General features: G+C 41.4%; 6 protein-coding genes across 26 annotated transcripts; 1 reads left to right on the top strand and 5 right to left on the bottom strand.

Moving 5' to 3' along the window:
- Positions 1-10,015: 10,015 nt before the first annotated feature.
- On the bottom strand, positions 10,016-21,257 carry susd1 (sushi domain containing 1). 12 transcript variants are annotated; one of them, XM_021605509.2, is made up of 23 exons: positions 21,053-21,257; positions 20,451-20,603; positions 20,128-20,268; positions 19,839-19,994; positions 19,436-19,588; positions 19,002-19,181; positions 18,657-18,836; positions 18,269-18,448; positions 17,914-18,093; positions 17,510-17,689; positions 17,101-17,280; positions 16,607-16,786; positions 16,262-16,441; positions 15,984-16,163; positions 15,634-15,813; positions 15,098-15,262; positions 14,865-14,959; positions 14,557-14,743; positions 14,316-14,409; positions 13,935-14,190; positions 13,718-13,757; positions 13,540-13,633; positions 10,016-10,196 (listed from the first exon to the last, which is right to left on the bottom strand). In XM_021605509.2, the coding sequence occupies exons 2-23, from the start codon at positions 20,503-20,505 to the stop codon at positions 10,178-10,180; spliced, it is 3,255 nt and encodes a 1,084-aa protein (XP_021461184.2). In that variant the 5' UTR covers positions 20,506-20,603; positions 21,053-21,257; the 3' UTR covers positions 10,016-10,177. The 12 variants fall into 12 exon arrangements, with proteins under 12 accessions (XP_021461184.2, XP_021461183.2, XP_036835460.1 ...); XM_021605508.2 differs by lacking the exon at positions 21,053-21,257 and having other exon boundaries at positions 20,451-20,770; XM_036979565.1 differs by lacking the exon at positions 21,053-21,257 and having other exon boundaries at positions 16,095-16,163; positions 20,451-20,770.
- A 2,229-nt stretch (positions 21,258-23,486) lies between these two features.
- si:ch211-12e13.1 lies at positions 23,487-29,845 on the bottom strand. 2 transcript variants are annotated; one of them, XR_005052035.1, is made up of 6 exons: positions 29,299-29,845; positions 28,971-29,134; positions 28,555-28,797; positions 28,199-28,408; positions 27,759-28,038; positions 23,487-23,651 (listed from the first exon to the last, which is right to left on the bottom strand). XR_005052035.1 is itself a non-coding variant. In XM_021605518.2 (5 exons), exons 1-5 carry the CDS (start codon positions 29,550-29,552, stop codon positions 27,836-27,838), a joined length of 1,074 nt encoding a protein of 357 aa, XP_021461193.2. In that variant the 5' UTR covers positions 29,553-29,845; the 3' UTR covers positions 25,785-27,835. The 2 variants fall into 2 exon arrangements, 1 of the variants encoding a protein (XP_021461193.2); XM_021605518.2 differs by lacking the exon at positions 23,487-23,651 and having other exon boundaries at positions 25,785-28,038.
- Positions 29,846-30,023: 178 nt separating this feature from the next.
- Positions 30,024-31,349, bottom strand: yee9 (YEE9 protein). The gene is given in 3 exon segments (NM_001160515.1): positions 30,024-30,667; positions 30,827-30,928; positions 31,188-31,349. Coding segments are annotated over 3 exon segments (249 nt in total). The 5' UTR covers positions 31,279-31,349; the 3' UTR covers positions 30,024-30,611.
- Positions 31,350-31,782: 433 nt separating this feature from the next.
- LOC101268919 (Smad2b) lies at positions 31,783-44,863 on the bottom strand. Of its 4 annotated transcripts, none has more exons than XM_021604966.2 (11): positions 44,531-44,863; positions 43,187-43,587; positions 41,102-41,191; positions 40,625-40,818; positions 40,266-40,400; positions 40,105-40,167; positions 39,888-39,941; positions 39,314-39,526; positions 39,015-39,152; positions 34,344-34,488; positions 31,783-33,995 (listed from the first exon to the last, which is right to left on the bottom strand). In XM_021604966.2, exons 2-11 carry the CDS (start codon positions 43,411-43,413, stop codon positions 33,872-33,874), a joined length of 1,383 nt encoding a protein of 460 aa, XP_021460641.1. In that variant the 5' UTR covers positions 43,414-43,587; positions 44,531-44,863; the 3' UTR covers positions 31,783-33,871.
- Positions 44,864-44,894: 31 nt separating this feature from the next.
- LOC110525421 (very low-density lipoprotein receptor) lies at positions 44,895-56,938 on the top strand. Of its 6 annotated transcripts, none has more exons than XM_021605506.2 (21): positions 44,895-45,137; positions 46,991-47,149; positions 47,364-47,579; positions 47,725-47,946; positions 48,263-48,475; positions 48,658-48,887; positions 49,162-49,291; positions 49,422-49,612; positions 49,740-49,926; positions 50,127-50,339; positions 50,479-50,665; positions 50,927-51,128; positions 51,441-51,605; positions 51,779-51,979; positions 53,737-54,277; positions 54,365-54,496; positions 54,710-54,817; positions 54,909-55,142; positions 55,416-55,770; positions 55,920-56,013; positions 56,095-56,936. In XM_021605506.2, the coding sequence occupies exons 1-21, from the start codon at positions 45,128-45,130 to the stop codon at positions 56,113-56,115; spliced, it is 4,011 nt and encodes a 1,336-aa protein (XP_021461181.2). In that variant the 5' UTR covers positions 44,895-45,127; the 3' UTR covers positions 56,116-56,936. The 6 variants fall into 6 exon arrangements, with proteins under 6 accessions (XP_021461181.2, XP_021461182.2, XP_021461178.2 ...); XM_021605507.2 differs by lacking the exon at positions 44,895-45,137 and adding an exon at positions 45,222-45,438 and having other exon boundaries at positions 56,095-56,932; XM_021605503.2 differs by lacking the exon at positions 44,895-45,137 and adding an exon at positions 45,953-46,809 and having other exon boundaries at positions 47,731-47,946; positions 56,095-56,938.
- Positions 56,939-63,357: 6,419 nt separating this feature from the next.
- rchy1 (ring finger and CHY zinc finger domain containing 1) lies at positions 63,358-68,321 on the bottom strand. The gene is made up of 9 exons (XM_021605500.2): positions 68,168-68,321; positions 67,210-67,329; positions 66,972-67,087; positions 66,703-66,781; positions 66,398-66,442; positions 66,006-66,064; positions 65,759-65,788; positions 65,486-65,606; positions 63,358-64,980 (listed from the first exon to the last, which is right to left on the bottom strand). The coding sequence occupies exons 1-9, from the start codon at positions 68,216-68,218 to the stop codon at positions 64,792-64,794; spliced, it is 810 nt and encodes a 269-aa protein (XP_021461175.2). The 5' UTR covers positions 68,219-68,321; the 3' UTR covers positions 63,358-64,791.
- Between the last annotated feature and the right edge of the window lie 1,382 nt (positions 68,322-69,703).

The raw sequence follows: 69,703 nt of genomic DNA, 5'->3' as shown, positions 1-69,703 counted from the left end.
CCAAGTAGTACTTGCTACGTATAATTGTAATACTTTTAATACATTGGTCACATCAGAGAAGCAGCCTTAAAGTATGGATATTGGTCATGTAATGCTGTATTTGCATGACTAAATAGCCGACAGTATTGGGTGACATAATGCTTTGCACTTATGTGAGCCAGTTGCTGCAGGAATATAAACACACAAACTAACACAGGTGTTTGGACTCTGTGTTGAATACAACAGATAGAACAAAGGAAAAGTTTTTCATCACTACTAAAGAGAAGAACATTCCGTCAGCCAAGGTTTGTTTGAGTTTCAAATATTTTCAAATAATTAATGATTAGTGCGAGACAAATGGAGTATATTGCTGTGTCATGGCTCGTCATTGTATTTTTTCTTCAACATTTTCCTTTGTTTCACTTCTGAAATGCTCGCCAATTCAGAAATGATTGACATATTGGACGTTTGAGGACAAAGTACAGTATGTTGTCGTAAATTAGGAGAAATTGACTTTTGAGAGCCATTTTATTTAAAAAGAAGGTGCATAATTCAGCCATATAGTCTAACAACAGATTTGAATTAATGTCATCAATATCCACTGAAAATGTCTGTGATGGAAATCTTTGAGAACACAGTCAGGGACACAAACGGAAGCAACGTGGGTGGTGTTCCAGCTGTAATGGGGTTGAAACCTATAATATGATTTAAATCACATTTCAGGGGCTATAGAATCCTGGCCACCATTTTGATTTCATGTCCACAGATACTCCAAATGTCATTTTTCAGACGAACCAGACTACAACCAAAGAGGAGATGAACACCACTGACAATGAACGCCTTGCAGTCCCCAACCTCTCCTATAGCAACTCAACTGGACTGGACTACTCTTCAATGTATATTTTTTCAGTTGTCCATGTCACCAACTTTGTGGTTGGCCTTCCTGTTAACAGTTGGGTGGTGTGGCTGAATTTGACTGGGTCTGGGGTGGCTGCGGAGATCTTCCCCCTTAACCTGAGCATGACTGAGATCCTCTACTGCATAGGTACCCCACTTACGATTGTATACACCTACATCCCTGAGGTGGCTCTTGGAAAAGTGGCGGCCTTCATGTGGGGCTTTGTCTGGATTTGTCGTCCCCTGTTCCAGTGCTGTGTCTGTGTAGAGCGCTACCTGGCGGTGGTCCACCCTGTGGTCTTCTTAAAGTACAGACCCCTAAGATACAGAGTGAGATGTAGCGGTTTAGTCTGGTTTGTAGTTTTGGTTTCTTCTGTGGTCTTTGGAATCTTCTATCCTCGTGTACCACACTATGGGATCTTGGTCTTGTTCCTGATTCCCTTTTTGGTAATGTTGTTCTGCTGCCTCTCAATTCTCAGAGCTCTTAAAAAGCCTGGGCCGGGGGACGGTGAAAAGGAGTCTGGAAATAACTTGAAGATGAAGGCCTTTAAGATCATTTTGATTCTCATGACGTCTGTGGCAGTAAACTATATCCCATTACTAGTGGTTGTCATCCTGATTGATCAATCGAATAGGGTGGAATTAATTGCTCCCAGTGTTTGCATCAACATGGCTGTGTTGTGTGGGTTGGTGCAGCCCCTTCTCTACCTCCACAGGGCTGGGAAACTGCCCTGTACCAGGAGTCCAACAGATGATTGAGGTGGAAATGTAGCCCCTCCATTCTCTCTCTCTATTTTTTTTCAGTCGCTAAAATCACAAGTACACATATCTTCACTCACATGCACACGTACACACACCACAAGTGTTCAGGCTGCGGGTGGATTTGCTTAATTGACGTATCAGTCCTCTCGGTCAGACAGATGTAAATTTGACACTCCTCATAGGAGAGACAATTTTCAACACCACAGGTCAGACCCAATTTGGGTTGTTTAAAGCTACAGTCTGGGATTAGAAAAACAACAAAACAGCCACCCTGCCACTGGTATACAGCTGATAGTCCATGGCATCGACATGATAGTTTCAAACATAATTAGAAGAGCAATGTATAGCTCTATACATCGGTTTGTTTACGATTAATAAAAAAAACATTTTGTGCTATGAAAGGGTATGACAGTTGTGCTTAGCTAAAATGTAGCTATGTTATATTATTCTTCTAGAGTCAATGGATAGGCCTATATAAATAATCTAAATGACAATTGAACAGATTCCCAGACTGTATTTTTAAAACCCTGATATTGGGCTTTGTTGTGCTTTGAATAGACCCGCTTTCTGTGTTTACAAACATTTTCGCATGAGGGTGAAGCGCGCAAATTGGTGGGAGGACAAGGGGGTGTTCTTATAGAACGCCAGCAAAAAAATCCTCTATGTACATGTTGCTTATCAGTGCACTTGATTACAATTTGATTTTAAGGCCTCCCTTAATCTAAAAATAAATACATGCAGAACCTCTTCACTTCAGTCTCACCTTTCGATGCTCTCGTGACATTCACTTGACAGAAAATCATGACATCACAAGTAGGACCTCCCATCCATAGAATGTTGTTTAGAGGTGTAACCAGACCTCACCTTCTTGACCTACCCTCGCTTAATCCAGTTGACTCTCCAATAGGGAAAATGTGTTTCTCATTGCTCCCTCAGAACAACAGATCTATATGTGCTTTATTTCAAAGGGATATTGTATCCATTCTTTATGTCACAAGTTACTGGAATACATTTGTTAATAATATCTGTTGGAAAAAAGTCTGGTTATAACCACACAAATAGCTGCTTGTTAACAAGGTCAAATAGGCCTCTTTCAGAATGATCCATAAGTATTACCCAGCGAATCATTTTACCTCATAAATCGAATTGAATTGCGCTAATGGCAAAATGTCATATTCATAAATGTAAATTCACAAATAAAAAAACTCTTCTGTGTTTTCTATCATTTCAAACAGTACATTAAGACCATTCTACATTCTTCTAAAAAGAAAGCTGTTAAAACAATCAATATGTGTGCATCTTTTAAGGTCTTTGTATAATCTGTAATTTGCATATGTTATCATTGTCTGTTTGTATACTTCTTGTATGTAAACAGTTTTTTTCTGCAATATTTAAAATAAAATAGAATGACATATTAACTATACTCGTTATTACCGTCCTTCTTCACTTATAATTATATTTTTATGCTTCCTCGAGCTCAATGATTTGATTATTCTAAGAAGTATGACTGAATCACTGAAAGCTGATCTTTCCTTCATGAAATATTGTAGCTTTGTGTATAATAGAAAACCTAGAAGACTATGCAGTGGTGGAAAAAGTACCCAATTTTCATCCTTGAGTAAAAGTCTAGATATCTTAATAGAGAGTTACTCAAATAAAAGTGAAAGTCACCAAGTAAAATACTACTTTAGTAAAAGTCTAAAAGTATATGGTTTAAAATATACTTAAGTATCAAAAGTAAATTCAATTTCTAAAATATACTTCAGTATCAAAGTAATTTCAAATTCTTTCTATTAAGCAAAGCAGACAGCAATATTTTCTTGTTTTTAAAATGTATGGATTACCAAGTGCACACCCCAACACTCAGACAATATTTACAAAATATGCATTTGTGAGTCCTCCAAAACATAAGCAGTATGGATGTGTTCTCTTGATAAGTCTATGAATTTCACAATGTTCCTGTCCTGCTAAGCATTCAAAAGGTAAGGAGTACTTTGGGTTGTCAGGTAAAATGTATGGAGTAAAACGTAAAAGTTGTAAAAAAATATATAAATAGTAAAGTAAAGTACAGATACACCCCCAAAAATACTTAAGTAATACTTTAAAGTATGTTTTCTTAATTACTTTGTGGTAATGTGGATGTGGACGCAGATGTGGTAATATTGATGATTTGTCACCACTTATGGTTTGTTTACATAGCAAGTTGGAATAACTAATGTGGCAGGTTAGGAAAACGAATGCACCAGGTTATGTTAACATGGCAGGTTAGGAGAATTGAGGTTAAGGTTAGGACATTTTGGCTTAGGCTTTGCTACAACGTTACAGTTGTCGACAACTGTTGCCTCCGACGCGACCGCTAGATGGAGCTGTAAGGCCTACTCAATCTAGTCACAATGGTAGAAAGGTGTGGAACGCTGTTTGGGTCTTTGCCTGTCAAAAAAGATACACGTCAAATAACACAATTCTATTATAGAATGGTTTGTGTGCTGAATTTGCACGTGCAAGCCAATCGCCACCACTACTATAAGCTGTACAAAAAAAGTCAGTAAACAAGCACACACCAGCCACGAACGATGTGTTTACAATACCGCGTTGGTAATAAGGCATTATTTGTTCGACCGCAATTTATTGGGTAGCTAGCTTTAGCTTTGTACCTACCTAGCACCAACACAATCAGCCTGAAAACTGACCAGTAGAAACTGCAGTCATTTTCATTATTCTTAGCAATGATTTAGGAATCCAATTGTTGTTCGCCTATTGACATTTAACTTAACCCTGTTGCCCAGTAGGCACACTAGTGGAATTTGCGGTTTGCCATCAAAATAAAAGTACCTATTTGAAAGTGATGCAGAAGGTTACAATTGGTGGAATCATGCCATATTTAGACTAGATAATGTAAAACAAGGTTGGAATGTGAAACAATGAAATGGGGTATCAGTCTTCTCGGTGACACCCACAGAACACAAGAGTTAAGAGTTTACACAAATATTAGCGTTGTAGCTCTTATCGCGGGACAGTGACTGTGAAATCACCTCCCCAGTCAGCATATTGTGTGTATTGACATTCATATTGCACTACAGCTTTACCTAAGGATTGGGGATCAATGAAATGGGGTATCACTCAATACCCAATATATTTTTTCCCAACGTCCTCCTCAGAGTTATCAGACTCCAAAACATCCACGCAGTATTGTTTTTCCTCGGGAATAGTGTTTAATACACATAGTCGTTCTTTGATTCTTTTTTATTTCACCTTTATTTAACCAGGTTGGCCAGTTGAGAACAAGTTCTCATTTACAACTGCGACCTGGCAAAGATTAAGCAAAGTAGTGCGACACAAACAACTCAAGAGTTACAGATGGGATAAACAAACGTACAGTCAATAACACAATAGATAAATCTATATACAGTGTGTGCAAATTAAGTAAGATTAGGGAGGTAAAGGCAATAAATAGACCATAGTGGTGAAATAATTACAATTTAGCAATTAAACACTGGAGTGATAGATGTGCAGAAGATGAATGTGCGAGTAGAGATACTGGGGTGCAAAGGAGCAAAAAACAAAAAAGCAATATGGGGATGAGGTAGTTGGGTGGGCTATTTACAGATGGGATGTGTACAGGTTCAATGATTGGTAAGCTGCTCTGACAGCTGATGCTTAAAGTTAGTGAGGGAGATATAAGATTCCAGCTTCAGTGATTTTTGCAATTTGTTGGCAGCAGAGAACTGGAAGGAAAGGCGGCCAAATGGAGAGTTGGCTTTGGGGATGACCAGTGAAATATACCTGCTGGAGTGCGTGCTACGGTTGGGTGCTGCTATGGTGACCAGTGAGCTGAGATAAGGTGGGGCTTTACCTAGCAAAGACTTATACAGTGGCTGCAAGTCATCTACAGTGGGGAGAACAAGTATTTGATACACTGCCGATTTTGCAGGTTTTCCTACTTACAAAGCATGTAGAGGTCTGTAATTTTTATCATAGGTACACTTCAACTGTGAGAGACGGAATCTAAAACAAAAAATCCAGAAAATCACATTGTATGATTTTTAAGTAATTCATTTGCATGTTATTGCATGACATAAGTATTTGATCACCTACCAACCAGTAAGAATTCCGGCTCTCACAGACCTGTTAGTTTTCTTTAAGAAGCCCTCCTGTTCTCCACTCATTGCCTGTATTAACTGCACCAGTTTGAACTCGTTACCTGTATAAAAGACACCTGTCCACACACTCAATCAAACAGACTCCAACCTCTCCACAATGGCCAAGACCAGAGCGCTGTGTAAGTACATCAGGAATAAAATTGTAGACCTGCACAAGGCTAGGATGGGCTACAGGACAATAGGCAAGCAGCTCGGTGAGACGGCAACAACTGTTGGCGCAATTATTAGAAAATGGAAGAAGTTCAAGATGACGGTCAATCACCCTCGGTCTGGGGCTCCATGCAAAATCTCACCTTGTGGGGCATCAATGATCATGAGGAAGGTGAGGGATCAGCCCAGAACTACACGGCAGGACCTGCTCAATGACCTGAAGAGAGCTGGGACCACAGTCTCAAAGAAAACCATTAGTAACACACTACGCTGTCATGGATTAAAATCCTGCAGCGCACGCAACGTCCCCCTGCTCAAGCCAGCGCATGTCCAGGCCCGTCTGAAGTTTGCCAATGACCATCTGGATGATCCAGAGGAGGAATGGGAGAAGGTCATGTGGTCTGATGAGACAAAAATAGAGCTTTTTGGTTTAAACTCCACTCGCCGTGTTTGGAGGAAGAAGAAGGATGAGTACAACCCCAAGAACACCATCCCAACCGTGAAGCATGGAGGTGGAAACATCATTCTTTGGGGATGCTTTTCTGCAAAGGGGACAGGACAACTGCACCGTATTGAGGGTAGGATGGATGGGACCATGTATCGCGAGATCTTGACCAACAACCTCCTTCCCTCAGTAAAAGCATTGAAGATGGGTCATGGCTGGGTCTTCCAGCATGACAATGACCCAAAACACACAGCCAGGGCAAATAAGGAGTGGCTCCGTAAGAAGCATCTCAAGGTTCTGGAGTGGCCTAGCCAGTCTCCAGACCTGAACCCAATAGAAAATCTTTGGAGGGAGCTGAAAGTCCATATTGCCCAGCGACAGCCCCGAAACCTGAAGGATCTGGAGAAGGTCTGTATGGAGGAGTTGGCAAAAATCCCTGCTGCAGTGTGTGCAAACCTGGTCAAGAACTACTGGAAACGTATGATCTCTGTAATTGCAAACAAAGGTTTCTATACCAAATATTAAGTTCTGCTTTTCTGATGTATGAAATACTTATGTCATGCAATAAAATGCTAATTAATTACTTAAAAATCATACAATGTGATTTTCTGGATTTTTGTTTTAGATTCTGTCTCTCACAGTTGAAGTGTACCTATGATAAAAATTACAGACCTCTACATGCTTTGTAAGTAGGAAAACCTGCAAAATCGGCAGTGTATCAAATACTTGTTCTCCCCACTGTAGATGACCTGGAGCAAGTGGGTTTGGCGACGAATATGAAGCGAGGGCCAGCCAACGAGAGCATACAGGTCGCTGTGGTGGGTAGTATATGAGGCTTTGGTGACAAAACGGATGGCACTGTGATAGACTACATCCAATTTGCTGAGTAGAGTGTTGGGGGCTATTTTGTAAATGAGATCGCCGAAGTCAAAGATTGGTAGGATAGTCAGTTTTACGAGCGTATGTTTGGCAGCATGAGTGAAGGATGCTTTGTTGCGAAATAGGAAGCCGATTCTAGATTTAATTTTGGATTGGAGATGCTTAATGTGAGTCTGAAATGAGAGTTTACAGTCTAACCAGACACATAGGTTTTTGTAGTTGTCCACATATTCTAAGTCAGAGCCGTCCAGAGGCGTAATGCTAGACGGGTGGGTGGATGCAGGCAGCGATCGTTTGAAGAGCATGCATTTAGTTTTACTTGCATTTAAGAGCAGCTGGAGGCCACGGAAGGAGTGTTGTATGTCATTGAAGCTCGTCTGGAGGTTTGGGCTGAGTTCAGTATGTTTTTACATCCTGAAACATTAAATTGAACGGAAACAGTGCTGTACTGAATGACCAGTTGTAAACAGGTAGAGGTTGGGGAACGCTGTCAGCATGGCCACTTCCCTTTAGATATGTCAGTCATTGCTTCAAGCCACACCCACCAAACGGGAGCAAACCTACCTCAAAGTCTGTTCAAGAACGTTTTGGGGAAACGTATAGTTCAGTACAAACCGTTCTGCAAAGTAGCAAACGTTCAAGCGAACTGAATGCACCTCAGGTCGTTATTTCTTTTGGAACACAGTTCTCTTAAAGGGGAAGCATGCTATTTTGACATGTAAAAAATAAAAAATAATAATAATCTAAAAATGTATCAAATGAATGCAATGCAATTCTTAAGAATAGAGTAATGACTTACATTTTTGTATTATATTAAACAGCTCTTTAAAGGTGGTGGCAGGTAGTCTAGCGGTTAGAGCTTTGGGCCAGTAACCGAGAAGTTACTGTTTCAAATCCATGAGCTGACAAGGTGAAACATCTATCAATGTGCCCTTGAGCAAGGCACTTAACCCCTAATTGCTCCAGGATTGCCGTTAATAATGGCAGACCCTGACCGTAATCCCACTCTCCAAAGGTGTCTCAGGGAGAGCTGGGATATGCAAAAATCACATTTCCAATTCACAAGTGTGTATTAATGCACACTTGCACATGTGTGAAATAGGTCAAATATAAGCACCGACCAAATTATTTTGTATTTATTTATTATAAATATAGACTATTAATAGCTGCATATACAGAGAAAGCATGCCAAGCTATAGGCCCTGCATGACCCCAATGCATTTAAAATGTACACCATGTCCGGGCCAGTATAAATTTTGTTCAGGCCTGTAGACTTTTGGCCAACTGGCCCAATTGGATCAACTGGCCCAAAAAGATAATTGTGGACTACAAATTAGTCCACATTGTAGGCTACAAATTACCTGACCAGGTCATGAGATAAGGGAAAACTCCAGGCCACAGAAAATACACTTTTGAACCCGTGGTGCCACGTCTGCTCTCCTCACAATTAACAAATTCCCTTCAGGGACCCATCAGGTCCGCCATTTTGCATTTTGTGAAAAACACTTAAAACGCTACTCTTCTGGCAACGAATTACCGATATGCATGAAACTTGATATTTGTTATCTATGGACAATGGTCTCTCGATTAAATATTTTTCAGACTATTACCTAAAATAAAATGGCTGCTATTGACCAATAAACATTCACGCGGGTGTGGTCTGGCACATAAACGCATATAAATAAGTCAAGGATATTCATATTGTCACACAATTTGGTACACATGTTGCAAACACTGTCAAGACTCACCATATTCAAGAACATTCACATTGATCACATGGTAGCACTATAATGGGCACATATTTAAATCTCTTGATCTGTTTGACTCAGAGTGCTGAAATTTGGCAGACATGCTCAAGGATATGAGTCTAGCTAACCCATGCGATATCTCAGACACCACTGGCCTGATTTTGATGAAACTTGGGTGAATGATGCATCTTGCCACAGAGATCCGGCATTAGCAAAATTACACTGACTGGCCCAAGCGGGGTGCTGCATCATTTGTGGATGACTACATGTTTACTGTTGCCTTTTTAAAATGTATTTAAACAAGGAATCACATTGAGACCAAGGCCTCTCTTTCATAGAAATCATAGAACATTCACAATATTTACAAATCCAACACAATAAAAAACATACAATATTTACAAGCAATTTAAGAAAAGTGACTTACAAAACATGCTCATGAAAAACAACACATTCCTCAGTAAAAAAGTAATCAACCAGCCGTCTGAACTGCGGCACCAAAACATCCAGCCTTAGAGAGTTCTGGAGATCATTCTGCAAGGTGCAAAAAAACGAAACCCAGATCTACCTAAGGGGCCTAAAGGATCTCCAGAGTTAGTCATCCCTTTGATTGGGTCTGGTGATGTCTGTAATTGTCCCCCGCGATGAATTCGGAGAGGGAAATATGGATCTGTCTCTTTCCTTCCGTTTGTACTTTAGTCACACACGGTATCTCAGACACCATTGGCCCGATTTTGACGAAACCTGGGTGATTGTTGTGTCTTGCCATAGAGATCCGGCATTTACAAAATTACACTGATATGCCCAAGGGGAGCGCTATAGTGTGTGTGTGGGGTAGGGGGGGCGACATGTTTACTGTTGCCTTTTTCGAAACTTGTAATTAAAAATGTAGCAAACCAACAGAGTAAAAAGTTTAAATGCATTGTATTGCATGTGTTTCTGTGTATTTTATGATATTCTGTGTATTTTATGATATTGCTGATAATAAAACTCTATAAACAATGACAAAAAATGTTTTACCTTTATTTTAGTACAGAAAACAACTACAATACAAAACACATTTTTACACAGTTACAATATTACAGGTAAATGTCGTTGAACGTTAGGCTAATATAAACCAAGTGTGACCCAACTTAAAAAGTCAGTCCTCAGGATGACTGTCATGTCTTCTTACAACACCTGAAAAGGGGATACAGAAAGTTAAGTAGGCAATGTATTAAGTCAGATTTTATCAGTATACTGAAAATGAATTCCACATACAGTCGGAAGTTTACATACACTTAGGTTGGAGTCATTAAAACTCGGTTTTCAACCACTCCACAAATTTCTTGTTAACAAATTATAGTTTTGGAAAGTCGGTTAGGACATCTACTTTGTGCATGACACAAGTCATTTTTCCAACAATTGTTTACAGAAAGATTATTTCACTTACAGTGCCTTGCGAAAGTATTCGGCCCCCTTGAACTTTGCGACCTTTTGCCACATTTCAGGCTTCAAACATAAAGATATAAAACTGTATTTTTTTGTGAAGAATCAACAACAAGTGGGACACAATCATGAAGTGGAACGACATTTATTGGATATTTCAAACTTTTTTAACAAATCAAAAACTGAAAAATTGGGCGTGCAAAATTATTCAGCCCCCTTAAGTTAATACTTTGTAGCGCCACCTTTTGCTGCGATTACAGCTGTAAGTCGCTTGGGGTATGTCTCTATCAGTTTTGCACATCGAGAGACTGACATTTTTTCCCATTCCTCCTTGCAAAACAGCTCGAGCTCAGTGAGGTTGGATGGAGAGCATTTGTGAACAGCAGTTTTCAGTTCCTTCCACAGATTCTCGATTGGATTCAGGTCTGGACTTTGACTTGGCCATTCTAACACCTGGATATGTTTATTTTTGAACCATTCCATTGTAGATTTTGCTTTATGTTTTGGATCATTGTCTTGTTGGAAGACAAATCTCCGTCCCAGTCTCAGGTCTTTTGCAGACTCCATCAGGTTTTCTTCCAGAATGGTCCTGTATTTGGCTCCATCCATCTTCCCATCAATTTTAACCATCTTCCCTGTCCCTGCTGAAGAAAAGCAGGCCCAAACCATGATGCTGCCAACACCATGTTTGACAGGGTGGATGGTGTGTTCAGGGTGATGAGCTGTGTTGCTTTTACGCCAAACATAACGTTTTGCATTGTTGCCAGAAAGTTCAATTTTGGTTTCATCTGACCAGAGCACCTTCTTCCACATGTTTGGTGTGTCTCCCAGGTGGCTTGTGGCAAACTTTAAACGACACTCTTTATGGATATCTTTAAGAAATGGCTTTCTTCTTGCCACTCTTCCATAGGCCAGATTTGTGCAATATACGACTGATTGTTGTCCTATGGACAGAGTCTCCCACCTCAGCTGTAGATCTCTGCAGTTCATCCAGAGTGATCATGGGCCTCTTGGCTGCATCTCTGATCAGTCTTCTCCTTGTATGAGCTGAAAGTTTAGAGGGACGGCCAGGTCTTGGTAGATTTGCAGTGGTCTGATACTCCTTCCATTTCAATATTATCGCTTGCACAGTGCTCCTTGGGATGTTTAAAGCTTGGGAAATCTTTTTGTATCCAAATCCGGCTTTAAACTTCTTCACAATAGTATCTCGGACCTGCCTGGTGTGTTCCTTGTTCTTCATGATGCTCTCTGCGCTTTTAACGGACCTCTGAGACTATCACAGTGCAGGTGCATTTATACGGAGACTTGATTACACACAGGTGGATTGTATTTATCATCATTAGTCATTTAGGTCAACATTGAATCATTCAGAGATCCTCACTGAACTTCTGGAGAGAGTTTGCTGCACTGAAAGTAAAGGGGCTGAATAATTTTGCACGCCCAATTTTTCAGTTTTTGATTTGTTAACAAAGTTTGAAATATCCAATAAATGTTGTTCCACTTCATGATTGTGTCCCACTTGTTGTTGATTCTTCACAAAAAAATACAGTTTTATATCTTTATGTTTGAAGCCTGAAATGTGGCAAAAGGTCGCAAAGTTCAAGGGGGCCAAATACTTTCGCAAGGCACTGTATAATTCACTGTATCACAATTCCAATGGGTCAGAAGTTTACATACACTAAGTTGACTGTGCCTTTAAACAGCTTGGAAAATGCCAGAAAATGATGTCATGGCTTTAGAAGCTTCTGATAGGCTAATTGACATCATTTGAGTGAATTGTAGGTGTACCTGTGGATGTATTTCAAGGCCTCCCTTCAAACTCAGTGCCTCTGTGCTTGACATCATGGGAAAATCTAAATAAATCAGCCAAGACCTCAGAAATAAATTGTAGACCTCCACAAGGTTCATCCTTGGGAGCAATTTCCAAATGCCTGAAGGTACCACATTCATCTGTACAAACAATAGTACGCAAGTATAAACATCATGGGACCACGCAGCCGTCATACAGCTCAGGAAGGAGACACGTTCTGAATCCTAGAGATGAACATATTTTGGTGTGAAAAGTGAAAATCAATCCCAGAAACAACAGTAAAGGACCTTGTGAAGATGCTGGAGGAAACAGGTACAAATGTATCTATATCCACAGTAAAACGAGTCCTATATCGACATAACCTGAAAGGCCGCTCAGCAAGGAAGAAGCCACTGCACCAATACCGCCATAAAAAGCCAGACTATAGTTTGCAACTGCACATGGGGACAAAGATTGTACTTTTTGGAGAAATGTCCTCTGGTCTGATGAAACAAAAATAGAACTGTTTGACCATAATGACCATCGTTATGTTTGGAGGAAAAAGGGGGAGGCTTGCAAGCTGAAGAACACCATCCCAACCGTGAAGCAAGGGGGTGGCAGCATCATGTTGTGGGGGTGCTTTGCTGCAGGAGGGACTGGTGCACTTCATAAAATAGATAGCATCATCAGGCAGGAAAAGTATGTAGATATTTTGAAGCAACAGCAACAGTCTTCCAAATGGACAAGCATACTTCCAAAGTTGTGGCAAAATGGATTAAGGACAACAAAGTCAAGGTATTGGAATGGCCATCACAAAGCCCTAATCTCAATCCTATCGAAAATTTGTGGGCAAAACTGAAAAAGCGTGTGCGAGCAAGGAGACCTTCAAACATGACTCCGTTACCCCAGCTCTGTCAGGAGGAATGGGCCAAAATTCACCCAACTTATTGTGGGAAGCTTGTGGAAGGCTACCTGAAACGTTTGATCCAAGTTAAACAATTTAAAGGCAATGCTACCAAATACTAATTGAGTGTATGTAAACTTCTGACCCACCGGGAATGTGATGAAAGAAATAAAAGCTTAAATAAATCATTCTCTCTACTATTATTCTGACATTTCACATTCTTAAAATAAAGTGGTGATTCTGCCTGACCTAAATCAGTGAATCTTTACTAGGATTAAATGTCAGGAATTGTGAAAAACTGAGTTTACATCTATTTGGCTAAGGTGTATGTAAACTTCCGACTTCAACTGTATCATAAATGTCATATGTAGGCATACACACTAGGTTAGGATAGATCTTACCAAGTGTAACAGTGTCCCAGACAAATGGCCAAAGCAAAGACTCCAATTGATCCCCCAGCAAAAAGTGATGAAACCTTCATTATGTAGGATACATCTGCCAAACAAGAGAAAGCAACATCAATACAACAATCTGATTAAACCAAAACAGTGGGCTAAATATGAGAAAAGGAACCCTTACCTCTCACTTTTGCCCAAATGACACAAGAGTGCTTGAAAGCCTAGAAAATAGTTCCAATGGCACATACAGAATGACTAATTATTAATGCAGGAGTTCTATAAGATCAACAAGCACGATCAATAATCATTTGTTAAAGATGACCTTCAAAACTGTCCTTCCTTTTATATGAATAAACTCCACATATCCTTTATTTCCAATGCATAGCAGTTAGTCTTACCCCTCCCCATTGACTGACAGCTCGTAATATGATGTAATAGTCTCTGCCGTTCTGTAAAGGAGCATTGTAGAACCCTCCATAGTAGTGTCCATCGCCCAAAGTCAGGTTAATCTCTTTCCCTATATCCCTCAGATAGAGCTGGGCAGTGATGTACTGTCCATGGGGCTTCCTCTGACTGGAGAAGTCTGGGGTGTTAAGAGAGCTGCAGTCAAACACAAGAGTCCCCTCCAGTGGCAACACAAACACCTGGTAGAAACTGTAAACCCAGGAACAAAAGAGAAAAGGGTTTGTGTCGTAATAGCCAGACCTCAGTGGGCAAATTTCAAGATACAAAATCAGCTTTTAGTACGGGAGAGCGTTGGAGGTAAAATTATGAATTACCTAATTGGGTCCAGAGTGTTAGCTGATCTGCGTAGCCACAAAGTGGGCAATGGAGCCTCAATTTCTCTGTATAAAATCTCTGGGGCTTGAGGCACTATAAGATTAGAAGGTATTGACACATTTAATAACATTGGGTTTCATATCCAAGTCAAAGTCAATATTCTCCTCCATGTTTCTCATAATATCTTCAAATATTTATTAATCAAATTGTCATTGTTAGTCAAGGGTGTTTATAGTGTACCTTGTAGGCTGGTGTTTGTTGTGAGTGTGGAGGTGAACCTGGCAGACAGTGCAGTGATGCTGATGGTGTAGTTGGTAACAGGCAGCAGGTTCAGGCAGATCTCAGGGTGGTCTGAAGTGGAGCTGAGGAGCTTCTTCCTCTTGTCATGGAATGACCTTTGATAGGCCCTGAATCCCACAAATACTACCTGTTACATACAGATAGACAGATCAAATAATGATGGTCAAGGTGTAGGAAGTTCAGAGAGCACTTTTTATAATCAATAATATTATCATATTTTAAGGTCCTTGTTATTAAGGTAAACTTACTCTGTAATTCTCTGTGTCTTCTTCATACTTGTCTGCTTTCCAACGCAAACATTTTTCATTAAAGACAACCAAGTCGCTGATGGCAGGCTTGATTTCTGGTAGTCACAAGGGATGAGAAACAATGTGTTAAAAAAAAGAGTGAAATGAAAAAAATCACTGATCTACACTAATTCCTTCCACATACTAAAAGGCTTTTCAAATTAACTTTAGTTCACAGATTTATGAATGCATACCTCTGCATCGCATTGTGGCAGCTTGCCACTTCCCAGTGATGTCACAAACAGAGATGTTTCTTCCTCTCCAGCTGTGGAATCCTTCCAGACAACGATGGAACACAACACTTGTGTTCTGCAGCACCACCTCTGTGTTGGCCAGAGCAGGGGCCGGTCCACATGTAGCTGTCAAAACAAGGTGGATCAATTTAATTATGTGAGGATTACCATAAAATATTAGATTACACTGCACAGTATACACAAATACTAGTCTGGATTATTTTGTTGCATCATACTCATGATCATGATTAAACATGAATTTACAACCCATTACCCAATACAACATTACCCCCTTCTGGTACAGAACAGTAAGTGCTGAAAGCACATCTACTACATAGGTTGGCGCATTCATGATAGACATACAACATCAATTTGAATGTGAGCACTTTGACACAATATAATGAGTTCACGGCAGTAACTGTTACAGTGTGCCCGCACAGACAATTGATCACGCAGCAGAATAGGGTTTGCTTCAGAGTGAGATATTGTTACCGTACCTTTGCATATTATTGAAACAATTCCCCACTGTCCTGATGATATACATGTTGAGAGACTATTTCCTCCCTCCTGGTAAAATCCATCCTTACATACATACTCAATCACACTGCCCAGGACAGTTGTATTGTCCCACAGCATGTTAGTATGGGGAAGGGTTAGTGGAGCCCCACAGTTTAACTCTGTTCACAGAAATCAGTTGAGGTTTGTTTGGTTAAACATAAAGAGACAAAACATTACTGTACATGTTTAAGTTATTCAGTACAATAACAAAGCAAATGTGCATTTGAATATAAATGAAAACACATGTCTTTGAAAGACCTTCATTATATTGCTGGTAATAGAAATGCACCTTCACATTGAATTTCTATATCCTCCCAAAGTCCATTCTCTCCACACTCAGTATAACATTTCCCACTCGTAGAGTAATATCCTTCAACACATTGGTAATAAACCACACTACCAATCAACGATGTCCGGTCCCATAGCATCTTAGCATGGGATATAAATACTGGCTCCCCACAGTCAATCTCTATAATATGAAAAGGGGATAGTGGTTATATAAGAGTTGGTATCATATGTAATTGTTATTAATGTGTCATGACCACACAGAAATGACTAATGTAATACCTTCACATAGAAAATATGTCTGGTCCCACTGTCCATTGGCAGTGCATACTGATACATTTCCCTCTCCCACATTGTAATATCCAGAGTTACACTGATAAACCACCTCAGAGCCTATCCTGGTGCTCTGATCCCACAACATTACTGAGTGAGGGAGGGCAGGGGGCAAGCCACAGTCAACCTCTGATAGGCAAAGCAATGACATTGACCAGTGACCATTCCTAGACGCAGTACATGATAACATTTTTCTCTACAAACAAATACTCATCCATCCACATGTTAAATACATGAATGAATGCAAAAATCTAAATGAAACAATGCTAGGAGGGAAAATGTAATTATTTTTACCTTCACAAACAAGACTTGGGCCCTTCCACACACTTTCTGCCCCACAAACGGAGGAGTTCTCCCCGCTTTTCCAGAAGAATCCCTCAGAGCAGCCAAATTTAGCGACGCTGCCGTAATGTGTTCCTGTGGCTGACAACTGGACTGCATTCAGAGCCGAGGGAGGCTGCCCACAATCAATGGCTACACATGGAGAAAAGGACAACACTACAGATACCATCGTTTTTGATAACACTACTGTCATTCTGCAAATTTTCTATAAATCATTTAATTATCCAGGTGCTCTGATCTCACAACATTACGGAGGGAGGGAGGGCAGGGGGAGAACCACAGTCAACCTCTAGAGAGAATGAGAGAATGGTTGAGATAACAGATTGTTCACCAGGATATTTGTATAGGAAGGAGATTTGGCCTCACTGATATGATTCATACATACATTACACAAAATCTCAAAGGAGGTTTAACTAGAGAACATGTGACAAAGTCATATACATTACCTTTACATGACAATGTTGCCTTTGTCCAGTTACCGTCTTTAGTGCATTGGGAAACATCCCCCCCTCGCTCTCTATGAAATCCCTCTTTACAGTAAAACAGAACAGTGCTGCCAGGGTTTGTGCTGCCATTCCACACCTGTCCAGTGTGGGGCAGTATAGGGGGACCGCCACACATTATTTCTAAGGGGGAAAGCAGTATGGAATTGATTATGTGTATCCTGGATGTAAAGCATAAGGCACATTTAGATTTGACTTTCAACACTTTCATTTCAACCACAGGTCTTATCTTATGAAGACATGTAGCTATTTATCAATAATGCTTTGTTTCTACTACTGTATCAGGGGGCTAAAAACCATGTATTTCTCATCATTTCATCTCTGTCAGTGTACGTAAGAAATGTTCAGTTACCTTTGCATGATAATGTTGCCTTTGTCCAGAAACCATTTTCTGTACAGTAGGAAATGTTACCTCCTCCCTCTCTATGAAATCCCTCTTTACAGTAAAACAGAACAGCGCTGCCAGGGTTTGTGCTGCCATTCCACACCTGTCCAGTGTGGGGCAGTATAGGGGGATCACCACACGTTATCTCTACAAAGAGAAAGCATTACAACAGTGTGCAATTTCTGCACATTTCCATCAAGCAGACATTAATATCTTACATTTTGCACATACAATATTGTTCCATGGTATGGTCAACATGACCTCTGAGGTATTTGTTAAAGCACTTGGGTAATTCAGTTATGGGTTAGTTATGGATAACTTGTAAGGTATTGATTGCAGGTGGTAATGTTGTGAGGGAAGATTTATTTTACCTTCACATATAAAAGATGTCTGGTCCCACTGTCCATTGGCAGTGCATACTGATACATTTCCCTCTCCCACATTGTAATATCCAGAGTTACACTGATAAACCACCTCAGAGCCTATCCTGGTGCTCTGATCCCACAACATTACTGAGTGAGGGAGGGCAGGGGGAGAACTACAGTCAACCTCTACACAGAGAATGAGAGAATGGTTGAGATAACAGATTATTCACCAGGATATTTGTATAGGTAGTAGATTTGGCCTCTCTGATATGATTCCTACATGACATATAGATCACAGAAACTCTCAAAAGAGGTTTCACAAGAGAATATGTGAGAAAGTATTACGTGGCAAAACTGTTACCTTTACATGACAACGTTGCCTTTGTCCAGTAACCATCTCTAGTGCATTGGGAAATATTCCCCCCCCCCTCTCTATAAAACCCTCCTTTACAGTAAAACAGCACAGCGCTGCCAGGGTTTGTGCTGCCATTCCACACCTGCCCAGTGTGGGGCAGTATAGGGGGATCACCACACATTATCTCTATAAAGAGAAAGCATTACAACAGTGTGCAATTTCCATCAGGCAAACATTCATGTCTGATATTTTGGACACACAATATAATTCATGGTATGGTCAACATGGCCTAGGAGGTATTTGTTAAAGCACTTGGTTAATTAAGTTCTGAGTTAGTTATGGATGTAAGGTAGTGATTTCAGATGGTAATGCTGAGAGAGAAGATTTATTTTACCTGCACATAGCAAAGCTGACTTGTCCCACTGTCCATTGGCAGTGCATACTGATACATTTCCCTCTCCCACATTGTAATATCCAGAGTTACACTGATAAACCACCTCAGAGCCTATCCTGGTGCTCTGATCCCACAACATTACTGAGTGAGGGAGGGCAGGGGGCAAGCCACAGTCAACCTCTGATAGGCAAAGCAATGACATTGACCAGTGACCATTCCTATACGCAGTACATGATAACATTTTTCTCTACAAACAAATACTCATCCATCCTCATGTTAAATACATGAATGAATGCAAAAATCTAAATGAAACAATGCTAGGAGGGAAAATGTAATTAATTTTACCTTCACAAACAAGACTTGGGCCCTTCCACACACTTTCTGCCCCACAAACGGAGGAGTTCTCCCCGCTTTTCCAGAAGAATCCCTCAGAGCAGCCAAATTTAGCGACGCTGCCGTAATGTGTTCCTGTGGCTGCCAGCTGGACTGCATTCAGAGCCGAGGGAGGCTGCCCACAATCAATGGCTACACATGGGGAAAAGGACAACACTACAGATACCATCGTTTTTGATAACACTACTGTCATTCTGCAAATTTTCTATAAATCATGAAATTATTGCAGTGGCTACAGTATAGTATAAGGCAGCAGGCAAAGAGATTCTGAAACATGCATTTTTGAAGCATTCAGCTCTCTGATTATTATCCATTATCTTAGAATTGTACCTATAATTTAACTGAAAAGTCTTACAATACTGAGCCAAGTGGTTGATGTTATTTACCTTTGCACAAGGCCTTGTCCTGGTGTGGGTGGAATGGCTCTGCTCCATTGTGAACCTGGTATCCCACTTGGCAGAGGCAGTTAAAATACCCCTGCATGTTTGTGCACTTACCCCCCTCACCACAGATCCCTTGGACTCTACACTCATTAATGTCTAGATAGAACCAACATGAATGTTGTGTTAGTGGTTGGGTAATGTACCCAGTTATTAGGCACCAATATGTGCGTGACTGTAGCACATTCACTCATTCTAAATTAGCATCAAGTTAATGTCCATAAAGCTTAAGAAGACTCACAATCACATATCATATCTGCCAAAGTGGCAATGATTTTTATGTCACCCTTCTTTTCATAATGTTACAAAGCTGCTGAAGTATTCAGCATCAGTAATCACTATAACTTACCCTGACAGCGGGTTCCATCATTGGGGATGAAGATGGCCATGTTGTTGGAAGGGCTGTATCCTGCCAGGCAGGTGCAGTAGAAGCTTCCATAGGTGTTATGGCAGGCAGTATGCTGCCCACAGATCTTATTGGCTCCTATCTGACATTCATTTTTGTCTGTAAGAGAGAAGAATAGTGGTAAAATAATAAAATAATCAATAAATACTAGTATAATATGAATACAACTGATACACATTAGATAAAAGATAAGTAATTCCTTCATCTTGAGTTTATACCTGGAGATACACACCTTGACAGTAAGTTCTTCCATTACCAACAAAGCCATACATGCAGTTACAAGCTTTGCCGGTACCATCCACCTTCTCCTCACAGGTGGCGTTAGGGTGACAGGTGGCACACACATCCAACGTTTGACCAGTCACTCGCATTTCTAAGACAAAGAAAATATACACTACTAAGAGACATCTTTGTTTGATGAAACCGTCACCTATAACTGTTATTTATTGAAATAGATGCTCTATGTAAGAGCTTCACCATTATGATTTACAAAGGTTCTGTCAATATTAATTTGAATATATTACCAATGTGATTGATTTGTTTTGATCCACTCACCTGTAATGGCATGAGTAAGAAAGGCCAAGATCACAAGTGCTGTTCTCCAATACATCCTCTCAAAGTATGTCCATTTCCCTCTCTTAGATATTGCAAAGACGCATTCTTTGTAAACACATCTTTATTTATTTCCGTCTTGCAGAACTCATGGTGCTGAGCGGATTTGATAACCAGGATGGAAAGAAGGGTATAAGAGTTAGCTGAGGTCACAATGAAATCCAACCGCCGCTCTCTCTTCTCAATGGTGATGTTGGCACTAGTGGTTTGGGGACATGTCTGTCATCATCAGCATTTTGACACATTCAGTTATACTTCACATGTGTGATAATGTACTCTACGCTTTGGGAGACATCTGAAACACATTTTCAAATTGCACGGTCATGCTGTGTATGCTGATAAGAGCTATATTTGGCTCAGCAAACCTGCCTGGGGTTGATAATGAACATAACATTATGAACTAAAAAAGTAAAAACTAGGTAAATTAACAGACTCTAGATGATAACCATGGATATAAGAGTGACATTAACAATTGGTGATTGTTAACAATTAACAATTTATTAAAGTAAATTAACTAGGCCAACCTAGTTGTTTATACATCCTACCTTTTCTTGAATCAACTTTATCCCGTGTTTGTGAGACCCATCATAACTACAATCCACACTAGGTGCTCTGTCACATGAATTAAAGGAAAACCCTGTCCATGAAAATGCACAAAAAAAGGTGTGAAATTGAGTAAAACTGGCTCATCATTGCACCAATAGTGTCAACACAGTGGGAACAGCCATCCACCATTGAGCTGTTTCCAGTTGGTTCTTGGGTAGCGAGTTAATCTAGTATAATGTGGAAGGGGAAGATAAATCCATCATGCTGCTATCGCCCAGCCCACCAGGACTCAGTGGGGTCTCCCTCTATCACTCCTCCAGTGAGCCCACACCTCACACGGCGCCTGCTGGAGAGGCCTGATTAAGCACCAGCCTGTCCCTCAAAACCACCAGACCCTCTGTAACACGCTACACTAGGGTCTCTCCACCAGCAGCACATATGAGAAATGCAACATACACAACATTGTAACTAGATAGACATAGAATGTCTAGAGCAGGCATGGGTCTCTATTTATTGGTTCACAATGAAGCTGTGAAACCTATTGTTAATCTCTGTATTCTGCTCATAGTCAAATAACTCAAGGATAGATTGGTAACGTTTTTCTAACTTGGCAAACAGAAACCACTGGCCATGATTAACTTGGTAAAAAATAATGGCACTGGTTGGCCTATAGGCGGCGCTGTTATAAAGTCTCACTTAAAACCTCATATCCGCCACCCTGATTGACCTAGACTTGAAACGTTGAATGTAGTTGTCTTTACCCATACTGAACAAATTTGCATCAAGGACCCATAAGGTCTGGATAGATTTTCCTCCATTTTGGAAATTTCAGAAAACATTTAAAAAACGTATCATGAACCATAAGTCCATATAGCAACTCCAAATGTAGGCCCATAGTACATCTCTTAATGTAGTTAGAGAAATGCCTAGAGATGTCTGAGTGGATATTTTATTTGGGTAAAAGAGAAACCAGAATTCCTGCTGTTTGCCCAGTCAATGTATATATAAATATATACATTAAGTAATGATTTTAATAATGATGATACTTGTTGCATTCAAAGATAACCAACCTAGAGCACAATACTAAACTTCACATCCTTGTGGTATTGAGAGATAAACATGGTAATGCTATCACTAATTGGACATAAAAGGTAGATAGATCCTACATGATAGAGTGCTTGCTTTGTTATCCAACTGATCTTGCGTCCTTTGTCATCCTGTGAACCCCGTTTATTGCTGCTCGCAGCTATATTTCTGATTACTTTTCAGATTTCTGATTACTTAACATTTGAAAATAATATTTAGAAATTCTAAAAATGTGAAGTTTATTAATTGTACGATAAAAAAAGGACAAAGATTTGTACATACAATTCAAGTAAGAAAAGTTTATCTGAAGTGAAGAAGAGAAAGCAGAACACGAATGGAAAATGAATAGAAATCAACACCTGATCACTCAAGGCCTTTCTGTGCAGAGAACATATCATTCAGATAACAGTGTTCGATTCAAGAAGCATTCGAAGTATTCAAAGTTACTGTGAGAAATGCTGATTATTTACTGTGCACCTTTACTACTATATTACCCAACACTATAAAGAATGCAAAATCGATACAAAGACTGTGCAGTGACACATACTGTAAGTGAGACATGACAACATGACAAATAACCATCATTTAAAACCAAAACACTTATTTTGTGAAGAATAGTGGGCAGCTTTTGAAGGCAATAGTGATTGATTCAGGAAGGTCAAAAAGTCCCCCCCGATGGTAACACAAAATTACAAAAACTAAAAATAACTACAGTTTGTGCTCTGCCTCTGTTACAGTGTGAATTGATGAAATGGTCATAAAAAGGAACAGATAGAATGATCATTGGATGGAAAAGAAGCAGCAGGACTGCTTTTTAGTGTCAGTGCAGGGGGTGGAGGTTCCGGGGCCAGACTCTCCTCTTTACACTCAGAGGACGTGTCAGTAGTGATGGACGGTAGTCTGCCACAGACCAGGTCTGCAGCGTTAACATCCATGATGGACATGTCAGTGACAGTCTTCTCTCTTAGGGACATGCCACTGTCATCATCATCATCATCAATAAGGACAAACTCCTTAATGTGTACCTCCATTACACCCAAAAGGCTGTGCGTCTCAGACGACTCTTCGATGGTGTGTGCATCCACAAAGGTCGTAGTTGAAGTCACTGTTAAAGTCTTGTGTGCCTCTGTTGAGTTGTCCTCAGGCCCAGAGCAGGGCTGGCTAATGGAGGCATGACACATCAACATGGAGTTACTGTTATTTCCATCTTTCTGGTCCTGTCGGTCTTTCTGTCTCCTGCCGTTGGTGACTACACCCGATGGAGAGGGCACGTTTCCTCCACCATCTCTGCTGGTGACCTTGCACAGACCTTGTCTCTGGGAGTGGGCACCATTCTCCATGGTGCAGACATCACCAGGGTCGACCTCATACACCACCTTCACCTTCTAGCCCTCATTGTAAACTGTCAAGCTGCTTCCATCAAGCTTCCTCTGGCCCTCCGCCACTGGAGAGGAGAGGTGGATGGCGCTGGTCTTACTTTTCATTTTTCTTCATGCACTTCTCTGAGGTGTGCTGCACTGAAATAGCAAAGGAAATTATCATCACCACACTTTGTCATAACATCACTTAGACATCTCTATTTCACTTGAGCTAAAAGAGCTACAGGCTTACCAGCTTTTACTTTGTGATAGTTGTCCTCAGAGACCATGCTTAGTAATTATGAGAAAGACAATAAAACTCAATTACTCAATTTCTGATTAGTAATTTAAAGATTTAAAACAATTGTCTGTACTGGTTAAAACCTTTAGATTAGTTTAGTACATAATACTGTACAAAACAAAACAGTCCATTCAGGAGTCTGTGAAATAGTACTCATTATGACAAACTCAGTGGTACAAAGAGGGAACATGTTTCCATTTAGTATTGGCCTTTTAAGATAAATAAATGAAGTGAGTTCTTTCAAAATAACTGGAATTCCCATAGGCTCTGAATCCTTTCAGGAGAGGACAGCGTGGAGATTCTCCCTTTAAGTGAGTAACAGGGGGACAGTCACTAAAATGATCAGCTCCATAAGACACAACCTTGCCACATGCACGCATTCGCCCCCACACACGCACGCAAGCACACAGTGAGCATTTTTTAGTAGGAGTGACATCTGTGGCATTGTGTTCACATTTTAGAGTGGCCTTTTATTGTCCCCAGCGCAAGGTTTCACTTGTGTAATGATCATGCTGTTTAACCTCTACGGGATCGGTGTCCATATACCAGGACGGTTGTTGCTAACATGCGCTAATGTGACAAAAATGACATTGCAAGTAACATCCAACTTTCCAGGACATAGACAGGTCTTATATGTGCAGAAAGCTTAAATTCTTGCCAATCTAACTGCACTGCCCAATGTACAGTTGCTATTACAGTTACAAAATACCATGCTATTGTTTGAGGAGAGTGCACAACAACAACAAAAACTTTTATCACGGCACTTGGTTTGATACATTCACCTCTGAAGCTAAAATATGTACTTACATTCAGTAATCTTGCCCTGATTTGTCATCCTGAGGGTCGCAGAGATAAAAGTTTGCACATTTTTGTTTGATAAAATCTATTTTTATATTCAAATGTAAAAACTGGGTTCTAAAGTTTGAACCCTTGCTGTTTCTGGCCCCACACACACCGTCTAGATGTGTGAAGGTTAGTGTCTTTTCTGTAGGGAAGCTCATTTTCCATCATTTATGACCTCCCTGGGAGTGTGTAAACTTACATTTTTGTATTCCCATATCATTTTGCATGTTCTCTATAGTTATGTACTTGAAAATGTACATTTGTGCAGTATTGCAATGCTTCACTGGATCAGTCTGAAACGTTGCACATACCCCACTGCCATCTAGTGGCCAAAATCTAAATTGCGCCTAAACTGCAAAGGTATATTATGGCATTTCTCGTGCTACTCAAAGATGATGAAAAAAACAAAGATTTGAAAACGCATGTTTTTTTGTTTGTATGATCTTTTACCAGATCTAATGTGTTATATTATCCTACAATAATTTCAAATTTCCACAGTGTTTCCTTTCAAATGGTATCAAGAATATGCATATCCTTGCTTCAGGTCCTGAGCTACAGGCAGTTAGATTTGGGTATGTATTTTTAGGCAATTAAAAAAAAAAAGGGTACGATCCTTGTTAACTTGAGGATCTCCCCCTTTTTTCCCCCCCAATTTACGCCTAAAATGACATACCCAAATCTAACTGCCTGTAGCTCAAGCAAGGATATGCATATTCTTGATACCTTTTTGAAAGGAAACACTTTGACGTTTGTGGAAATGTGAAAGGAATGTAGGAGAATATAACACATTAGATCTGGTAAAAGATAATACAAAGAAAAAACAATTGTTTTTTTGTATTTTTTTTGTACCATCATCTTTGAAATGCATGAGAAAGGGCATAATGAATTATTCCAGGCCAGGCGCAATATAGACTTTGGCCACTAGATGGCAGTTTTGGAGTGATCCAATGAACCATTGCATATCTGTTCAAAATGTTGTATCAAGACTGCCCAAATGTGCCTAATTGGTTTATTCATACATTGTGCACTCTCCTCAAACAATAGCATGGTATTCTTTCACTCTAATAGCTACTGTAAGAAGAAATGCTCACTAACAGGGATGAAAAAAAATTGTGCACAAAATCGGAGAGAAATGAGCTTATGGAAAGTTTCTGGGATCTTTTATTTCAGCTCATGAAACATGGGACCAACACTTTACATGTTGAGTTTATATACATACGCTTGCACCCCTATTCTGAAAGTGGGGATGCAGTTGTTGCAGATTGTTCAGGCACCTTAATGGTCTTGCCCATTCACCCTCTGAATGGCACACATACACAAGTCATGTCTCAATGCTTAAAAATCATTCTTTAACCTGTCTCCTCCCCTTCATCTACACTGATTGAAGTGGATTTAACAAGTGACATCAATAAGGGATCATAGCTTTCACCTGAAGACTTTACATGTTCTGTTCATATTTTTGTTCAGTGAAGTTTATCCCCTAAAGGTTAGTTTGTTAAGTAGCCATACTGACGTGATCTGTTATTAGCTAGCTAGCCAATTTGACGTGGTTCATCAATCAATATAGCCTATCATGTCTGTCAGCAGTAATTGTGATTAAACACTATTAAAAACAATGTTTAAAAGAGGATAATGTAGCTAACATCGCTAGGTAAGCCCATACTGGATGGAGAAAAAAAGTACATTAGGTCTACTTACCACTATGTTTAGCTAACTGTTCAAAGTTTCTACCAGTATCTTGCAAAGTAAACATCATCAGCTAGTACATCAGCACCACCACCACTCACACTTGTCAGGTATAGTTGACTTTTATATCACTTAAATATCCAATTAATGGGGGCAAATATTGAGAGATATCGTGAGGCTACCCTAACATATCTGAAATGGCATGATCAATTGATGTTTACTGATCATGTAAAGCATGTAGTTACTTGCTGTAGAAAACTGATAGAGCTAGATGTGCGCAATTGTTTTGCATGGAATAATCGGAAGTTTGTAGGTCTGACTATGTTCTTCAAAAGGTGATGATACTCTGTTCTTTAAAGTACTTAAGTAAAAATACTTTAAAGTACTACTTAAGTTGTTTTTTGGGGTATCTGAACTTTACAATTTATATTTTTGACAACTTTTACTTCACTACATTCCTAATGAAAATAATGTACATTTTACTCCATACATTTCTCGAAACCCAAAAATATTTGTTACATTTGGAATGCTTACCATGAAAGAAAAATGCTCCAATTCACACTTCTCAAGAGAACATCCCTACTGTCTCTGATCTGAAAGACTCACTAAACACACTTGCTTCTTTTGTAAATGGTGTTGGAGTGCAACCCTGGCTATCCAGACTAGGATGCCACATAATGGCAGGGATGAGATGTAATTCCACTAATAATTACACTCTTTGAAGTTTGGCAGAAATATGTAAATACTGACATTAAACTTAAGGTATAGTTTAATTCATGGATCTCTACAAAGCATTTCAGTGAACAATACTGTTTATGTTCCTCTACATATTTCCTGCCTACACCTCCATTTTACAATGAGTAATACAAGAGAAAAGACCTTCATATACATGAAGGCAGGGAACAAGAATATCAAACAGGTCAAATATTCAAGTCTCCATTCCCTGTAGGGACCTTGTCTGCATCAGCATATGCCTGGTACTGTAGCTTATGGTGCTTCTGTGGACATAGTAACATTAGAGTTGTAGAGGACACAGAAAATGCCTTAAGACTGCAGTTCTTGTTTGAGGTAAATATCTACTCTAGAGGGTAGCAGTATTGGGGTACTTTGGATTGAAGATACATTTGTGTAAATCTCCTGCTGGGCCATGAAGCCTATGCCGCACTGACTAGGATGCCACATAATGGCAGGGATGAGATGTCATTCCACTAATAATTACACAATCATCCCTTATTATTATGACTTTCATCTACCTGATATTTATACAATTTCATGTCATAACTGATCATCTTAAAGCTGGAATCCTTATTGGTGAAGCAGCCACACCATTTGCGATATTACAACAAAGAAGTTACTGCAAACAACAAACAGTTTTTTCAACTCTGACATAATTTAACACATCATAGAAGAGTACTGCATTTTTTTTTTTACCATGCTACGTGATGCTCCTCATCTCGGCAACAAAAACAATAACGGTGCTGGTGTGGCCATTGGCGCCGTTTTCAGCTTTAATTCACATCCTCTACAGTAGTCCTGCAGATTTGTCCCGTGATGTGAAGTATCTTCCTCTCATATTGCTCCATTTGGAAGCTAACACATTTGGACTGCACTCCCGCACTCTCACAAAATTTGATGGTCACTTTTCCTGGTACCAACAATGGTTCCTTGAACTGGGCGGTGACAGAGATGGGGGCTCTAATGGCATCAACTCCTGTGGAATCAATGGATGTTTGGAGAATATCAATCAAGGTGCTAGATTGAGGATAAATAAAGTATGGACAGCAACAACAAAAAAAGACTATTTGAGCCACCATCATTTTGCTTATAAATAATTCAGTTTTGAGGTAGAATCACTAGAAAAGCTACTTTACCTTTGTGCTTTTCAATTTCAGCCAAGCATTTAGACAGCATCCATAGACTAGGAGTTGGGGTACATCTGCAGCCCAAGAGTTTAGCAGGAAGAGTTAGGAGACAACGTGGAGAGTAGTCAGAGAAAGCCCACACAAACTTCAGTCCTGTAGTCCAGGGAACATTGATATCCACCGCCTTCACGTCATCTGGCTCTGATGTGTCCATGTGACCTGTCAAAGTGTAAGAAAATATATTGGTTTATGATGTGGGTTCTGTGCTATTCAAACTTGAATAGAACAATTTCATTCAACTTCCTCAGGTTTGTTGACTGGTGGCAAAATGTAGAATTAATTAACTTAAGTATTGGTCTACTCACCATCATACCACTCAGGTTTAGGTTGTGTGTTTGGTGTTCGGCCTCTGTCCTGGGAGAGCATTGTCAAAACACTCTCCCATACTGGCTGGTCAGTGTGTGAAATGGCAGTTAAAGAAATGTCAACCTCCACCCCATCTTCAACGATCCTGTACTCTAACACACGAGCCTGCAACTTGAAGGGTCCCTTCTTCAGCTCATCTATTGGCTGCCATGTTCTCAAACTCTGACGTACCCGGACTAGACCTAAGGAAACAATGTATTGAAGTGGGGGGATTTTGTATGAACTACACATCTGGCTGAATTGAATTAATATATTCTACAGAAATGTAGGAAGAAAACTGAGTACCGTGAGTGTTGACATTTGGATGGCCTTCAAAGACATGCAATACCCAGCCAGCAGAGGATGTGTTACTTACCCAGAGGGCTCAATCTGAACTTCTCAGCAGATATTAATATGTCAAGCATCCGCAGACAGAGGGTGTCTGGGTAACACAGAGGGATATCCCTGAACTCAATGTCTGGGTAGTCCCAGCCATATCCAGCTGCACTACAGAACCTCCTCAGTAGATCCTTGTTGAACCTTAAGAGAGAAAAAAGTACAGCACATAGGAGATAATTGGTCCAAATGTGAACAAATAAACAACCATCTTTGTAAGGCAGTGTTGTTTGAAATTATTATAATAAAATCAAACCATAGCACTAAAACAAATTGGACTGCTACATTGTCAAGCGCAATCAGTTTACCTGCAGTTAAAGATGGTGAAGGCAACTTCACCTTTGACATCTCTATCGCAAAAGTACAAATGCCCCTGTCTTTTGATAAGAGCTCTGAATACATATCTGAGAAAAAGGTAGGCAAAACTTGGAATCCTCTGACGACTGTCAAACACCACATTAGCTTTCAGTAGTTTATAAGAGCAATAAATGTTGGCGTAAAGAAAATATATGGCACACGCTGGGAGCCCAGCAATGAAAACATTGGTCATAATATTTTCCATTTTCAAGTATTACATGAGAAGCATCCACCGACTCTATTGTACTTGGTCACTAATATGTACTATACTGTTATAGGAAGGCCTCCTCGGGAGAACGAGTGCTGGTTGCCCTTGTGCTGAAGTTTGCAGCTAGTTCGAGAGTACACTGCCATGCCATTCATACACGGCAATTAAAAAACAAAAAACATCGCCAACATGCACACAATTTTGTATTTAACAAATATATTCCTAATCAAGTCACTTTGGTCTCCTTACTGCACTTTTGACACTTTCAACCATGATCAAAACGAAAGTTGTGTTGAAGTACGGAGTGCGTTATGGGACAAAACAATACAACGCAACATGTAATGTCGTTGGGTAATATCAGTTATTGATATGAACAAACTCAAAATGTGTTGATATTTAAAACATCTTTATTTTTTTCAAGTAATTGATTGAAAGATACTGAGAAAAAAAGTCATACATAATTAAGTTGTCTACATGAGACACAAAATATATATCCCGATTTATGGCGTTTATGTCTGTTCAAATTATGTACATTTAACATTTTGTCCAGGAAGGTGTGAAGAAAAATACACTTTTTGCAACATAAGATTACAATATGTTAACAGCAACATGCATGCCATAATCAGCACTGTGACGCAATCACAGTTTCATATTAGGAGAAAGAAAGTTTCATTAAATTGCATGCTCAAAGTAAATTATCCTTTGACATTGTAGAAATCATCCAGCAGCAACATGCTTTGGACTGCTTTGTGTAAACATCATTGACTAACCGGTGTCTTTGAAAGAAACTGAATGGCGTAAAGGAGTAAACACTGACTGTTCCTGCATCTGAACTGTTACTCAGTCTGACCATGTAAAGTGGGAATAAATAAAAAGGAAATCAAATGTAATGCTGATTCTTTGTGATCCAACACGTGTGTGTGTGTGTGTGTGTGTGTGTGTAATCTTCTTTGTTGTGCATGTAGGGTTTCTCCTTCAGGAATCATGGAGACATCCCCATGAGCCCTGAAAATGTCTTCTCTTAGTTCAACATCCAGATTCAGTCAAGTCTTCGCTTCAGCCAAACAGCAGCAACAACACAATGCAGACCGAATTGACAGCAATCAAGGGCACTGCAAGATGAGAGAAAATATGATGAAAAATGCCACAAACAGTTCAGTTAGGTCAACATCATAAAAGTGTTTATAGAAAACAAGAAAAATCTATTTAAAAAAAAATGCATGCAGAACGATGTTTGATATTTATAAATGGTATTGATTTTTCAGTCATACCTCTCATTACTGTTCTCACAGAGCGGACAAGGTTCATTAGCTGCACTTTAATGCCCGGTTCATCACCAAATCCCCCAATACTTTGGTCCACACCCCAGCCAACTAAGTTAGAAGGAACAAAACAATTACATTAATGCAAACAAAAATGACCCTGGCCATGAGGCAGATTAACGTACCTGTACGCTTTTCCAACTCATTATACTGGTGTAGTTAGCTAGCTAATTTAGCAGTAACGCCAAATTATCCTAAAATGACTCATATCAACCAAATATCGTTACTTTCTTGCTTCCCTGTCTAGCTAGCAAGCAAGCAAATCATTGTTGAAAGTAATGTTAGACCAAATGTGTAGACGGCCACTTACTTTTACTTAAAAATCTTTCTTCGTGCAATACGGCGACAGCATTTACACACAAAATCACCGCTTGAATAAGGGAATATAATGTAAACGCCATATCTGTAACGTGTTAGCTGACGTTAACAGCTTCAAGTATTTCCTTATGACGTTGCCTAAATGTATGGCATCATGAGAAGAACAAATTGAACGGGCAGTTCGAAAGCGTGACTTTCTTGACGGAATACAAAAGTGGGTGCCCAACAGTAAATGGCCAATGTAATACCAATACTGTATAATCATAATCCATACTCATGTCCAAAGGGGTAGCATTTTGTGACTATTGATTTAATGGTGTAAGTGCTTGAAAACGTTGCAGTAGAACTAGCTAACATTCCTGAGAGGTTATTGATGTATCTAGCCAGACACACCACTAGATGGCTATCTCCGTTAATAACACCTCAATATCTCCTTTATTTGCACTTGATTTACTAGAAAGGTAAAGGCATATTCCCAGAAGTTACATTTCTGTAGATGAGAAAAGGTAAACATGAGTACACCACTGTAGACCACTGAGATCAGTGGTAAACATTCTTGTTAATAAAGATGGAAAGAAACACATGGGCATCATGAGAATAAAAATCTTTATTAGTGTTTTATGAAGTCTGCATAATATGCCACACGCCTGAGAAGCATATGGTCAGAAAAAAAACCTGCTCTATCAATAACGCCCTCTACTGGTAAAACTGAGAGAACTACTGTACTGACTGTTTTGCAAATATTTGACTGTTAAATACACACTACTGTATAATGTACATCTGGTCCACTTCAGATTTGTTATGTACTCTCTTCACATTCATATATTGTAGGCCAATGGTACAAGGATTCAACACTGGACCTTAACACATGGTTCAGTTCCCCAAATCCAAACTCACTAGTTGCACTTACAAAGTACAATCACTAGTGCCGTAAGGTTAATAGATGAATAACATCAATAAAGGAGATGGGAGAAAATAGATGTTAAAATAAATCTTGCAATAGCCACAAAATGACAATGTCAGACTGCAAGCTCAGTCTTGTTGTACATACTGTATTTTATAGACAAGAACAAATACAATGCACACTAATACAGAAAATATGTCTCAGTGTGCAGTTTCATTTCTCTCTTCCTTTTGTGATGTAAGAACATAGAATACTGCCAAGTTTCTGTAACATTTAGCTAAAAAATAAATCACTTTTTTTGGTTGACCACTGTTTTATGGTGGACCTTTTTATCCTTTACTGAGCACCAAACAGCTTCCAGAAATCAAATGTGTTTCAAGAGTGAAGAGATGAATGAGTCAAAAGAAGTTCATACAACATTCCTCAGTCACATAACCCATCCATACATTGCAGGAAAGCAGATATCATGTTACAGGCATTTATGCTTTGATTTGTGTACTTCTGATACACCAAGTTTATTCTTTTAAAGAGACAGAAACTGTCTACATAACATGGGGCTGTGTTTTTCTTACCAAGGCAAGGGCTTAAATTGGATTCAAGTTGAACCTTAAAAAAAACACAAAAAACCCACTAATGATCCATGCTCACCATGTCACTTAAAAAGAGACAGTCTTGAAAATATTAACTTTAATAAAAAGTGAACGACAGAAGTTGAATTATATTTATATATAAAAATACATGAGAATACAAAAAAGTAGCAAAAGAAAGGGGATATAGGCTAAAAACAATATAGAATGAAATTCATTGATACCTTCCATTCTCCAAGTGAAATAACTTTTTAACAATTCACCTCGAGAGACCTGGACACCAAGTGAGACATCAAAAAAAGATTTTACAGCTGATATTCTCTGGTCCTTGCCCGGTGCATCCAAACCTAACAGAGCCTAGAATTCACTAGCTTGCATCTGAGGCGGTGTGGTCCAAATGAAAACACGGGCTACCTATAATTACATTGGAGGTGCCATATAATGACAGAGCTAAAATGTATGTCAACTACAGCCGGATTGATTTCGCAGCTTGTTTAGTTTTTTTGCTAAACATTCCTATATGTCCATTAAGAGGTGTCTTACAACGACACATCTGGAATTTAAAAAAAAAAACATTTTGACAAAAGGGTAAAGAGTTAATTAGGTAAATTAAACAATTACATTTTAAAAACATAATTGAGCATTTCCCTTCGAGGAGAAAGCGACAAATGCCATCTTCATTTCTTAACCACACTAACTCCCCAGACAAAAACAGATGGGTCCATGTTTCCCAGAGAAAAGTTACCTCATGGCCAAAAAGATGGATGGATGAGTTGAACCAAAATTCATTTAGCATTCACGCTTGTGTTACTTATACAAGCATTCTCCAATACTGAGAAACTATTTGTAAAATATTTTTTGGTATTTCCACTGCCTCCAATAACTCATACCTGGACTTTAAAAATCAATATACATTTTATTTGCACCACAAATAGATCTAATATTAAGGATTTGGGGGAAAGCAATTTAACAAATATGGGTAACAAAGTGCCTAATTCTATTCTGAAAAGTATGTCTTGCTGTGTGTGTGTGTGTGTGTTTAGACAGGGACGTGGAGCTAGGCCACAAATACTATGAAGTATGTTAATAGCAGAAATTATTTCTGCAGCTTTTTTTCATGATAGGACTTGCAAGTTAGAATTTGATGATCTTTGAGTGGGCGCCGTTTTGGGTCGTTTTCTAGCATTATGACATACTGGAGCAACGTACAGAAGGGGAACCCATCTGAGTCAACACTTTGTCCAGCCATTGGAGAGGTCCATTCAAATGCAGTTCAATCCAGCAGGGAGTGCTCGTGACAGTCTGCCGTCTAGTAGACAAAAAGACAACAATGACAAATTGGTGAAATCACTCAGCATGCAAGCACAGGAATGTCACCAAAAAACAAAGAATAGCCTGAACCTCTCTTGACTTCTTCCATAACAGAAGTATTGCTTAAGAGGGACAAATCACATTTGAATACCCATCCCAACTCCTTAAACATTCCAAAGTTTCTACAAATACAGAAAAATTGATCATTAGCAGGCTGTTTTTTTTTTAATATCTGCCAATGATTACATTAATATTACTGTCTTCCTCCAACTATTCATTTTCTACTAACTATGCCATTGTGTACAACTGAAAGAATAAAAAGTAACAAGTCGGTCATCATGCTTGCCTGTATTCAGCCCCCCAGCCTTTGACAAAACTCATGCGGATGGTGCACATCCTGGTGAGCTGGTACACAGCCTCAAAGCCCTGGTTCACGGACTGGGCCAGCAGGGCGGCAAACTCCTGGTTGTTGAAGATCTTCAGGTTACAACCTGAGGGGCATTGGAAGGAGAGGGTCAGTTGAGGCATTAGAAATTATTTCACTAGTCAAATAAGCAGGGGTGTAAAGTACTGAAGTAAAAATATTTTAAAGTACTACTTAAGTAGTTTTGGGGGTATCTGTACTTTACTATTTATATTTTTCACATTTCTAAAGAAAATAGTGTACTTTTTACTCCATACATTTTACCTGACACCCAAAAGTACTCGTTGTATTTTGAATGCTTAGCAGGACAGGAAAATGGTCCAATTCACACACTTACCAATCCAACACATGGTCATCCCTTCTGCCTCTGATCTGGCGGAATCACTAAACACAAATGCATCTTTTCTATGGGTTCCCGAGTGGCGCAGCGGTCTAAGGCACTGCATCTCAATGCTAGAGGCGTCACTACAGACACCCTGGTTTTAATCCAGGCTGTATCACAACCGGCCGTGATTGGGAGTCAATTGGGCGGCGCAAAATTAGCCCAGCGTTGTCCGGGTTTGGCCGGTGTAGGCCGTCATTGTAAATAAGAATTTGTTCTTAACTGACTTGCCTAGTAAAATAAAATGGTAAATAAAATAAAACGTTTTTTTTTTTGTAAATGATATCGGAGTGTTGGAGTGTGCCCCTGGCTATCCATACATTTTAAAATGCCGCCTGCTTCGCTTGATAGAAGGAATTTAAAATTATTTTTTACTTAAGTATATTTAGAACCAAATCCTTACTTTTACTCAAGTAGTTTTTTTACTGGGTGACTTTTACTTGAGTAACTTTCTATTAAAAAGGCATCTATATTTTTACTCAAGTATGACAATTGGGTACTTTTTCCATCACTGCAAATAATACATTTTGTTCAGATATTGTTGAAAGTTGAAACTTGGGAACTGGCTTGCCGCGCGACTTGGGAGAGAGGTGCCGCTCAGCCTGCGTGACTTGGGAGAGAGGTGCCGCGCAGCCTGCGCGACTTGGGAGAGAGGTGCCGCGCAGCCTGCGCGACTTGGGAGAGAGGTGCCGCGCAGCCTGCGCGACTTGGGAGAGAGGTGCCGCGCAGCCTGCGCGACTTGGGAGAGAGGTGCCGCGCAGCCTGCGCGACTTGGGAGAGGTGCCGCGCAGCCTGCGCGACTTGGGAGAGGTGCCGCGCAGCCTGCGCGACTTGGGAGAGGTGCCGCGCAGCCTGCGCGACTTGGGAGAGGTGCCGCGCAGCCTGCGCGACTTGGGAGAGGTGCCGCGCAGCCTGCGCGACTTGGGAGAGGTGCCGCGCAGCCTGCGCGACTTGGGAGAGGTGCCGCGCAGCCTGCGCGATTTGGGAGAGGTGCCGCGCAGCCTGCGCGACTTGGGAGAGAGGTGCCGCTCAGCCTGCGTGACTTGGGAGAGAGGTGCCGCGCAGCCTGCGTGACTTGGGAGAGAGGTGCCGCGCAGCCTGCGTGACTTGGGAGAGAGGTGCCGCGCAGCCTGCGTGACTTGGGAGAGAGGTGCCGCGCAGCCTGCGTGACTTGGGAGAGAGGTGCCGCTCAGCCTGCGTGACTTGGGAGAGAGGTGCCGCTCAGCATGCGTGACTTGGGAGAGAGGTGCCGCTCAACCTGCGTGACTTGGGAGAGAGGTGCCGCTCAGCATGCGTGACTTGGGAGAGAGGTGCCGCTCAGCATGAGTGCAGCAGTGAAAGGGTCGGTGAGTTTGATATTAGAGGGAGACAAAGCTTAAAAACGATGTCTGAGTGAACCCTGAATACAGAAAATTAATGGTGAACTCTTCTGGACACAGTAGACTCCTCCTCATCACTCTACAATTCAGGTTCCCTCTAACATAATTTCAAGCTTTGTTTTACTATTGACAGTTACAGCTGATTTCGGGATTGTACAGTGCCTTCAGAAAGTATTCACACACCTTTCCCTTTTCCACATTCTGTAGTGGAATTTAAAATGGATTCAATTTAGATGTGTTTCTCACTGGCCTACACACAATACCCCATAATGTCAAAGTGGAATTGCTTTTCTAAATTCGTACAAATTAATTAAAAATGAAAATATGAAACATCTTGAATCAATAAGTATTCAACCCCCTTTGTTATGACGAGCCTGAATAAGTTCAGGAGTAAAAATTAGCTTAACAAGTCACATAATAAGTTGCATGGACTCACTGTGTGCAATAAGTGTTTAACATGTTTTTTTTATGACTACCTCGTCTCTGTACTCCACACATACAGATAATTCTAAGGTCCCTTAGTCGAGGAGTGAATTTCAAACAGATTCAATCACAAAGACGAGTGAGGTAAAAAAAAAAAGAAGCAGATATTCAATATCCCTTTGAGCATGGTGAAGTCATTACACTTTGGATGTTGTATCAATACACCCAGTTACTACAAAGATACAGGTATCTTTCCTAACTTAGTTGCAGGAGGGGAAGGAAGCTGCCCAGGGACTTCACCATGAGAACAATGGTGACTTGAAAACAGTTACAGAGTACCCCAGCTTCAACGCTCGTCAGATGTCGCAGGGCTTGCAAACTATTATGGACTACAAAGGGAAACCTGGCCGTGGTCTGCCCAGTGACGGAAGCCTACCGGAGGCTTTTAAGCTTGTTTCGAGGCAAGCAACACTGAAGCATGCACGAGAGCACTAGCTGTTCCGGACGACTGTGATCACACACTCCGTAGCTGATGTGAGCAAGATCTTTAAACAGGTCAACATTCACAAGGCCGCGGGGCCAGATGGATTACCAGGACGTGTAATCAGAGCATGCACGGAACAACTGGCAAGTGTCTTCACTGACATTTTCAACCTCTCCCTGACCGATTCTGGAATACTAACATGTTTCAAGCAGACCACCATGGTCCCTGTGCCCAAGAAAGCGAAGGCAACCTGCCTAAATGACTACCACCCTGTAGCATGTCGTTAGCCATGAAGTGCTTTGAAAGGCTGGTCATGGCTCACATCAACACCATCATTCTGGAAACCCTAGACCTACTCCAATTGGCATACCGCCCCAATAGATCCACAGATGACGCAATCGCAAATCGCACTCCACACTGCCCTTTCCCACCTGAACAAAAGGAACACCATGTGAGAATGCTGTTCATTGACTACAGCTCAGCATTCAACTCCATAGTGCCCACAAAACTCATGACTATGCTAAGGACGCTGGGACTAATCACCTTCATCTGCAACTGGATCCTGGAGTTCCCGACGCCCCCCCAGGTGGTAAGGGTAGTCAACAACATCTGCCACACTGATCCTCAACATAGGGGCCCCTCAGGGGAGGGTGCTTACTCCCCCTCCTGTACCCCGTTCCCCCATGACTGCGTGGCCAAGCATGACTTCAACACCATCATTAAGTTTGCTGATGACACAACGGTGGTAGGCCTGATCGACAACGATGAGACTGACCTCCTCCCTATAGGCAGAGACCTGACAGTGTGGTTGCAGGACAACAACCTCTCCCTCAACGTGAGCCAGACAAAGGAGTGATTGTGGACATGAACTATAGGAAGAAGAGGGCTGAAAATGCCCTCATTCACATCGAGGGGGCTGTAGTGGAGCGGGTCGAGAATTTCAAGTTCCTTGGTGTACATATCACAAACAAACTATCATGGTCCAAACACACCACAAAAGTCGTGAATAGGGCACGACAATGTCCTTTACCCTCAGGAGACTGAAAAGATTTGACCTGGGTTCCCAGATCCTCAAAAAGTTCTACAGCTGCACCATCCTGACCGGTTCATCACCTCCTGGTATGGCAATTGCTCGGCATCTGCCCGTAAGGCACTACAGAGGGTAGGGCGTATGGCCCAGTATATCACTGGGGCCAAGCTTACTGACATCCAGGACCAACACGTGTCAGAGGAAGGCCCAAAAATTGTCACTCCATTCACCCAAGTCATAGCCTGTACAAATTACCTCAACTGACCTGTATGCCTGCACATTTGACTCTGTACCGCATGTATATAGCCTCTGTAGGTATTTTACTGTGTGACTTTTAAAAAAAATTGTTTACTTTTATTGAAAAACAGCCCCAGAGCATTATTCCTCCTCCACCAACCTTTACAGTTGGCACTATGCATTGGGACAGGTAGCGTTTTCCTGGCACCCGCCAAACCCAGATTCATCCGTCAGACTTCAAAACCAGTCATTTGAAGGAATGTCCACCTCATTTTATATATATGGTGTATAATGAGTAATCCAGGAATGTCACAAGTTAATCGACGAGAAAACTTTAGAAAATAGCAACTCTACATATCGCTATGACTACAATAAATGGCTAAATAACTTCCGGACACTAAGGTTCCGCGGAGCTCCTTCTCACCACTCAAGTATTTGAATACTAACATCCGTTCGGATATTCGAATAACCATGCCCATTCCTACTGGGCATCATGTAAGGACTGCAGAACAACACTGCTATCAGTTTTATATTGGCTGTAGAAACAAGTGGTTAGACTGACTAAATATGGAATCTAAACATGTGAAAAACATTTAATACTAAGTAATGATTATAGGAACACATGGAATATTAAAGAAATTGTGTTTGGCTAAATTACCTGGAGGAATTTTGCACACGGTTGCTGGGTGCCACCCATACCGCTGGTTGCAGTTTGGACTTTGAACAAAGATGGCGCTATCACTGAGACACTCAGCAAACACCTCACCACCAATATAATACAGCCTGACTCCTCGTCCTGTGGAAATAATAGACAATTAGCATGAGTATTTCTGCTACAAAACATCTCTGTTCCTGGGCAAATCTGAATTGGCACCCTATTCATTTTAGCCATAGCCTTCAAAAGTCATGCACTATATATGAAATAGTGTGCCGTTTGTGACATAGCCCCTGTTGTACCTATATGCCTCCTGGTCATCTCAACAGTGGCGTTCCTGTTGACATTGGAGAGCAGGCCCAGACAGAAACGCTCTGAGTTGGAAGGGTCTGTAAAACCGTCCACGGTCAGAGAGGGCTGCGAGGCGTGGAAGGTCTCTCCAACACGCTGGTTCAGCTCATAGTAAGCTATAGAGCACCAGAACGCAGGCTCAGAGTAGGTCACCGGCTGCAGGTCTGGGGGGAAAAAAAGTGAGATGTCATGATGAAAGACAACTACACAGGTTGACAGGCATAGACCAATGATCTCCAGAGTGGGCACTGGGCTATTTAAATTGTACTCAATGGATGTTTACACAGGCACCCCAAATTCTGATATTTTTCCCACTAATTGGTCTCCTGACGAATCACATTTTTTTCATCATGTCTTTTTCAGAGCTGGTCTCATTGGTCAAAATACCAATTAGTAACAAAACCAGAAATATCAGAATTGGGCTGCCTGTGTAAATGCAGTCAATTAGTTTAGTCAAATTTGTTCAGATGATCAATTACTGGTCCTTCAGACGTCGAGCAGGTCTAAAAAGACAATTCTTCTTACCCATGCTATGATTGACAGGTGAGAGGGTGCCAGGGGACAAATCAGCAGGAGAACCTAACATGGGAGAAAACAGGAAATTATAAAGTTGCATGGTCAGATTTATTTGTGCAAAGAATCTACCAAGATATTTAAATCAACAAATTTAAACTTGGCAAACATTTTTATTTTATGTTAGAACTTCTTATTTGAGGTAAGTGGAATATACCTGTGTCCATACTTTGATTCATCGGTTGATCACTGGCTTCCCCATCCTCACTTATGTATCCAGGTGGTGGCGTTTCTATAGTAACAGGGGAGGGAAAAATACTGATGAGCTGAAATGGATACCTCGTTATCATGAATACCATTTGCATATCAACTCATGATAGATACACAAACCTGGTATGTAGTTATTTGGAGGCTCGATCCCTGCAGGAAAGTTTGTGTTCTCAGGTATGGAATGAGTGTAGTCATCCAATGGGGGCAGTTCTGTCAGAATTTCTGAGTGTCTTGGCACAAGGACAGGTGGCAGAACTAGAGGAGAGGTGGAGAAAATATTCTTCAATGGCAAACAAAATTCAAAAGAAGTGACATCTTTACAAAACATAGTTGAAGATTATACTAACACTACTTTTAGCCTCTCATACAAATATTTTTTCATGTTCAGAAATAAGAATGTCACAACTAGCTGTCAACATGGGCTTTGATGGCACCTACAAGTCAGCACACACACACTAGTGGTTCAAATGACAACCTACCTGGGGTCTCCACCCTCTGGTAGTGGTAGGGGTTGATGCAGACCTCATCCTTCTTGAGGTGGAAGGCGTACTCGCAGGCCTCAATGGCACGCAGCTCATGGTGGCTGTGCAGGTCGGGCCATCGCCACAAGCGGCAGTAGATGACATGAGGAAGACCCTTTCTGTGCGAGACCTGCAGGCGCCCATCCAGGGATCTGACAGGACAGGCAATGGAGGAAATAGGTGTGAAAAGTGAGTGCGAGGAAAGGAAGAAAAGGGGGAGGAATCGATAGGAGTAAGAGAAGGAGATGCATGTGGCCAGCAAAACAAAAGGTGGGGGTGTGGAGAGGGGAGGTGGGGTATGATGAAATGAGATGAGAATGATAGAGGGATGAATAGAATTTGTGCTCTCAATGTCCCTCACCCCCCCTGGAATGATTACTTCCCACATCAAGGTTGTACAACAGTATGTAGCATAGGACAGTTGAGGATAGTCACCTGGTTTGGTCAGGGTAGCTGTATAGGCCTGAGGTATCCCACTGTTCTATCGTATTTGGTGTACTCAGTCCCCATATTTCAGAGCAATTGCTGTGCACAGAAAAACCAAACAACAAAACAAAAACAAAATGATAAACATGGGGCATGAGTCATTCAGAAATACCAGTATGGGTAATGTAAACATTAAAAGGCATCTTTTATTAGAGTCATTTTCAATCGGGTATTTCATTCTTTCAGTCTGGAACTGAAAAAAAATAACCGTCAAATAAGAGAAGCCTTTTGACAGAATAAAGAAAAACAACAGCATAAGATGGGAGTACAGTAGTATACACAAACAAACATTATGCGAGACAAAAAAAACATTTCTACTGTGGCATATCAAATTTTCGGAACAACTGAAACATTTCCACCACAGCTGTGTAGGTCGCAAGCAATTGACTTATCTTGAGACATTTAAGTAAACACAGAAGACACAAAATAGAACTAAAAGGAAAGGAGGGAGCAATCTTGGAAAAAAGTACATTTCCAATTAACTACCCTCTATATTTCACTTTGTGATTGTAATGGACACATAGAAAGGAATGATAAAAATAAACAACTCTAGAAATCAAATAAAAATGAAATGGGGAAATATGATGTGATAGTTGCTGCTCATACAATATCCTGACTTTAGAACTCAGAGCTAATATAGCCTACCTCTGAAGTGGGACTGAATCTAAACTATTGGCTAGGCCTATATACTGTGTTCTAAAAGCTGGAATAGGTTCTAAACTTCACTCTAATATATACGCATGACATGTAGATTGGCAAATAACATTAAACTTTAATTTATTTGCAAGACCATCAATTATAGGCTTACACAATATATTTATTCCATCTGTCAAAAAGCTCTATACAAATTTACTCAGTGTCTAATAAACATACTAGACATCTGAACTGTTCTTAGCTAGTCATCATTGAACAAATAGGTATTTTACAGCACACAACATTTCCCAGAGAACATGTTCTACTCTAGGACATCAAGGTTAACTGGCTGATAAGGAATGTTCTCACCCTACACCCTCAGACAAATGTGATACAAGTACATAGCAGGAGGCTAAGTCAGTGTTTACAAAACAAACTGTTGCACCATTTCTGAGAGTCAATGTTAGACAGAAAGTAGAAGCCTATAAAATGTGAAAGAATTTGGGAGTTGCTAAGATCTCTATGTGTTGGGATCTTGTATGTTACATGCTGTTTAAGGAAGCATGAGGCGACAAGAGGGTTACCCGATACTAAATAATAATCTCCAGAAAACATAGAGGAAACTGCCAAAATAAAGGAAACATTTGCATAAACGAGGGATACAAAGTATATTGAAAGCAGGGGCTTCCACACAGGTGTGGTTCCTGAATGAATTATGCAAGTAACATCCCATCATGCTAAAGGTCATGTGTAAAAATGCCCTGTTGCGTAATATTTTGTCTACCATTGCTAGAAGACATCTGTGACTCTGAAAGAGGGGTCTCAAAGGAGTGTTTAAAGGGTGAGTGTGTGCCAGTCACCAGATCTCACCCCAATTGAACACTTATGGGAAATTCTGGAGTGCAACCTGAGACAGGGTTTTCCACCAATAAAACACCAAATTACGGAATTTCTCATGGAAGAATTGTGTCGTATCCCTCCAATAGAGTTCCAGACACTTGTAGAACCTACGCCAAAGCGCACTGAGGCTGCTCTGGCGGCTTGTGATGGCCGAACGCCCCATATTAAGACAGTTTGTCTGCTTTTACACAGGCAGCCCAATTCTGATATTTATTTCACTAACTGGTCTTTTGAACAATCAGATCAGCTCTGAAAAAGATTGATGTTATTGGTCAAAAGACCAACTAATGAAAAAGAATTGGGCTGCCTTTGCAAATACAGCCATAATGTTAGTGGAATTGGGCTGACTTTGTAAATGCAGCCATAATGATGGCATTTCCTTTAATTTGGCAGTTACCTGTAGGTTTCTGATGAATGGTCAACTGTTAATTCTACAGAACCATACAATGACTATAGGCAAACCCTAGCTCTGTTACCTGGCATGGGGCTATGGTTACTTACCTGGGGATGGTGACACACTTGGTGTTGCAGTTCTGGGTGGTGATGGCCTTCTCCAGCTCGTCCAGCTGTCCAGTCTTCTTCAGCTTCTTCACCAGGCTCTTGACAGCCTTCTCACACCACTTCTCCTCCTGGCCATTCTGCTCTCCACCCCCGGCGCCACTGGCTGACTTCTTCCACCCCAGGAGCCTCTTAACTACCGGAGGGGTGAAAGGCAAGATGGAGGACATTTTGGTTGTAGCGAGGAGGAGTCTTGAGAGAACTCAAACACACACTGAGGCAGAGGGGACCTGGAGGAAGGGATGCACAGTTTAGCCCTTTCTCTGGTGTGGTCCCTCTGTTTCGTGAGGAATCACAGGGCTGGAGTGAGGAGGAACTGGATATGTTCAAAAGAGATGAGACACCTGAGGAGGTAAAATCAAACACAGGAATTTAGTAATCAATGTCTAAATAAAAAAAATTGTGATAACGAGTGCATTCAATTGTGTGATGGGTGCATTTTAAATTGAATGGGTGGTCTTGAAAAACTTGTTAGATAAATCCCACCATCACATAACTTCATTAGCAACAACTGTAGTTACATAATATATCTAATAATAGAGGCGACTTGAGCACTCAGTGGACTGAATCACTAGCAGCAAGTAAACATAACATACCATTGTTTGCGAATAGACATATAGACACACAAAACAAACATTTCATACCAGTGTTGGTGGATGCTGTATAACACCACATCTTCATTATAAAGGTGGTTAGCTATCTACCGTGATATACTGTTCAATTGATAAACTCCATTGTTGGTTAGTTTATATATTGCAGTTAGTACCAAGCTTAGCTACCTCGGCTAAGGGGCTAGTTAGCTCCATAGCTAGCTGATACTTTCAGGCCGGTTGGTTGATGATAGGCATTTTATCAGCAGTACAAATCTACTATTTAAGTTAGTTAAATGTGCAATTATTTACTCATAAGGTAGCAAGCCATGAAAGGCTGCAGAAATGATTGAGTACATGACTCGTATGGTGGGATTACGTTATCGTCAATACCTTTTGTTGTGAAAACAACAATTCCTGTAGCTAGCTAACGTTAGCCACCAAACTCAGGCTTTCAATACAGCTAAATGACTGGTTAGCCAACTTACAACGAAACAATGGTTTGATTGAGACATACAGCGCCATCATTACCAGTTACAATAACAATCGTGTTTTTTTATGTTAACACTATAAGTGATAAATAAGCCAACTAACGTAAGCTAGCGAGCCCAAATAAAAAAACTGGCTAACGTTAGCTTGCTAGCTGTCGTTAGCTAACAACATCAAAGTCGAGGGAAAATTAAAAGCATTGCATTACCCTGATGATGAAGCTCACGAGCTCTTCTCTGTGTAAAGATATGTGCAAAAGACAAAGTGGGAAACTCCTCAAAAACAAAGGGATACCTTTAAAAAAAAACGATAAATGTAGTCGCTATTTCGACGAAAAGATTGTTGCCTTTTTTCAAATCTGATAACTAGCTAGCTGTTTAGCTTCACAAGCTATCAAGACCTGAACAAGAAACACACCCTAGCTGGCTAGCTGCATTCAGAATCTTAATCCCTCCTCTTATCACCTGATTGGATAAAACAAGACAATCATATTACTTTTGTAGAACGGATTGGTCGCCAGCAATGTCAATCTGTATTGTTTATTTGACAGCATGGTTTGTTTTACAATCTGTCATTGTCGGGGAGGAACTAGCACTCCATTGTTATTTTTTTGTAGAATTTGTTATAGCCGTTAATCCTTTCTCATACTCCATAAAGACTAGAAGTGAGGAAAGACATATTGGGTGAACTATAACAGGAAGTGGTATCCTCTAATTTGTTAAGAAATTATGCGCAATTGGGCCCACAGGAACAATGATACGATTCCATGTAAAAATCCAGGCGAGGCTACTTTTTCACAAGGTTGATGAGAAAATGTATGTTACGTTTTTGTTTCACAGTAGCAACCGAGGCCGATGTATATTTAATTACTCACTTGAAATAATCACCAATCTAACACATCTGGGTAAATTAAAGCACGTTTCAAAACTATTCCTAGTACAGCATATAACCACATCGGTGAAGGAAGGATGCAATTAAAAAACTATTCCGACACGGCTACAGATTCATCATAACTCGAGGCTTCTTTCATGCAGAAGCAGAATTCCTGTCTGATAGTGATAGCAGAGAGGAAGAGGCGAAGCGAGCGGGTTTCTTCCGCCTAAAATCTGTCTCAAGGTATTAAGCAAGTGAGGAATTTTGTATAGGGGGCAATGGGAGTGTCGAATTTAGTCAAGATAAAAACCCATTGCTATGTTGATACGTGATCTAATGGAAGTATCGTAATGCTTAGTTTATTACGAATGTACTGATATGTGTGATGCACGTGACACTTCGTAGTTCGAGACGGCGTAGGCCTATCTCTGCATATCCATGAGGATAGCGTAGACCCAAACGGCGTTCCATAACACAGTGATTCTCACACTCCATTGAATACATGTGGTTGACGTCAACACCCCTCATCGAAATTCGTTATTAAAATAACGAAATATATCCACCAATCCAAAGAGAGGAATAAGCGGGAGCTTGACAGCCTGCCTGCCGTTCTGCTCTGTGACAACGAATCCCATTATTAGGGCGGAGACACAAGCATCTCGTCATTATATCCAGTATCTCTGATGACAGGCAGGAGAAAAGGAAAGGAAGCAAATTAGGGGGTGTCGATAAATCTCCCCCTGGCCCCCACCGTAGGCGTGTTTTACACCGGCTGAAAGTTGATAGCATTCGATTTGGAACTTGGCTGCCTTCTGGGTATTAAAAAAAAGGGGAACTCAGACTCTCCGACTTCAGTGGGTTCAAGACAACTGGGAACTCGTAAGAAAACGAGCTCCGACTGGGAAACATTATTTTGAAAGGTTATCCAACTCGGAATTTCAGATCTGATGCCGCGTTCACGTGCTAGTTGAAATTAAGGAAACTCTGAAATGTTCGACTTGCTAGACTTGCTTATACACAGGCCGCGTTCAAAGAACCAGCAAGTCAGAAATTAGCTCCAAATGTAAAAACTGAACGGTCATCCAAATTCCCATTCGGTAACACGGTCCTCTTTCCAGACCTCCGACCTGAAGATCACCGATGTCATGATTTGACCTAGTTTTTTTTCTCTCAAGTTCCCGGTTTTCTTGAAAGTACCTCCCTCCCTGCTTTTGTCCGATGACGTGAGGGGCCTTTGCTCAGTTCAACAGGGGCCAGCATAAAGAACCCTCTCAGAGACAAATATTAGGGAGACAAGCGTCCTCTCTCCTCATCTCTTTCTGAAATGCCATTGGAGGAGAAGTCCAGAGGGGATGGACCTCTGGCTTTCTCATCCAATGGGTTTTGATAAGGAGGCAAAGAGAGAGGATGTGAGGAGTATTCAATTGAGATTGAAATGCTCCCACACTCTACAAATGGGCCTACTGCTCCTCCCCCCTCACTGATGGTTCAATTGGTGTCACTTGGCATCATTATAAAATCCTTGACCTGATCTCTTGTGTTATTTGGTCCACTTGCATTAATCAGGCATGGCTTTCTGTTTGCTTCTGTGTATAGCAATTTTGGAAATCACAGGTGAGCTAGTTGTACCGAACTGGATGTGAATAATCACCCCTCCATAGTTCACATTGCAGTATTTACTGAAAAATAATTACCTTTAATTCCCTTGAGTGTCGCAGTTCAGACCATCTCATATTTACATCTTAAACCTATAGCACAAATGTGTGATTTGTTGTGCCCTACTTTTTCCAAACAGTATTGAGTGCAGCAGCGCAGACCCCGTTGAACTGCAACCTGGGCACCAAACCTTGCAAGGATGGATCTGAGTGTGTACTCCACCAACATGTGTGCGACGGAGAAGCCGACTGTAGGGATGGTTCTGATGAGGAGGACTGCACTGTCGCATGCAATAATGGTAGGGCCCTGTTTGAGTACCTCTTCAAATGCATCCATTCCTTCCTATCTATGAAGAAATGGTTTCTACTCCATTGTTTTCATCAATGTTACTGCGTTAAACCAGGAAAGGGTATATTTTAAAGTATTCACAGTAGTTATCCAATATCTATTGAGTCAAATGCATGCTTTCAATCTGTCCGTGCATAACACTTGAAGTGTTTCATCATCCACAGGCCAGTTTCTGTGTGCCCATGGGAAGAAATGCATTGACCAGTGGCAGGTGTGTGACGGTGTGGCCCAGTGTCAGGACCGCTCTGATGAGTTGGACTGCCTGAATTCCATGGAGGGCTGTGTTCACCACTGTGACAACAAGACCCGCTGCCTCCCAGACACCTTCCTCTGTGATGGAGAGAGGGACTGCCTGGATGGCACTGACGAAGCCAACTGCGGTAATGCCCCCTCTGTGTCACTTGCCTTTAGTTGAATTTTGAAACCATGATCCATCCTTATTTATAGCTTACAGAAGTTGAAAGATGTGAGATTTATTTTTGCCTTCCTTCTGGTAGTAAGGTCAGTATTTCACCTTATTCCTAGATTCAGACTCTACTGATTATCTTAAAAGTCATCACAATGTTGCTGAGGATGGCAACAATGGGAATACCACAATGTCTGCACCAGCACCCCTCAAGTGCCCTTTTGGCACTAAACCATGCTGGGACAGGATTGAGTGTGTTCTTTACAACCATGTGTGCGATGGAGAGGCGGACTGTAAGGATGGCTCGGATGAGGAAGAGTGTATATTAGAATGTGAACGTGGTAAGAAAATCATCAGTGATAATTAAATATATATATATATATATATGGACAGTAGTTTGAAGTTTTAAAAATAATATTCCTGCCCTTGGTTTTATTGTACAGTACATCATGACAATACTCTTTAGTGTAATACATAGTACAAAGGTTGCTACTTTAAGTAACTAGCATACTGGAATTTACTTACATACACACAGAACATGGTTGCGTAGACCACTGTGAATGGTATGCATGTTTAGCGATCTGTCTTTGAGACGGTCCTCGCAGGTCACCATTTATCAGTGTTATTGATTGCACTTAAATGGTACTGTATGTTCAGGCCAGTTTCAGTGTGCACATGGGAAGAAATGCATTGACCAGAGGCAGGTGTGTGACGGTGTGGCCCAGTGTCAGGACCGCTCTGATGAGTTGGACTGCCTGAATTCCATGGAGGGCTGTACTCACCACTGTGACAAGACCCGCTGCCTCCCAGACACCTTCCTCTGTGACGGAGAGAGGGACTGCCTGGATGGCACTGATGAGGCCAACTGTGGTAAGTTTAACTTCCAATGAATTACTGAACTGGGGCTATGTTGACCATAAGTCCTAAAATGATTGCTGAAAGAAATGGTTTAATACTCCCAACAGTGGCACAAACACCACAGGGTTTCCCACTGTTTTACTTTCACTGATCCAAACTAAGTTAAACTCAAGAAATGTCCCTTTGACCCATAGCTGATGAGAGCTGCAATAGTGGGGAGTTCCGTTGCACCAGTGGTCAGTGTTTATCCGTAAGCATGCGCTGTGACGGGCATCCTGACTGTCGAGATCGCTCTGACGAGGAGAGCTGCACCGAGCCCCCCCAGTGCACCACCAAGCTCCGGTGCCCACAAAGCCAGGAGTGCCTGCTGGAGGAGTGGGTCTGTGATAGGGAGCAGGACTGTAAAGATGGCTCTGATGAAAAGGTGGGAATATTTAGGCTGGGTGCAATTGTTTCTGCTCTTGCCAACTCCTTGTTTGGCATGACACATGTATTAGGAGTTGGCAGGAAGCACATTGGCACCCATGCTAGGTAATATTTGAGATTTCTGCGTTTGGAGGATGTAGACGTGACTAGACGGCAAAATTAATTTGACTCCCAATTATTTTGAATGTCGTCGTTGGATACTAATGTGCTTTTGCCTCGTTATACAAATCAAAACTTAGATCTAATACACAGTATATTGAGTTCTCTTTCAGAATTGCAAGATGGTCCAATTGAAGTGTGGCGATTTCCAGTGGGCCTGTACATCTAAGAGCCAGTGTGTTCCCAAAGCATGGAGATGTGATGGAACAAAGGACTGCGCTGATGAAAGTGATGAGGCAGGATGTGAGAAGTTATTTCAGCTATGTATGATTTGTTAATTACTGGATTAGTATGTGGTGACAATCTGTAACAGTAAATAAAGCCTTTAACTGAGATTGTATTAGAAATGAAGTTGGGTATTGTGTGTTCCCAGGTGGTCAGGTAGCAACATGCCCCTCTCACCAGTTCCAGTGTGGCAGTACGTGGGAGTGTTTGGACACAGCCCTGGTGTGTAACACGGTCAGGAACTGTGCTAATGGTTCTGACGAGGGTGGCAAGTGCCAAGCAAAGTGTCCAGACAAAACCCAATGTGCCCATAACTGTTACAGCACACCACATGGAACGGTGAGTAATGGGGGGGGGGGGGGGGCTCTTGTGTAGTTTGTTACAAAGCTTCTTGAAGTACAGCTTTGTCTCACGTTTTAGATTTCTGAGTGACCTCTTCTAACGATTTCCTTTTTCCTCGATGTAGAGGTGTGGCTGCAAGGCTGGTTACCGACTCCAAGAGGACACAGTGTCCTGTGTTGATATTGATGAGTGTGAAGGCGGTAGACCAGGTGTTTGCAGCCACCTATGCGTCAACACCCAGGGCTCCTTCCAGTGTCATTGCTACCCTGGTTACCTGCTGGCATCTGATGGTCGCCGCTGCAAGATCACAGGTAAAATGATTTTTAAAAATCCAGATTTAGTGACCAATCATGGAAATTCCCTCTGCTGGATGGGGTCTTTAAATATTTGTTTTAAGGGAGACTAAACGAAGGTGAACAGAATTTGTGAATGCAGAGTATTGCCCGGAGAAAGTACTCCCCTATTAATTTAACACAGTAGGCCTATAACAACCCACTTTGTCTTCCCACAGGTGAGCCCTACCTACTGGCCTCTGTGCAGACTGAGCTGTTCCTGTTTGGGCTGAGAAGCAGCAGTCTGGATGTCCTGGTGTCCTCTGCTAAGAAAGCCATCCTGTCCCTGGACTATGACTGGAGGGATCAGAAAGTGTACTGGGTCAGCCTGGATTCAGAGAGCATCAAATGGTCTTCTCTAGACCAGAAAAAGAGAGGAACTCTTGTCAAAGGTTAGTTGTGTGGTTAAACTGAGAATCTGTTAAACTGGTTGCGACTGTAAAAATAGCACATCTTATAAAAAGCACAGGTCAGTGTTCACTTGGGTTAACTAAAACTAACATAATCGTAATCCTTTTAATCTCACTACAGGCATCAAATCTGATTGCATTGCTGTTGACTGGGTAGGGAGAAACCTGTACTGGATTGATGGCATTGGAGGTGGTCGGATTATTGCTGTTGGATTAAACTCAACCATCATAAACTCTATGGATCTCACAGTCATCCTCGATGAGGACTTCGAACAACCTCGCTCTCTGGCACTCCTGCCACAGAAGGGGCAAGTTCTTTTCTAGGTCTAACACAAGCGGCACCCACCCAAACAATCTGTTATTCTAGTGATTTTGTATACGTTTGGTGATGTTGACTAAACTAATACATATGGCTAAACAGTGTTGATCAGGGGCAGGCTCCTGCTTATTGACTTGGTTTCCACCTAGAGATGTTTAACTTCTGTCCTATGATAGGATCATGGTCTTTGATGGCTTATGCATTACTGTCAGTAATCAATAATAAAATATTGATTTGGCTTTAACTGCAGGATCATGTTCTGGTCGGAGATTGGTAACGAGGTGAAGATTGAGCGGGCGGGAATGGACGGGTCTGAGAGGAGAGTAGTGGTCAGTCACAGCCTCAGCTGGCCAGGCGGTCTGGCTGTGGACACACTAGGGGAGAGGATCTACTGGACAGACGAGAAGCTCCGGTGCATTGGCTCAGCCAACCTGGATGGCGGGGACATTGAGGTACTACAGAAATGGGTTTGCATACGACTAGATCAGACTTGTGTTGCTGTATGCCAAGGTGCATGAAATTAAATCCACATGGGTTGGATACCCTAGATCCCTCAAACTCAACTCTGGCTCTTGAAGCCAGTTACACTGCTTTTCTCATTGTTCTGCTCTAATCAGACTGGTTTAGACGTGGGACACCAGGTGTGTGCATGCAGTTAATGATCAAGTAGAACACAAGCAGCAGGTTCTGGACCTCATAGGGTTAGACCCCAGGCCTTGATAAAGGTGCATTGTAACATTTATCTGTTCCTTTCATTCCTGAAGCTTCTGCAGATGATGGAGACCACCAATCCGTTCTCTGTCACAGTTTACAATGACCTGCTCTACTGGTCAGACACCAGGAGGAGAACTATTCAAAGGGCTCATAAAATCACTGGAAAGAACCGCAAAGTTCTACTCAAACGACCTGGACAACCTTTTGGACTGAAAGCAAGTATACGAGCCCCCAATTTAAATGAATATTAATGCATGCATTATGTGAACCATTATGTTAATTTCACCTAAATAGGATTAAATTATGCAATGGGTTTGCTGTAATTACACAAGCAACCTCTCTTCCTTTTTGATGTAAGCTTAATGATTTGTGTCGTTCTGGGATGCAGATCATTCATCCACTTCTGCAGACAAGCAATGAGCGTCCCTGTGAGAACCTTCGTTGCTCTCACCTGTGTGTGCTGGGCCCAGGCCCCAAAGGGGTCTGCAAGTGTCCCTCTGGTCTGCTCCTAGCTGAGGATGGCCTCACCTGCTCCAACCTGGTCAACTCTGCCTTCCTCTTGGTGCTCTCGCCAACTGTTGTCACACAGGTATGACTCTAGCCACTGCAGGTTTACCCATTTCACTTGGTACTGCACTATATTCAATGCCACTAGGTACATATTGTGTGAAGTAATAGTCTGTCTTCTAATTTGAATGGAGTTTTATTTCAGTATACATGGCAGCTAAAACAGTTTAGGGTTGGTTACCTTCACAAAAGCTGTCAGTAATAACCTGGGCTTTGAAAGGCTGTGGAAGCCCTTGCTATTTGTGTGCAATTCAGGAATAAACACAAATATTCAGCACCTTGTAATTCAACACTTTATATACACTGCTCAAAAAAATAAAGGGAACACTAAAATAACACATCCTAGATCTGAATGAAATATTCTTATTAAATACTTTTTTCTTTACATAGTTGAATGTACTGACAACAAAATCACACAAATTGTCAATGGAAATCAAATGTATCAACCCATGGAGGTCTGGATTTGGAGTCCCACTCAAAATTAAAGTGGAAAACCACACTACAGGCTGATCCAACTTTGATGTAATGTCCTTAAAAGTCAAAATGAGACTCGGTAGTGTGTGGCCTCCACGTGCCTGTATGACCTCCCTACAGCGCCTGGGCATGCTCCTGATGAGGTGGCGGATGGTCTCCTGAGGGATCTCCTCCCAGACCTTGACTAAAGCATCCGCCAACTCCTGGACAGTCTGTGGTGCAACGTGGCGTTGGTGGATGGAGCGAGACATGATGTCCCAGATGTGCTCAATTGGCTTCAGGTCTGAGGAACGGGCGGGCCAGTCCATAGCATCAATGCCTTCCTCTTGCAGGAACTGCTGACACACTCCAGCCACATGAGGTCTAGCATTGTCTTGCATTAGGAGGAACCCAGGGCCAACTGCACCAGCATATGGTCTCACAAGGCCCCCCACACCATGACTGACCCACCGCCAAACCGGTCATGCTGGAGGATGTTGCAGGCAGCAGAACGTTCTCCACGGCGTCTCCAGACTCTGTCACATGTGCTCAGTGTGAACCTGCTTTCATCTGTGTAGAGCACAGGGCGCCAGTGGCGAATTTGCCTATCTCTGTGTTCTCTGGCAAATGCCAAACGTCCTGCACGGTGTTGGGCTGTAAGCACAACCCCCACCTGTGGACGTCGGGCCCTCATACCACCCTCATGGAGTCTGTTTCTGACCGTTTGAGCAGACACATCCACATTTGTGGCCTGCTGGAGGTCATTTTGCAGGGCTCTGGCAGTGCTCCTCCTTGCACAAAGGCGGAGGTAGCGGTCCTGCTGCTGGGTTGTTGCCCTCCTACGGCCTCCTCCACGTCTCCTGATGTACTGGCCTGTCTCCTGGTAGCGCCTCCATGCTCTGGACACTACGCTGACAGACACAGCAAACCTTCTTGCCACAGCTCGCATTGATGTGCCATCCTGGATGAGCTGCGCTACCTGAGCCACTTGTGTGGGTGTAGACTCCTTCTCATGCTACCACTAGAGTGAAAGCACCGCCAGCATTCAAGTGACCAAAACATCAGCCAGGAAGCATAGGAACTGAGAAGTGGTCTGTGGTCACCACCTGCAGAACCACTCCTTTATTGGGGGTGTCTTGCTGATTGCCTATAATTTCCACTTGTGCAAATGGAATAGACAACAACAGCATGTGACATGTATTGTCAATCAGTGTTGCTTCCTAAGTGGACAGTTTGATTTCACAGAAGTGTGATTGACTTGGAGTTACATTGTGCTGTTTAAGTGTTCCCTTTATTTTTTTCAGCAGTATATATATATTTTTTTAGATCTACCTGCAGACCATGCACAGTGCTGTGGGTCTGAAAAGCTGGCCGGAGCACCTCGCCCTACCTCTCCCCAATGTCAACGAGGCAGCGATGTTGGATTACACTCTGCAAGATCAGACTCTGTACCTAGCTGACTCTGGCCAATCGTCTGTAGTCCTCTTCAAGCTGAAGGAGACCGGCTTGGTGCCTCGCGGCCAGTTCCTGCAACTTAAAGGGGACACAGTTACAGCCCTGGCTCTAGACTGGATAACCCTCAGCGTATACTGGAGTAGCACCAAGCAGCCACGGCTGCAGGTCACCTCTTCCAGTGGGGAACACACTGCTGTGTTAATTCAGGATATTGGAAGTCTGGAGTCCATAGCGCTTCACCCACTCAGTGGAAGACTCTGTTTTACCAACCTGGCCAAGCAGGGGGAAGGCGCTCAGGTGGAGTGTGCTCACATGGATGGGGTGAAGCGCGCTCCGGTGTGGAAGGATGCTTTTCAGCCCACCTCCCTGACTTTCTCCAACAAGGGCAATGAGATCTACTGGGCTGACATCGGTGAGGAATTCATTATTTTATGGAGTAAAACCCTTTTTAAAAATCTATCTATAGTAGTGATGGTGAGGTAATACTTCTATCAACAAGTCTATGTTCTAGGTTATGGGGTGATCGGCTCTGTCAGAGTTGATGGTACTGGATACAAGGAGTTTAAGACTGGGGATGGCCTGACTGCATTTGCACTCAGCAACGGAATGCTCCTCTGGGTGACAGACAGTGGTAATGTGGATTATTTTTAAACGGCTGCTTCCACCAGAACCTAGTGCTATGTTATGTCTTACTGTGGTTAGTAGATGGCTCTGTTTTAGTCATTAACCAAAGTAGCACTAACAAGGATAATGGTTGATCTTTAACCCAAAGTTCTTTCACTGTGGTTTTGGATTATCATGGATGTTGAGTTGATCATGTACATGTTCCTATCAAACGTTTCAGACACAACCAAAGTTTGGTATAGAGATGATCCATTGACTAAGAAGCTTTGGTTCGAGGTAAACACTGAAATTGTCAGTTTGAAGGCGTACAGCAAGTCCAGCCAGATGGGTAAGAAAGGACACATTTGCACATAACCCACTACTCTATCATTTACTGATATGTGACTTTTCAACCTTTACTCTTTCTCATCCATTTCCAGGTTCCAACCTCTGCTCAGATGGGAATGGAGACTGCAGTCACTTGTGTTTGGCTCTTCCTGGTGGTAGGACCTGTAGGTGTGCCCATGACCATTACCCAGTCAATGTCACATACTGCGCCCCAGACCAGCACTGCCCAGCTGGAAGTAGACCCTGTCTGGATGGGCACACATGCTTCCCCTTGGAGAAGTTCTGTGACGGACATCCTGACTGCCCTGACACTTCAGATGAGAACTGCAAGTCTTCTTTCCATTATCAATGTTTCAATCTTCCCTTTCCCATTGTTATGAGCTTAAGAAAAGATTATCACAGTTCAATTACAAAGATTTTTAGCTATCATAACTCCGCATTCTCCAATCCTGGTCTTGGGGACTACAAGTGTTTATGCGTCATTATTTAAATCTGATGTGTAGTGCTAAGGAAAAAACAAATGTGCAGCTCTTGAATCGCTGTCCTAACTTAAACTAATTCGAATACAACCTGGTCTTATGTATTCCCCATTGTCTCAGGTGTCGATCTCAAAGGGAAGTCTGTCAAGGCCAAAGCCCCAAACCAGCTTCCCAGTCCCAGCTTTCCTATACCTGCAGATCCTGGCTCCACCTCTCTGGACAATAGTTGGCTGGTGAGAAACCTGGAAGCCCAGCAGTGTAGTGAAAAGCACTGCAATGGGAATGGGGAGTGTGTGGAGACCAATGGGGGCATCTCCTGTGCCTGTGGTTTAGGCTACAGTGGAGACTCCTGTCAAAACCAGCTCACCAAGACTATGCAAGGCCCACTCATCTATGGGGCCATTGGCCTCTGTGCTGCAATTGTTGTTATCAGTGTCCTCGCTGCGGTGGTTAAGAGGAAGATTGCAAACACAAGGTACACCATAACAAACTGCTTGATACTGTAGGTCTTCCCCCTTAATATCTCTACAATATCGATCTGTTCTCGTGGTGTTTCAGAATCCATTCTGACGTTTAGCCAGTTTGTGTCAAGATTGAGATTATATTCACCTTTTCCATTCCCAGGATTGCCAACCCTGTGGCAAAGCAGACTAGTATGATTGAGCTGGAGAAGGGTGAAGGTTGTGAAGGAGCTTCACCTAACAGTGACTTTGCAGAGGTACAGTGAGCTGTTATACTGAATTTTAAAGCAGTTGATTGAAAACATCTGTTTTGCTTCATGGTTGCTTTTATTTCACAGGAAGTGGTGTCTGTGGATTAACTAATTTATCAGCAGCCTCTTTCTATTCAATAAAGTTTCATTTTCTACAGTTCTGTTTGTCTTTATCTACACAATCGCAATTCAAATGAACATTTTGCTTGTGAGTATCTCTACATAAGTTTAGTTGTGAGTTCTTGTGTATGAAAGGAAGGCTAGATTTGAGAAATGACTCCTGCGTTATTGGTTTTAGTTATGAAGTCAAAGCTTTCAATATGTCTTTGGGTCGTGGTGCGGCTCGCCACGAAGAGTGACCATATACCACAAACACCGTGTCGTTTTGCTATTATAAACTGGTTACCAACATAGTGCCTGTGAGCAATAATGAGTCACTCAACATGTTAAACACTAATCTCTGTACCCAACATGTAAAATTATCTGTAAGGTCCCTCAGTTCAGCAGTGAATTTCAAATGCTGATTAAACCACAAAGACCAGGGAGTTGTTCCAATGCCTCGCAAAGGGCACCTATTGGTATAAATAAAAAGCAGACCTTGACTATCTCTTAAGCACGAGTTCATTACATTTTCGATAGTGTATCAATACACCATCACTAAGCTACAGGAGTTCTTCCTAAAGCCGTTGCCCGAGAGGAAGGAAACCGCTCGGATATCACCATAAGGCCAGTGTTGATTTTAAGAATTAAATGGCTGTGATGGGAGAACTGCTGGATCAACATTGCAGTTACTCCACAATACTAACAAAATTCAGTGGCAAGGAAGCCTATACGCAACAAAGCTGCAAACAGGATGCATGTTTTGTAGTAAGGCCCTAAAGTAATACTGCTGAGAATTTACCAAAGCAATTAACCTTTTGTCTTTCGTGTTGTGTAAATACAACATTGAGTACCACTCTCCATATTCAACTATAGTGGTGACTGCATCATGGGTATGCTTGTAATTTGTTAATGACTGGGGAGTTTCAAGCTGGGAAAGGATTGTGCTTAGCACCATTTATGGGGAAAACCTGGTCTGCTTTCCACCAGACACTGGGAGATGACTTGTCCTTTTCAGAAGGACGATGACCATGAGTTGCTTACCAAGAAGACGGTTCCTGCGTGGCAGTAAAGTTCCCGTAGATTTAAGGTAACGCAAGACCTGAAAATGGTTGTCTTGCAATGATCAACCTGTGGCAGCACTTGAAGAATAGGCAAAGGTTGCACAACCAAGGTGTAGAAAGCTCTTAGACGTACCTAGAAAGTATTGACTGAATATTTATGCAAATACGTGCTATTAAATTTCTAATCACTTTCACCAGGTGTGTAGATGGGTGAGACTCTATTTTGAGTAAGGGCTGTAATGTGGAATAAGTCAAGGGGTATACATTTTTCTTGCGTCATACCTGTGGTATATTGACAAACGCACGGCTGAAATGCGGTTTCAGCTCATCTGCATCCAGGACCCAAACTACTTGGTTTATAATTTTTTGTTATTACTTTTAAAGGCTTATGCTTCTGAAATTAGTTTATGTAGCCTTGAGTGACATGGCCTGGTGAATCACCTTTGTCAAAGCATGCTGCATTGCGTGAGAGGGCATGTGTATTTGACAGTCGTTTCTATTTAATGTGCCAATTCTTGGTGGTTCCAAACTTCTATTTAATAACGATGGAGGTCACTGTGTTCTTGGACCTTCAATGCTGCAGAAATGTTTTGGTACCCTTCCCCAGATCTGTGCCTCGACACAATCCTGTCTCTGGGCTCTACGGACAATTCCTTCAACCTCATGGCTTGGTTTTTGCTCTGACAATTATGGGACCTTTTTTATATAGTCAGGTGTGTGCGCCTTTCCAAATCATGTCTAATCATTTTAATGTACCAAAGGTGGACTCCAAGTTGGAGATACGTCAAGGATGACCATTGGAAACGGGATGCATCTGAGCTCAATTTTGAGTCTCATAGCAAAGGGTCTGAATAAGGTATTACATTTTATTATATACATTTCAAACCTGTTTTCGCTTTGTCGTTATGGGGTATTGTGTAGATCAGGATTTTAAAAAAATGTTTCAGTTTTAGAGTAAGACTAATGTAACAAAATGTGGAAAAAGGGAAGGTCTGTATGTACTGTATATTTTAACCTGCTCTGACTAATACTGAACATGAATGAAAAACAGTGTAGTTGGAATAGGATAACTACCAGCCATATTTTATGATCAATTCCCCATGTACTCACATTATGCTGCAATGTGATTGCAGCTTCTCTGCTTCAAGCAAAATATGTATCGGTCTGTTTGTTTCCCACCAAATAAATAAGTTTGTTCTTTTGGTTTGCTGGTTTCCTATGATTAAATAAACATTCTTCCGGTGATGACTAGACTGTTTTTCATTGTTTACACAAACCACATGTTTAGCGTTTTGTCTTCACATTGGTTTATTTGTTCTCTAATTATTCAGTAAAGATATCTTAATCGGTTTGCTGGATACTCTCTAATTAAAGGATTTTGGGGGGTTGAATCTGAAAGGTTATCTTCAAATATAGACAAGACTAGTGTATATTGCCTTGGAAATGAGTCAAATTAATTATTGATCCCACTCACTTCTGCTTGTCTTGCATATAAACATGCCCCATTCAAACATCTGTTCATAATGTCCTTTTGATTCTAGTCTTACTTGCATAGGATATGCAGTAGGAACATCAGCTTTGAATTTGTATTCATTTTGTCTGTAAACTCCTTTTAATGCTGAAGAGGACACTCTTCAAGATCATGATTAGTGTAACAGCTTTACTACTGGTCTTTTCCCATAGTACTGTTGAGGGTCCAACTGAAAATTAACTACATTTTTACTTACATTTATTTTACTCTTTGAGAAATGAAGGAACATAGTGGAGATTCTAAGGACCACCCTTTATGCTTTCTTTATGGTGACGGTAACATCTTCCAACCCAGTGAGTGAGTGCTTTTTATAATTGTCATCTAATGCACCATACTGTCCAAGATTACATAAAGTGAGTGTAAAAGGTGTGCTGTGTTTGTCTCTACACCAAAATATGATTTATATTTGTGAAAATGGGTAATTCGGCATAGGTTCTATTTTAGAACGAAGTCTTTCGAGTCATCCTCAGAGGTCATTGGTCCACCATAGACAACCCTTCAGACACCTGGAAGGAGATAGACCTACCAGACAGTTTTAACCCTAACCCAGCCTCACAATCCTCAGATGCTGAAGCTACACAAACCTCCCTTCAAACCTACAACTCAAATCATGTCACATGAAACGCTTACTTAGTTACAAGCTCAACCAACAATGCAGGTAAGAAAATACTTTAAAAAAGTAAAATAATTCAAGAGCAGCAGTAAAATAACAATAGCAGGGCTATATACAGGGAGTACCCATAAAGAGTCAATGTGTGGGGGCACCCGTGTCGAGGTAATTAAGGTAATATGTACATGTAGGTAGTTATTAAAGTGACTATGCATAGATAAGAGAGTAGCAGCAGTGTGGAAGAGGGGGGGAAATTGTAAATCGTCTGGGTAGCCATTTGATCAGATGTTCATGAGTCTTATGGCTTGGGAGTAGAAGCTGTTTAGAAGCCTCTTGGACCTAGACATGGTGCTCCGGTACCACTTGCCGTGCGGTAGTAGAGAGAACAGTCTATGACTAGGGTGGCTAGAGTCTGACAATTTTTGGGCCTTCCTCTGACACTGCCTAGTATAGAGGTCCTGGATGGCAGGAAGCATGGCCCCAGTGATGTACTGGGCCGCACGCACTACCCTCTAGTGCCTTGCGGTCGGAGTCCGAGCAGTTACCATACCAGGCAGTGATGCAACCAGTCAGGATGCTCTCGATGTTGCAACTGTAAAAACTTTTGAGGATCTGAGGACCCATGCCAAATCTTTTCAGTCTCATGAGGAGAATAGGTTTTGTCGTGCCCTCTTCACAACTGTCTTGGTGTGCTTGGACCATGTTAGTTTGTTGGTGATGTGGACACCAAGGAACTTGAAGCTCTCAACCTGCTCCACTACAGCCCCGTCGATGAGAATGGCGGCGTGCTCGGTCCTCCTTTTCCTGTAGTTCACAATCATCTCCTTTGTCTTGATTTCGTTGAGGGTGAGGTTGTTGTCCTTGTACCACACAGGCAGGTCTCTGACCTCCTCCCTATAGGCTGTCTCCTCGTTGTCGGTGATCAGGCCAACCACTGTTGTGTCATTAGCAAACTTAATGATGGTGTTGGAGTCGTGCCTGGCCGTGCAGTCATGAGTGAACAGGGAGTATAGGAGGGGACTGAGCACGCGCCCCCGTGTTGAGGATCAGCGTAGTGGATGCGTTGTTACCTACCCTTACCACCTGGGGGCGGCCCGTCAGGAAGTCCAGGATCCAGTTGCAGAGGGAGGTTTTAGTCCCAGGGTCCTTATCTTAGTGATGAGCTATGAGGGAAATATGGTGTTGACTACAGCTCAGAGTTCAATTAATAGCAATCTCACATATGTGTTCCTTTTGTCCAGGTGTGAAATGGCAGTGTGGAGTGCAATAGAGATTGCATCATCTGTGGATCTGTTGGGGTGGTATGCAAATTGGAGTGGGTCTAGGGTTTCTGGGATTATGGTGTTGATGTGAGCCATGACCAGCCTTTCAAAGTATTTCATGGCTACAGACGTGAGTGCTACCGGTCGGAAGTCATTTAGGCAGGTTACCTTAGTGTTCTTGGGCACAGGGACTATGGTGGTATTACAGACTCAGACAGGGAGAGGTTGAAAATGTCAGTGAAGACACTTGCCAGTTGGTCAGAGCATGCCCGGAGCATATGTCCTGGTAATCCGTCTGGCCCTGTGGCCTTGTGAATGTTGACCTGTTTAAAGGTCTTACTCACATCGGCTGCGGAGAGCGTGATCACAGTCGTCCAGAACAGCTGATGCTCGCATGCATGTTTCAGTGATACTTGCCTCCTCGAAGCGAGCATAGAAGTTATTTAGCTCGTCTGGTAGGCTTGTGTCAATGGGCAGCTCTCGGCTGTGCTTCCCTTTGTAGTCTGTAATCGTTTCCAAGCCCTGCCATATCCGACGAGCGTCAGAGCCGGTGTAGTACAATTCGATCTTAGTCTTGTATTGAGGCTTTACCGGTTTGATGGTTCGTCGGAGGGCATAGAGGGATTTCTTATAAGCTTCCGGGTTAGAGTTCCGCTCCTTGAAAGCGGCAGCTCTACCCTTTAGCTCAGTGTGAATGTTGCCAGTAATCCATGGCTTCTGGTTGGGGTATGTACGTACAGTCACTGTGGGGATGACGTCATCAATGCACTTATTGATGAAGGCAGTGACTATGGTGATGTACTCCATTCTGTGCTAGCAAAACCGTCCTGTAGTTTAGTATCTGCTTCATCAGACCACTTTTTAAAAGACCAAGTAACTGGTGCTTCCTGCTTAAATTTTTGCTATCAGGAGGATAGAATTACGGTCAAATTTGCCAAATGGATGGCAAGGGAGAGCTTTGTACACGTCTCTGTGTGTGGAGTAAAGGTGGTATAGAGTTTTTTTCCCCCCTGGTTGCACATTTACCATGTTGATAGAAATGAGGTAAAACTGATTTAAGTTTCCCTGCATTAAAGTCCCCGGCCACTAAGAGTGCCGCCTTTGGATGAGCTTTTTCCTGTTTCCTTATGGTGGTTTTAGTGCCAGCATTGGTCTGTGGTGGTATGTAGACAGCTACGAAAAATACAGATGAAAACTCTGTAGGTAGATAGTTTGGTCTACAGCAGGTATACCCAAAGTGGGGTTTGCCATCGGGAGTACGCCAATAGACGCCTCACAAATCCTCAACTGGCAGCTTCATTAAATAGTACCCGCAAAGCACCAGTCTCAACGTAAACAATGAAGAGGTGACTGCAAATCTGCCTAGAAGGCTAGTATCCCAATGAAAAAGCTATATCTCAGACTGGCCAATAAAAAGAAAAGATTAAGCTGGGCAAAAGAACACAGACACTGGACAGCATCCCGGAGTCGCTTCTTTACTGTTGACGTTGAGACTGGTGTTTTGCGGGCACTATTTAATAAGCTGCCAGTTGAGGACTTGGGAGGCGTCTATTTGGCGTACCCCCGACAGCAAACCCCAGTACATGTCTTCTTGCTCAGTTGTGCACCGGGGCCTCCCACTCCTCTTTCTATTCTGGTTGGAGCCAGTTTCTTGGCAATTTCTCACATAGAATAGCCTTAATTGTTCAGAACAAGAATAGACTGACGAGTTTCAGAAGAAAGGTCTTTGTTTCTGGCCCTTTTGAGCCTGTAATCAAACCCACTAAACTAGTCTAAAGAAGGCCAGTTTTATTGCTTCTTTAAATCAGCACAATAGATTTCAGCTGTGCTAACATAATTGAAAAAGGGTTTTCTAATGATTAATTAGCCTTTTAAAATGATAAACTTGGATTAGCTAACACAACGTGCCATTGGAACACAGGAGTGATGGTTGCTGATAATGGGCCTCTTTACACAGATGTAGATATTCCATTTTATTTTTTTTTATCTGCCGTTTCCAGTCACAATACTCATTTACAACATTTCCGATAAATTTGATGTTATTTTAAATGGACAAAAAATGTTGCTTTTCTTTAAAAAACAAGGACATTTCTAAGTGAACGTTGTCTAAAAGTACAGATGGCAAAGGGAGATTTGCCACTCGCCACCTGATCCTCACACGGCACCCCGATCTCTTTCTGTGAAATCTCAAGTTTCTTTCTCCAGCGAATGACGGGGATGAGGGCCTGTTCGGGTGTTGAGTACATCCTTACCGTCAAAAATAATTTGTCCAATTCGAGGTGAGTAATCACTGTTCTGATGTCCAGAATCTCTTTTCGGTCATAAGAGACGGTAGCAGCAACATTATGTACAAAATAAGTTACAAACAATGCGAAAAAACTAAACAAAATAGCACGGTGGGTTAAGAGCCAATAAAACGGCAGGCATCCTTTCCGGCGCCATCTTTCATGAATCAGCAGATTCAATAAAATGCCCAGAAAATTAGTCTTCTTCACAACACCCAGTCATCATCGCTGTGACTGATTCTCCTAGTCTGACTTCTGATGGTGGCACAACAGCTCTGCCATCAGTCACTGACATAATCACGTTCCAAGAATTCCATGTGGGCACAACTCCTCCCCCAGCCCCATACATCATTGGGCCCACTCCTCCCCCAGTCTCTTCAGTACTAACTCGGCAGCCAGTTCTATTGGGAACCACTGACGGCAACACGTCTGTTTTGATAAAGAACACGTTACCACCACTATTCACTATTTATTTTGGGATAACTGACGCAAATCTGAAATTACATTCATCACAATCATGGGTATTTATTATTAGTTATGTTAAAATGTCACTGAATCCCAACACCCACATCAATGAATGACACCAATGGCAATACAGATGCAATATTTTCATACTCCACTTCTCTCCTTTGTTTGAGCAACAGTACCAACAATATGAGTTAAGCATGGAATGAGATATAGTTGCCAACAGCCATTGTCTAACTGCAGTATTTATTCAATAATTTACATACATGTGTTATTCATGATAATCCACAGGACTAAGTAAAATGTATATTCAGCTCATAAATGGAATGAACACGATTTGATGTTACACAGTATATAAAATATTTTTGTTAAATACCTGAGTTTTACAAATAAACATTAAATCCCATTACTATTGTAAAATGTCAGTCTAAAACATTTAGTTAGGCTTTTAGACATGCAAAGCCGCTCAAACATTGGTAAACTCCTCACAAAACATATACAAAAAAAATAATATATATATATATACATTTTGTGAAAGCGTTATTATTGACAAATAGGAATCCATTCCAACTTGGGACAAAATGGGAAAATAAATTGTGTGGCTGACTATATTAGATATTATAGGCATCTGATTTCCACATTAAAGACATACTCCGGTACTTTGGCAACTAAGAAAGTATTTTTTAAACCTCCCGCTTTGGACTGGATGTGTCAATGTATAGTTCATACATGCATAATCTATGAGCAGAATTACTGTTTTACCTTAATTAGCCACGAAATCCCTAGTTTGAAAGCAACTGTTTTCTTGAAGCTGTTCCACTCCATTTTCCCTCCATTTCCCCCCAAGTGGGCCAACTGCCTAGCAATTTGAGTTCTAGTCAATAAGTTTCAGCCCCTCACATTTGAGTGACAGCCAACAAGAGGTCTGCCCAGCGTTATCCAATGAGGTTGGTTGCAGGGCGGGCCCAACGGCTCACTAAACACAGCAAAGAGCAATGATGTGGTGCACATATCTTCACGTCACACAGTGCACAATTTTCGGGGTCCACTTTTGGCTAGCGAGCTCTACTTTCAGAACTACTGGTTAAAAAGTATACAAAAAGTACCGGAGAATCTATAAGAAAATGAATTCCTCATTCACAATTCTCTTCTGCTGGCTTTTTATCTGAGAAACAAATAGTTCAATAGCAATGGCTTTTTAATGGGTATGTAATAACAGAAATTCAATCCAAAAACGACTGTACAACACACTAGACTGTGGATAAAAGTTTAAGACCCCAAGTACTTGGAACCAGGTTCTGGAACCCAGGCATGACTAACTGTACTCTTGGCAGAGCAACGTTGGGAAAGATGTGGATAGTATAGTTAAGTCTGTGTAGACTGGGGAAGTAGGGTGGAGCAGAGAGATAACTACGGGGTGGACTCCTAATGTTTTCTCCATAGAAATATAATTATAGATATTCTAATTCTATGGTTCTGGCACTGGGGACTGGGGCTTATGCTCTGGCTCTTGCTGTGGCTCCTGGGGCTGTGGCTCCTGGAGCTGCTGTATCAGTCCCCCATCCTGTGCTGTGTTGTAGGACCCACAGCCACTGCACTTCATTCCCAGAACATGAAAAGGCACTGTACAGTGGGTTTGGCAGTCATTACATATGATCTACAGTTAGGGAAAAGGAGAAAGGAAAGGCTGAGCAAACCGTATCATGAGGCAGAAGTAGTGCTCACTACTGAAACTTCAAAAGGGAAGTTTAAATATCCCTCATATACAAGCTTGAAGTGACTCACATTAAATAAACCAATGTAAATCTACACCAGATCAGGGTAGTCACAGTATCCCAGAACACAAGGGACCACAAGAGGTCAGCAGGTTTTTTGTTTGTTGTAAAGTTCCATTTCACATTCAAAGTGAATACATGTGTGTGTAACAGTTTAACTTTAGTCCGTCCCCTCGCCGGGCTCGAACCAGGGACCCTCTGCATACATAGACAACTGACACCCATGAAGCATCGTTACCCATCGCTCCACAAAAGCCACGGCCCTTGCAGAGCAAGGGGAACCACTACTTCAAGGTCTCAGAGCAAGTGACGTCACCGATTGAAACGCTTTTAGTGCGCACCACTGCTAACTAGCTAGCCATTTCACATCGGTTGCATGTGTCATACCTTCACAGTGGCATCCTGGTATTCAGTGGGCATGGGTGACTGAGCCATATCTTTGTCCATCTGCTCCCAGGAGTCCTCCATATTCCAGGCCGAGTGCATACAGAGTGGGCAGCGATATGCACTGAAGAGAAAATATAGAGGCAATATTCCTGGTCACACAGACCCCTGCTTATATGAAAGTCATGCAGATTATATGATTTATAAGTTATTGAAAGTAATTAGGATTCATATATGATTAGTAGCACAATATTTGAAAATGAATAGGGACATTACCCAGTTTGGACCATGTCATCAAAGCAAGTTCTGAAAAACAAAGAAAACCAGTGAACATTCTAAAAATCGTTCCATAGACCAGAAGACAAGAGTAAGTAAGACTCCACTAATGCACCTGCTGTATCAGCCATCAGATTAACAGTGGCATCAATACAGTCTTTTTTTTTGTGGGGGGGGGGGGGGGGGGGGGGGGGTCATATAGGCTAATGACAATGGTTTTGAGAGTGTTATGAAGAAAATGTCATACTTGTGTAGAAGATGGCCACACGGAAGAACGTGAGCTCCTATTCTTGATGTGTGCATATCCTTAGTTAGAGAGGACAAAACATTATGTATGTATTGATTATAAACTGTATGAGGAAAAGTACTTATGAAATTGTCAAATACAGGTTGTGAATTCCTATAAAACAATATTGTACACCGAGTATACCAAACATTAGGAAAACCTTCCTAATATTTAGCGGATTTGACAAGTGACATCAATAAGGTAGCTTTTCAAGATAATAGCTTTCACCTGGTCAGTCTATCATGGAAGAGCAGGTGTCCTTAATGTTTTGTACACTCAGTGTATACTAAACAACATAATAAAAGTGAAATGCACAGCAATCGTTTAACTGATCTTACTATTCATTAACTTACCTCCATACACACTGGGCAGTTCTGTCTTGAAACATTTTCAACACACTGAAACAAAACAAAGAGAAATTAAGTGAAAGACAAGAGCCATGGCATTAGAAGTATTGTATTGGGGCAATTCCATGGTAACGTAATTACGCTGAGACATAAATATATATGCCAAACAAAAACCATTGATTTTAGAGTTGTACAGTTTGCTAAACTTTGAAATCAAGATTTTGTTTGGTATATATTTGAAAGTGAAAAATCTGAGACAATTTACAGACCAGCGACAGATATAATAACGGTCAGCGGAGGTTGACAATCACCTTGTGATTTCCTCGTAGATCACTGGCTAAACAGAGATTGCACTTCTGACAGTGGAAGTATTTCTCCCTTGGTCCAATCCTGCAGGAGTACATAACATGACCGTACATATTTAATATGCTATTCAAGTGTTTTAAGACACCAATATTTGCAAATAAAATGGAAATCTAAAATATGCTGGAGGTCAGAAGCTGGTCAGATATATCAGATGATGAACTTGGGTGAACTATATATGGAAATGTATACGTCAAACAACAAGACAGTTACTCACCTGCATATTCCACAGGGCTGACAGTGATACTGCTTCTTGTCTTTATCAAACAGGTGACAGATATCACAGTAATAGTCCCCAAATGTAACATTACACTCCTGGCAGGTTTTTTGTGCCTGAAAGAAGAACCAGATGTAAGAAATGAAATGGGACAAACAATGGGACCATATTGATATGTTGAATGAACAGTATAGATGGGACTCAGAGACTGACAACAGTTCCCCTCTAACATAATTACCTGCTGTACTGTGTTGCAGACTGAGCACTGCACCTCTTTGACCAGGAAGCGGTCCATTTGATGGTCCTCTTCAGCATCATGACACAGGCGACAAACATACGCTTTACCACAACATGGAGCCTGGGGGACATAAACAAGTTTGGGCAGGGCTTGAGAAACAAACCAACACATTCCATGGGGGACTGTGCCTTTTCCTTCCACACAACACACCTTTGGAACTCCTTCCTGACAATCTCAGAGCTGTTCAGACTGTCGGCTCTTTTAAAGCAGGCCTTAAGACCCTTCCTCCAATACGTTTATTGTTGCTTTTATGATATGTTTATATCATTTTTTTAATATAAAAAAAACCCGTCTATTTTATGCACTTTGACATTTTTGTATAATCAAAAGCGCTTTACAAATGTAATTTATTATTACATTAATTTGACTGACAGTTGTTGGTGATCATAATACTTGGTAGTCCCAAGTACCATGAGGGTTGCAGGGTTGCCTTCTCTTCATGATGATAGATGTTAACCCTACAATTACAAATAATTATACTTCTATGATGTAACTTAGCTAAACATTCTGCTCATGTGCATACATTCATTTACAGTAACGTTAGCTGACTAACGTTGATTTAAGACCATGACAAGCCGATCGCTAGCTAACGTTATTCAGATAGCTAGCATGGCTAGCGAATGACACCAAGCAAACTAATGTTACATTAATGTAAAATACAAAAACAATATTTACAACTATACAATTCCTGATTCATGACCTAACATATTTCAATGTCCTCTTCAGACAGCTAACGTTAGCAATTTATCCAGCAACCTAACGCACTAGCGTGCTAGTAGCTAGCTATATAGGTCTGGTATGACTGTGCAAACCACGTTAGCTATTATAAAGCAGGGAACATGAATAAGACAATCAATAACAGTCTTAATATCTCGTCGAAATAAAAACAATTTCTCACTTTCAAAAAACAGCTGCGTATGTAGTGATCACATCCAACAGGAGCAGCCATTTTTCCATTTGTGACTGTTTCTTCTTTATTTTCTCGTATGAGCAGCTCCTGAGCGCATTACTGCCACCTAACGCGCTGGAGGGGCGCTCATGGCGCAATTCTCTGCAACGCTGGCTGCAAACCGGATCAAATTAACGTCTAATTTGACTTTTCGTAGCAAGTTAGTAGAATGTATGCAGGTTAAGGTCAGGAAACGAGTTAGGGATAGCTAAAATAAAATACAAAAATCAACTTTTGATGTTTCTTTTTACAAAGTCCCTTTGAAAACCGCTCTGGTTGCAACCCTCATGAAAATAACTTGGTTCAGGCAACCCAATTGTTCAGAACAGACAACACAATTAGTCAGGTTTTCCTCCAACAAAATAACAATTTAACCTTAACCTAACGTCTGATAGGCAAGCTGTTTTGTAGTATCAGAAAATCAATTTGCTTCAGAAAGTAGTGGTGTCCTGCCACAAGGGGGCACTGTTTACTTATTATCATAGGCCTACAAGGGACATCAACCGTATAGTCCATGCTAACGCTAAGATTAGGCCCAGGTTTTCAATCTGGACAATGGAGATCCAAAATAATAGAGTTGTGTTGTAGCTAAATTCTGTATTAGCTCTTTACAGTCCCTAAACTCGAATGACATGACATTTCTATCTGTTACATTCAGTGTGCTACAGATTCAAAGAGTGTGTGATGTTTATTACTAATAACGTATACTCAAAATCATCATGCTTTTTTAAACAATACAAAACATACGCATACAAACGACAACATACAGATGCACACAAATATCCACAACATCACCTCTGCCCAGACCCACCTACTCACACCCCCATCTCAAGCACCCTCATTACGCTTCACAACATGGCCTTTTTGTTTCTCTCCGTCGCCCACACATTTTCAACATTCAGATAATAAAGCATTTGACCTGTCCATTGTGTTAAGGATGGAGGATTGGTTGATTTCCATTTTTTAAGTACAGTTGGGCAAAAAAGTATTTAGTCAGCCACCAATTGTGCAAGTTCTCCCACTTAAAAAGATGAAAGAGGCCTGTAATTTTCATCATAGGTACACTTCAACTATGACAGACAAAATTAGAAAAGAAAATCACATTGTAGGATTTTTAATGAATTTATTTGCAAATTATGATGGAAAATAAGTATTTGGTCACCTACAAACAAGCAAGATTTCTGGCTCTCACAGACCTGTAACTTCTTCTTTTAGAGGCTCCTCTGTCCTCCACTCGTTACCTGTATTAATGGCACCTGTTTGAACTTGTTATCAGTATAAAATACACCTGTCCACAACCTCAAACAGTCACACTCCAAACTCCACTATGTTCAAGACCAAAGAGCTGTCAAATGACACCAGAAACAAAATTGTAGACCTGCACCAGGCTGGGAAGACTGAATCTGCAATAGGTAAGCAGCTTGGTTTGAAGAAATCAACTGTGGGAGCAATTATTAGGAAATGGAAGACATACAAGACCACTGA

Source organism: Oncorhynchus mykiss, chromosome 6 (genome assembly GCF_013265735.2).
Source record: "Oncorhynchus mykiss isolate Arlee chromosome 6, USDA_OmykA_1.1, whole genome shotgun sequence".
NCBI lineage: Eukaryota > Metazoa > Chordata > Actinopteri > Salmoniformes > Salmonidae > Oncorhynchus > Oncorhynchus mykiss.
This window is presented reverse-complemented; position numbering and strand designations above follow the sequence as displayed.

What these genes read in the sequence shown, in the direction of transcription:
- susd1 (XM_021605509.2), bottom strand. Translation starts at nt 20,505, where the DNA reads ATGTATTGGAGAACAGCACTTGTGATCTTGGCCTTTCTTACTCATGCC. An exon ending in CCCAAGTCTTGTTTGTGAAG is followed by an intron (nt 16,442 to 16,606) that starts GTAAAAATAATT and finishes TTTGCCTATCAG; the next exon opens with AGGTTGACTGTGGCTTGCCC. An exon ending in TATAGAAATTCAATGTGAAG is followed by an intron (nt 15,814 to 15,983) that starts GTGCATTTCTAT and finishes TTCTGTGAACAG; the next exon opens with AGTTAAACTGTGGGGCTCCA.
- si:ch211-12e13.1 (XM_021605518.2), bottom strand. Translation starts at nt 29,552, where the DNA reads ATGGAAAATATTATGACCAATGTTTTCATTGCTGGGCTCCCAGCGTGT. An exon ending in TAAACCTGAGTGGTATGATG is followed by an intron (nt 28,409 to 28,554) that starts GTGAGTAGACCA and finishes ACACTTTGACAG; the next exon opens with GTCACATGGACACATCAGAG. An exon ending in TGAAATTGAAAAGCACAAAG is followed by an intron (nt 28,039 to 28,198) that starts GTAAAGTAGCTT and finishes TTGATTCCACAG; the next exon opens with GAGTTGATGCCATTAGAGCC.
- LOC101268919 (XM_021604965.2), bottom strand. Translation starts at nt 43,413, where the DNA reads ATGTCCTCCATCTTGCCTTTCACCCCTCCGGTAGTTAAGAGGCTCCTG. An exon ending in GAATCAAAGTATGGACACAG is followed by an intron (nt 39,942 to 40,092) that starts GTATATTCCACT and finishes CTCCCATGTTAG; the next exon opens with GTTCTCCTGCTGATTTGTCC. An exon ending in ACCTGTCAATCATAGCATGG is followed by an intron (nt 39,527 to 39,887) that starts GTAAGAAGAATT and finishes TTTTCCCCCCAG; the next exon opens with ACCTGCAGCCGGTGACCTAC.
- LOC110525421 (XM_021605502.2), top strand. Translation starts at nt 46,764, where the DNA reads ATGGCTTTCTGTTTGCTTCTGTGTATAGCAATTTTGGAAATCACAG. An exon ending in AAGATGGCTCTGATGAAAAG is followed by an intron (nt 48,888 to 49,161) that starts GTGGGAATATTT and finishes GTTCTCTTTCAG; the next exon opens with AATTGCAAGATGGTCCAATT. An exon ending in AGGAAGATTGCAAACACAAG is followed by an intron (nt 55,771 to 55,919) that starts GTACACCATAAC and finishes TTCCATTCCCAG; the next exon opens with GATTGCCAACCCTGTGGCAA.
- rchy1 (XM_021605500.2), bottom strand. Translation starts at nt 68,218, where the DNA reads ATGGCTGCTCCTGTTGGATGTGATCACTACATACGCAGCTGTTTTTTG. An exon ending in ATCTACGAGGAAATCACAAG is followed by an intron (nt 66,443 to 66,702) that starts GTGATTGTCAAC and finishes GTTTTGTTTCAG; the next exon opens with TGTGTTGAAAATGTTTCAAG. An exon ending in ACCAGGATGCCACTGTGAAG is followed by an intron (nt 64,981 to 65,485) that starts GTATGACACATG and finishes CCCTAACTGTAG; the next exon opens with ATCATATGTAATGACTGCCA.